The sequence below is a fragment of the Elaeis guineensis genome, chromosome 3, assembly GCF_000442705.2.
Source record: "Elaeis guineensis isolate ETL-2024a chromosome 3, EG11, whole genome shotgun sequence".
NCBI classification, from domain to species: domain Eukaryota; kingdom Viridiplantae; phylum Streptophyta; class Magnoliopsida; order Arecales; family Arecaceae; genus Elaeis; species Elaeis guineensis.
Genome location: NC_025995.2, coordinates 114,000,965 through 114,068,366, shown reverse-complemented (window position 1 = coordinate 114,068,366; position 67,402 = coordinate 114,000,965). Strand labels below are relative to the sequence as shown.

The window sequence follows — 67,402 nt, the reverse complement described above, 5'->3', positions numbered from 1 at the left end:
GAGGAAAAATCCACATGATTACTGGGGGGTCATCTGGGTCAGAGGAGTCCCTCAGTTTACAACGCCATCCTCGGCCGTCCTAGTCTGTGAACTTTGAAAGCTGTCGATTCAAGCTACTATCTGATGGTGAAGTTTCTGACCAAACACTGAGTGGGACAGATCCGAGGTAACCAAGTCATGGCTCATGAATGCTTTGCCGCCAAGCTAGGAACAGAGGATCAACCGGCCCCGACAGAGATCCAGTCCGAGCTCCCGATAGGCTTGGATGCTAGGGAGGACCTGATTGACAGACGCTCCCAACCAACCGAGGATCTTTTAGATGTCTCGCTGAGGAAAGAGAATCCAAGTCGGATGGTGAAAATCGGCTCACATTTAGATGATGTAATCAAATACTGACTAATTAATTTTTTATAGGAGAATGTGGATCTTTTCGCCTGGTCTGCTGCAGACATATCCAGCATCGATTCTGAGGTCATATCCCATCACCTAGGGGTGGACTCAATCGGTTAGTCGATAAAGCAAAAAAAGTAGAGTTTTGCTTCGAAGTGTCAAAAGGCCATAGCTGAGGAAGTCGATAAGCTGCTCAAAGCTGGTTTCATTTAGGAGGTCATGTACTCAGACTGGCTAGCAAATGTTGTGTTCGTCAAGAAGGCAAACGAAAAATGGCGCATGTGTATCGATTTTGCCAACCTCAACAAAACCTGTCCTAAAGACAGCTATCTTTTGTCTCAGATCGATTAATTGGTAGATGCCATCTCGGGGCATGAGCTCTTCAACTTTATGGATGCTTTTGCAAACTATAATCAAATCCGTATGGCATCTGAGGATGAGGAGAAAATAGCTTTTGTTACTGACCGTGGACTCTATTTTTACAGGGTAATACCCTTTGGTTTGAAAAATGCAAGGGCCATTTATCAACGGTTGGTGGACAAAATCTTTAGAGATCAGCTTAACCACAATATGAAGGCATATGTTGATGACATGCTTGTCAAGAGATGAGGTACCTCGGACCACTCAGAGGCTTCCAACTAGTGAAACACCCTTCAACTTGGCTTTCGGGAATAAGGTAGTTATTCTCTTGGAATTTGGACTTCCCTCTCCCAAGGTTGAGCAATATAATGAAGACACCAATTCAGTGTGGCTCCGTGCCAATCTTGATCTGATCGAGGAGAGTAGGGAATGCGTTGCTGTTAGAATGGTTGCCTACCACCAGTGGGTGGCCAGATATTACAACTTTCGGGTTAAGCTAAAAGAGTTCCGAGCTGGTGATCTAGTGCTGCGGCGAGCCAAAGTCTCACAGCCTATCGAGCAGAAGAAGCTATCACCCAATTGGGAAGGTCTTTACTAAGTGGGTGAAGTGGTATGCTCAGAAACTTATAGGCTAAAGCAGCTCAACAGGACTCTAATTTTTAAGCCATGGAACTCGGCCAACCTCCGCATATATTGCCAATGACATAACAATACTTTTCATGAAAATAAAATTTGCAGGGCTATCAATTTGCGATGAGCACCCGAGTCCTCCAAGAGTTGCCTCCTCCTTCTACTTAAGATCCTGAACTATAACTACGGTCAACTAATGTGAGGGTTAACTTACCAGATCCTCGAGAAAATCTCGACAACTTTGAGACGGGGCTAACTTACCAGATCCTCGAGAAGATCTCGACAACTTTGAGACGGGGCTAACTTACCAGATCCCTGCAGAGCCCGAGTCGTACGAGAAGCGGAGGAAGACCCTTGAAAAAACTTCGAGAGAGATAACTAATCAGACCCTCAGAACATCATCGAAAGTGCTAGATACCGTAAGCACAAGCTCGCCATTGGCACACACTGCCTCTCGCGCGAAGATGAGAAGTGCTAGATACTGTAAGCACAAGATTGCCGCAGACACATAACACCACTTGTGAGGAATAACTAATTAGACCCTCAGAACGCTGTCGAGAGTGCTAGATATCATAGGCACAAGCTCGCTGCTGGCACACACTGCCTCTTATGCGAAGATGAGAAGTGCTAGATATCGTAGGTACAAGATCGCCGTAGGCACACTATGCTACTCGTGAGGATAACTAATTAGACCCTTGAAATACCACCGAGAGTGCAAGATGTCGTAGGCATAAGCTCGCCGTTGGCACATAGTACCTCTCCCATGAAGACGAGAAGTACTAGATGTCGTGGGTATAAGATCGCCGCAGACACATAATGCCAGTCGTGAGGGATAACTAATTAGACCTTCAGAATACCGTCGAAAGTGGAGGATGCCATAGGCACAAGCTCGCCGCTAGCACACACTACCTCTCACGCGAAAATAAGAAGTGCTAGATGCCATAGGCACAAGATCACCGCAGGCACACAATACTACTAGTAAAAGATAACTAATCAGATCCTCGGAACGTCGCCAGCACAAGATCATCGCCGGCATACACTGCCTCTTCAGAAGAATAAAAAGACGGACAACGTATGGCCAGAGGTATTATTTCAACAGTACTCCTTCCACCTGAAGTATGGTCTCAAACTCAGGAGTAGGGGGTAGTGTTGAGGTAATTATTATGATGCGTCAGATCCATGGATGGTCAAACTATATTCAAATTATTCTAAACTGCTCTAAATATGTTCACTTCAATCGAAGTTATCCTAAATATATTTATGCTAAAATTGAGCTACCAAGAACCTTACTCATGCTGAGCTGAGCACTGAGCACTTTCTCACGCTGATCTGAGTATTTACTTGTGCTGTTCTCCACAAGCTGAACAAAATTCACAAAATTACAAATGCAAATTTAAAGTTAGAAACAAAATAAAGACTTCCAAAATAAAGCATTCCTTTTTATTCATTAAAGTCTTTACAAAGAAAAAACCAGTACTCCAAGCACTTTACAAAAAAAAAGCTGATGTTTCAAATACTTTACAAAGAGAGGATGATTGCTCCAGGCACCGTCTTACGAATAAGAGAAGAAAACAAGGAAAGAAAGAAGAAGATGAGGAGGGACATCTGAGGGAAAGAAAAACTGTTTCTCTTCGGACAATCAAGATTGCATCTAAAAATTTTCTACAAATCTATATGAATAAAGATCAAATCCTTACTTGGATAGCAGCAGAATAGGAGATCAAATCTCCAAAAATTTGAAATCAATCTTCGCGGAGGCCTGAAAGTGCAGACCCTCTACTTCGCATGCACACCAAATAACATAGAAAAATAGGATGAACTCCAATCAAAGCACCTTCGCAACCCAACCAAACGAGGGATGAGAGCAACCAGGTGCGACGCCTCACACCAGCAAGGAGAAGCCCAAGGGAGGCCCCACGACAAGGAGGAGATGGATGGCAAGGAGGGGTGACGCCAAGGAAGAAAGAGGGCGCCCTCTTCTCACCCCTCTCTCTCTCTCTCTCTTTCTCTTTTCTCTTAATCTAATTTGTTTGCTATGCATCCATAGGTAGAGACTCTTTTTATTTATAAATAATTCTCATGACCCAATAAGTATAGGACTCCTAATTCAAACATGCTTTGAATCGGTCCAATACTCATAAAAGAAGAACTCCTACATGAGATAGAATTGGAATCATATAAGACGCCCACAATGCACCCATTCCCACACCCACAGGGGATGCCCACAACCAGCACCATGCCAGGTACTGGTCGGTCCAAGGGAGGAGAAAATTTCAGTACAAGTAGTATTCCTAATATCTTATCCAAAAAGGATCCGATTCGAATCCAATTCGAAGCTAGTTCGAAATAATTTTGAAAGGTTGTCAATCCCAAACTCTTTAAGACTTTAGAATCAAGTCTAACTTGAAATTTTGAACTCAATTAAGTCTAATTAAATCAAATATAATCTAAAATTAATTAGCACTTAAATCCAATCTCTCGTAGGCTCCATAGATTATAGATCAGAAATTGTTCATCCCTGGAATTGAACCTGAACCTCATGTGTAGTGCTAGCTAGACATAGTCAACTCTTCAATCCTATTTGATCCATAACTTAATTCTCAATTAAACTAGCTTATATGTTCAATCAAGTCAAATATTTTTAAATTGGACATATAAACACAGGTCAATACTTTCCTACAGTATCTGACTTGTGTGTGCGACTCCATAGATTCAAACACTAAGCCGGTAGTATAGGAACTAATTTCTGTACTAATCGAGATACCATCTAGCAATAGTTTCTGACGTCCAAATAGATCAAATTATCGTAAAGAAATATTTCAGAACCTATGTACATAGTTACCGCATAATTCACTTCTTTGATTCTGAATGCTCTAGGATGATCTCAAGTTAACTGTCAACTGAGAGTGTTTCATCTACATTATATTTCAATCTTTCAAATCCATCTCATGGATTACCTTGATCAAGATTTTACTAAATTAAAATATAGCGATATATCAGCTCCTATAATCTAGAGGGATCAATCCCATCTTAATCCGCACATAGACTTCGTAAGTATTTGACTGTACCCAGTAGTCTTCCGTCACTGCATTAGAAATTAGGTAGTCTGACACTAAAGCACAGTGAGTTGCTTGCAAATCACTATGGTGATCTCAGGTCTAAGGGACACTTATGTCCATACGCTTCACCAGCAGCTCTTGACAACAGAACGTAGCAGGTGAGTCATCTGTTCAGTGATGATATACTCCTACATCTCATCTATATGCCATATCAGTGTCACCACACTCCTTGGTTAAGAGGACAATCAATCCATATGGCACACAATGACCTCCACTCGATAAACGTCATCATCCTGTAATCACGTATCATTTAGTCATGAATATGTTTAAAAATTATACAATAAATCCTCTCTTTATCGTTCACTAACATAATTCTAAGGATTTCATTATAACACAAGAGTTCTATAAGAAAGATGTAACTTTTGTGATAAAAAATATCAAAATAATTTTTATTCAATAATCAATAATTCATATATAAAGAGAAACTCAATCATCACACGATTGATTTTAGGATATAATTTTCAACAATTTTCACTTAGACTAAAGCCAATCGGGGCAGTATCTTATACCCACCTTCTATTTGAAGTCATCGAACTCTTTGATCTCGAGAGCTTTAGTAAAGGGGTCGGTCATGTTCTCTTTTTCGTCGATCTTCTGAAGCTCGACATCATCTCGATTCACGATCTCTTGTACTAAGTGATAACGGTGCAGAATATGCTTAATGCGATGGAGTGACTTTGATTATTTTGCCTGAGCTATGGCGCTGGAGCTGTCACAGTACAGCAGGATAGGACCATCAGTAGAAGGTGTAACTTCCTGCTTGGTGATGAATTTTTACAACCACACCGCCTCCTTTGCAGCATCCGATGCAACATTGTATTCCTCTTCGCACACAGAATCAGCGACGGTATGTTGCTTTGAACTCTTCCAGCAAACAACTCCTCCGTTCAAGATAAATATGTAGCCCGATATGCTTCTGCTGTCATCATAATCTAAATAAAAACTGAAATCAGTATATCCTATAAGTTTCAGATCAGTGTCTCCATAGATAAGCCATTGGTCTTTAGTATTTCTTAAATACTTAAGGATCGCTTTCATAATCTTCTAATGGTTCTCATCCGGATTAGACTGGTACCTACTCACTATCCCTAGTGAATAGACCACATCCGATCTCGTACACGATATAGCATATATGATAGATCCCACTACCAAAGCATATAGTATTCTACTCATACGCTCTCTCTCCTTAGGAGTTGTCGAACAATCCTTTTTGAAGAGTAATTTCATGATCTATCGGAAGATAGCCTCTCTTGAAATTATCCATGTTGAACCACTTCGACATGATATCGATGTATGTGGATTTAGACAATCCAAGTAATATTTTAGATTTATCCTTATAGATCTTCATCCCAAGGATGTAGGATGCTTCTTTAAGTCTTTTATGGAGAACTGTGATGATAACCACAGCTTCACACTCTGCAAAGTCGAGATGTCATTTTCTAGTAATAGTATGTCATCCATATACAGTACAAGAAAGATGACTATAGAATCGATAGCCCACTTGTAGACGCAAGGCTCTTCTCCATTCCTAACGAAGCCATACGTTTTAATCATGTTACCAAAATGCATGTTCAAATTCCTAGACGCCTGCTTAAGTCTATAAATAGACTTATTCAGCTTGCACACTTTTGACTCATCTGTGGATGTGAACCCTTCAGGCTGTATCATATACACCTCTTCTTCCAGATCCCCATTAAGGAAAGCAGTTTTGATATCTATTTGCCAGATCTCATAATTTAAGTGTGTAGCGATAGCAAGCATAATCTGGATGGAATTAAGTATTGCCACAGAAGAGAACGTCTCATCATAGTCAATACCATAATACTGATGGTAATCCTTGACAACTAGACGGACTATATAGGTCTCTACCTTTTCGTCCACTTTTTTTTTCTTTTGAAAATCTATTTACACCCGATGGATTTTATCCCTTCGGATGGATCAACTAGTGTCTATACACCATTGATATCTATGGACTCCATCTCATACTTCATGGCCTCTAGCCATCTCTGAGAGTTGGACCTTTGCATGGCTTCCATATAGGTGATCGGATCTATATTGTTCTCATTAAGTTCGATGGGATCACCATCCTAGACCAAAAAATCATAGTATCTGTCTGGCTGACATGGTACTCTACCGGATCTCCTTAATGATGCCTCTACTAGCTCCGGATTTGATTTTTCAATCAAATTCAATTCTGTATGTGTCGGTCCTTCCACCTCACAAACTTCATCAAATTTAATTTTACAGGCATTAGCTCCTTCACTAAGGAACTCCTTTTTCAAAAAGACGATCCACTGCTAACAAACACCTTTTGCTCTGTAGTGAGGTAGAAGTAGTACCCTTTATTTTTCTTTGGATGCCCTATGAGCAAGCATTTGTCGGACTTAGGTCTAAGCTTATCAATCTTTAAACGCTTGACATAAGCTGGAGAGCCCCAGATCCTAAGGTGTGAGAGCATCGACTTACGTCCAATCCATATCGCATATGAAGTTTTATCGACAGATTTACTCGGCACCATGTTCAAAATGTAGCAGGCAGTTTCTAGAGCATATCCTCAAAAAGAGATTAGCAGACTTGCAAAGTCTATCATGAATCGGATCATGTCTAACAAGGCTCGATTCCTCCTTTCTGACATCCCGTTATGTTGTGGTATTCCAAGAGGGATCCACAATGAGAGAATCTCATTCACTTCTAGATATGTCAGAAATTCACTGGTGAGGTATTCACCTCCTCGATCTGATCGAAGGATCATAATATTCTTCCCAATCTATTTCTCTATTTTAGTACGAAATCATTTGAACATTTCAAATGATTCAGACTTGTGCTTCATAAGATAGACATATCTATACCTCGATAGGTCATCTGTGAACGTAATGAAGTAGTAGTATCCTCCTCTAGCACTTATGTTCATAGGTCCGCATACATCAGTATGTATTAAACCTAAGACATCATTGGCTCTTTCATCTTTTTTCTTAAAAGATGACTTAGTCATCTTACCAAGGAGACAGGATTCGCAGGTTGGTAATGATTCACAATCATCTATCTCAAGAACACATTCCTTGATCAACCTGTCAATCCTACTCCTATTTACAAGATCAAGCCTACAATGCCAAAGATAGGATTCACTGACATTATCTAATTTAGGATGTTTACTAGATGTGTACATTACACCAACAAGCCGTGATATTATTTATATGTCATATTTTAATTATCCACGCATGATTGTAGTATCATGCATAATGATATCACAAAAATCATCTTTTATTATAAACTTGAAACTAAGTTTGGCCAAAAAGACTTACAGAGATGACATACATCAGAAAGAAGGGACAATAATGACAATCATCTAACATGATACTACTGGATTCAAAGACAAGCTGCAAAGTTTTCAAGGTCAGAACTGGAACAAGACTACCATCATCAACATTAAGGAACTGCTCGTCCTCTCAAAACTTCCTACTTATCTGCAGTTCTTGCAATGAATTGTATATATTAATCATATTTTTGGTATCCAATACCCAGGTAGTAGTATCACAATAGAGAAATTATAAGGAGTTATCATATAAGTACCTTGTGAAGCAACCGTTTGCTTCTTTCTCTTGTTCTTAAGTCTGTTTGGGTCAAGGGTGACTATATAAGCAGGATAATTCCTCTTTCAATGATCCAACTTCTTATAGAAGAAGTATTCTGCCTGGCTCTTATCAATTTTTGATGTTTTGCTCTGCTTAGGATCAGCAGCATGAGATTTCTGCACCTTCTTCTTCTTTCCTCTCCTAGAAGATCGATGACCTGCTGATGAACCTCTCACTAAATTCACCGGCTCCTTTTGTAGCTGGTGATCCTTCTCAAAAGTCTACAGTAATCCTAGCAAACTATGATAGTTCACTACAGGTTTTGTCATTTCGTAATGACTGAGAAAGGATAGATAAAATTTCGGTAGCGAGTTGAGGATAGTATCCTTGCCTAACTATTCATACAATGGAAAGCCAAATTTACTCGAACGTTCAATTTGCTCTATCATGTACAGTATATGATCGGTGATTGAAGCTCCCTCTCGCATACAGATATTGAACACTGCGCAGGAGGTTTTGTGTCACTCTACACCCTCATGAGTGCCGAAGGACTCATTCAACATTTGAATGATCTCTTCAGGCTGCGCATCCTCAAACTTAAGACTAAATTCGTCATTCATAGCTGCCTTCATCACACAACGCACAGTCATTCAGTCATCGAGCTACTTCATGTAAGTGTCTCTTGTAGTACGAGGAGCATTGGCAGTAGATTCTTCAAGTGCCTCATCCTCAAGGATGTACAAAATACTCTCGTTCTCCAAGATGATCTTCAACTTTCGATACCAGCTATCGAAGTTGGATCCGATGAGCTTGTCATTGTCCAATAGCAAACGGAGGGATTGTATGTTGGCCATAACTGAAAGAAAAAATATAAAACTATTAGTATATAAACTACTTTTTAATCTCAAAGACATAGATTTTAGTCCGAAAGTTCTCCTACTATTTTAACAAATTAGTAGTCTCTACCTCCAACTCGAAAAATTTCATTAATTTTTTTGCAGGTACTCAAATCCACATAGACTGCATTCGGATCCGAGTGTGGCTCGACCAACTCTAGTGCATCCATGGGTATGTTCATAACCAATTATTTCTCTAAACAACTTCTAGCAATTAGGTTTTGCCCCAGACATCCCTTCAGCAGGTGTGTGGCACCTCCATTGAAAATCCCAGTTAGATCTAACCATTAACATGACAACATCAAGTGCATCCAATAAATGAATGTCCAGGCCCGAATGTGGCTCGACCAACCTGAGCATTTACATCATGATGGTCATATGATGGATGATAATTTCAATACGTAATAGACATCAGGCGTGTGGTGCCTCCAATACCTATTTGGAATATTGGACTCATTATCATGCACCTTAATGGGAGGCTATGAACAAGTTATCCCAAAACTGTATCATTTTATGAACCTAATAATTTAGAAAATTTGATTTCACTGATCTGAGAATAAAAGAAGAAGTTGAACTGCAAGTTATAAATCCTCCCACTGACTTCACCAAGTCATGTAGAGGATTAAACACAAGCTGATCAAAAGACACCTAAATCAGTCGCACTGATTAACTTTGATGGTATGGATCTGCTCGAATCAACTAGTGATCTAATCAAAACATTATCTATCATGTCAGTCAGATAAGTGAGATCAATGGGAGGGATGTGCCATTCACTTGCCGTAGATGCATCTAACTCAGTAGCTTCCAATTAAAAATTACTTGATCGAATCTGCCAAACTTATCTTAGATACCAACTGGTTAATTAGTTTCAATTTGATCCACCAGAAGATTCGGACTCAACCACAGAACCATGATCATAGTCCATTTATTGAAGTCAAATACATGGACTTGATCAAACTTCAACTATTGAGATTGATTTAAAAAAATTCTGATCTAATCTAATTCAATATTTGATTAGATTTAACCAATTTCTTTACTTGATCCATATGTGTTTCTAACCCTAGGTCTAACCCTTTAGAAGAATCTGACTTATGCTAACCCTTTGCCTATTGTTTTATGTGATGTCTTAATAATTTTCAATTCTCAAATCTAAATCATTCAAACTTAATTTAAAGTTAAGTGTGTGAAACATGTGTTTCAGTCTGTAGAACTATTCTACCAGAATTTCAGGTGAAGCATAACATGTGTTCAACTAATGAAAATAAATTTTTATAATATGTTTAACAATTAAACATGCATAGGTATGATCTAAACTTCATACATGCATCTCATGCATCATAACAACTTTTAGATCAATACCAATTACATCTTATGTAACATGCTATTCAGATTCTAAAATAATTTTATACCTGAATTTATCTTATTATAATGAATCATAAATTATTTTAGATCTAATCTAAACATATTTATGATCAGAATAATTTATAAGAATCTATTCACTTTTTTTCTTCATAAAACTGGATCACAATGACATCCCTACATGTCATAAGAGAACCCATCGAATAGGCAAAAGAGAGATGAATCTCTTCGATCTTTTATGATCGGACAGTCTGGTGATCTCATCAATCTGAGTACTAGACTACTAAGATCTAAAATCTAATTTCATATGTAATCACATTATTATACAATTTTGATAAAATAATTTATGTCATGAATATGTCTTTGATCTTATCAATCACGTTCTTCATCTAATCTAATTAGATTTGATGCATCATATACATCATATCAGATCTGAAATATATCTTATATTATTATAAAATATCAATTTTAGATCTGATATCAAATAAAAAATTAATTAGATGCAAACATGAATGCATAAGAATTAAATTTCTGATTAAATCTGTTTTGGTGTAGTACTGAATTTCGTTAGAGTTCAGATCTAAATATCCATCAAAATGGATCCAATTCAGATATGAAATAAGTCCTACTTCTTAATGAAAATAACAATATTAAAATTTTATTAAAATAAATTTAAAATAAATTTTAATTTACGTTGTTATTCCATCAAAATTCAGCAACAACAAAATTCTATTATAACAAATTTATAACAATCTTAATCAACCATTGATTAGGATCATCTAATCCCATCAAAATCAGATCAAAAATTTTATTTAAATAGATTTAAATTAGATTTAATATCTAACATAAAATTTTAATTATATATATAATATATAAATAATTCAAAAAAATTCAGTTATGCATGCATGTATCAAAAGTCTACTATGATACCAATTGAAGGAAAGAGAAATTATTTCTCTTTGGGCAACCAAGATTGCATCTAAAATATTTTTACAAATCTATATAAATAAGGATCAAATCCTTACTTAAATAGCGATACAATAGGAGATCAAATCTCTAAAAATCTTGAATCAACTTATGTGGGGGTCTAAAAGTGCAGACTCTCTACTTTGCATACACACCAAACAACGCAGGAAAGCGAGATGAACTCTAATCAAAGCACCTTCGCAACCCAACCAAATAAGGAATGAGAGCAACTAGGTGTGATGCCTCACACCAGCAAGGGAACACCCAAAGGAGGTCCCACGGTAAGGACGAGATGAGCGGCAAGGAGGGGTGACGCCAAGGAAGAAAGGGGACGCCCTCTTCTCACACCTCTCTCTCTTTCTCTCTTCTCTCAATCTGATTTGTTTGTTATGCATCTATAGATAGAGACCTTCTTTATTTATAGATGATTTTCATAACCCAATAAGTATAGGACTTTTAATTCAAACATACTTTGAATCAGTCTAATACTCATGAAAGAAGGACTCCTATATGAGATAGAATTAGAATCATATAAGGCGCTCACAATGCACCCATTCCCACACCCACATGGGATGCCCACAACCAGCACCATGCCAGGTGCTGGGCTCAAGGGAGAAGGGAATCCCAGTGCAAGTAGGATTCCTAATATCTCATCCAAAAAAGATACGATTCGAATCCAATTCGAAGCTAGTTTGAAATAATTTTGAAAGGCTGTCAATCGAAACTCTTTAGAATTTTAGAATCAAGTCTAACTTAAAATTTTGAATCTAATTAAGTCTAATTAAATCAGATCTAATCTAAAATTAATTAGTACTTAAATTCAATCTCTCATAGGCTCCATGGATCATAGATCAAAAACTATTCATCCTCGAGATTGAACCTGAATCTCATGTATAGTGCTAGCTAGACATAGTCAACTCTTCAATCCGATTTGACTCACAATTTAATTCTTAATTAAATTAACTTATATGTTTAATCTAGTCAAGTACTTCCAAATTGGACAAATAAATATAGGTTAATACTTTCCTATAGTATCTGACTTGTGTGCGTGACTCCATAGGTTCAAACACTAAGTCGGTACCACGAAAATTAATTTTTATACTAATCGAGATACCATCTAGCAATGATTTTCGACATCCAGATAGATCAAATTATCGTAAAAAAATATTTCAAAATCTATGCACATGGTTATCGCATAATTCATCCCTTTGATGCTAAATACTTTAGGATGATCTCAGATTAACTGTCAACCGAGAGTGTTTTATCCACATTGTATTTCAACCTTTCAAATTCATCTCACGTATTATCCTGATCAAGATTTTACTAAATTGAAATACAGCGATACATCAGCTCCTATAATCTAGAGGGGTCAATCCCATCTTAATCTACATACAGACTTCGCAAGTACTTGACTGTACTCAGTAGCCTTTCGTCACTGCATTAGAAATTCAGATAGTCCAGCACCAAAGCACAGTGAGTTGCTTGCAAGTCACTATGGTGATCTCAGGTCTGAGGGATACTTATGCCCATATACTTGCGAGCAGTTTTTGACAGCAGAACATTCAACAGGTGAGTCACCTGTTCAGTAATGATGTACTCCAAAATCTCACCTGTATGCCATACCAGTATCACCAAATTTCTTAGTTAAGAGGATAACTAACCCAAATGGTACACAACGACCTCCACTCAATAAACGTCATCATCCTGTAATGACGTATCATTTGATCGCGAACATATTTAAGAACTATACAATAAATCCTCTCTTTATCGTTTACTAACATAGTTCTAAGGACTTCATCACAACACAACAGTTCTACAAAAAAGATGTAACTTTTGTGATAAAAAATATCAAAATAACTTTTATTCAATAATCAATAAGTCATGTAAAAGAGGAACTCAATCGTCACATGATTGATTTTAGGATATAATTTTCAATAATATACTTCTGTAATTGACAGAGCATCAAATCAGCCAGGTGAGCTGGTTCGATATTCATCCATCGAGGACTTCGCCTCCTCACCATTCGGATGAGCTGATTCAATCTTCATCCATCGAGATCTCCATCTCATTATCGATACTACCAGCCTGTATGATGTGAAGTTCTAGATATGATATTATCCTCAGCATTACAATCATCAAAGTCCTGAATGAAGACGATGGCGGCGACGTTGAGCATTTCCCTCCTAAACGTCATAGAATTCCAAAGCTCTGTAATGCAGCGCTCCTGAATTGCAGGCAAGATATGCTCAAGCTGAGGGGGGAGCCTGGTCATAGGAGGCAAAAAAGGGGGAGCCCCAAGAGAAGAGGATATGCTGGCCCACCTAGCTCTCTCCCTTTCATTGGCTAAATACCTCCGACGGACATCCCTTGCAAAGGCATTCTGCTCTCTCACCCATTGCTTAATTAACTCCAAGGCTGACAAATTCGAAGGTAACGATATGGCAGCAGGCGAAGAAGGGGACTTCTTGCCACAAAAGGAGAAGTAGAGATTTTTTTGCTCTCTGATTTTCTATTTATAAGCGCTAACAGCCACATCAATCGCCAATCGATACTTTCAAGGAGTTAATGACGCGCTGTCTTCAGAGTGAGAATAAATTTTTGCGACGCTTCGTAAAATAGAGTATGCCCATGTGGTGCATCTTCATAGGCCCCATACCATCTTCCAGGTGTGGTCTTATCGGGTGAGTCATCGACCATCATTTTTCATAATCATCCGGATTTAATGGAGCAGAATGAGGTTATCGTTTAATTAAATTATCTCAGATCAGTATGAGTAAGTTCACGTAGCAGAAGTATGACAAAAAGGATTCTACTCATTTTATTTCTTTCAAAATTTTCTTACAATGATCCTAAAATATGAAAAGAGAAATACAAAAATTACAGTACGGTGCCTGAAGCTGAGGTGCCAGCCGCTGAGATATCCACCACGGTAGAATCCTAGATTTTATCTAAAAAATTTAAATCTAGATCCAGATATTTGGCAGTAACTCGGACTCGGATAGACTGTCTTCCGGCATCATAGGTATCAACAGAATATTCAGCTCTTTCTTCCTCATATTCTTTCGAGACCCGGAAGACCTCCACAGTCTTAGAAGCGGCATCGACTGTTCGCTTCTCCTCCGCCCCTAGTCAGACCTTCATCTCCCTTATTTCCTTTTGCAGACGAGAGTTCTCCTCACTAGCGCCGCATTCCTCTTCGTCTAAGCTTCGAACTCTGCTTGTCCAGCAATCGAGAATTCTCTTCAATAGCCTTCCTTAACACCGCCTCAACATTTTCAGCTCTTCTCTCGATGGCATCGGCTTTCATAGAGACTTCTCCAACCTCCTTCTCGACCTTCTCTTTTGCTCTTTTGAGCATCTCAACTTCGAGCCTAAACTTCTTCGCCTCTTTGGCCAGCTTATGGGAGCTTTCAATGATCCATTCAAGTAATGGGTGAGCTGATAAGTGAAGAAAAATTCATAAGTAATAAATGAGCATACAGTAAGTGATCAATGGAAAAACCCCAACATACCCGACTGAGGCAATCCATGGCTCCTCTCCTCTTCTCTCTCTGAGAGACGTTCAGCAGCTCGTTCGCATTGGTAGGGAGGAACAGTCTGGAGAGTAGCTCGCTCACCAGCATGAGATCCCTTAGTGCTGAAGCCTTAAGCTTCAGTCCAGCTGCCGTAGTTCCAGACGCACCGGCAACCTCAACTGGTGTCTTATCTGAGGAGGATTCGACAGCGAGTGAAGCTAGTCGGATCGAAAAGCTGAGAGGAGCAGGTAGGCTCAGAATCACCTCCTCCAGGCCTTGGTTTGCACGACCCATCCAATAGCCTGCGGTAGTTGAGGTGGTAGGCAAGCTGCTTTTCACCCACATAATCTCATGATTTTTTGGATGAGAAGGTTCAGACTCTTTGGCCTCTGAAGTCAATTGTGTGGGATCTCCGACTCTGGCCCGGAGGCTCCGCCTAGTGGCAGGCTTGGCACTTCTTTTCCGCAGAGTTTTTCTCTCCTTTTTTGGTGGGCTCGAGCTCTTCCCAGCATCCAACTCTGCGATCATGGTGATCAAATTGTAAGACGAACAGAGTCAGAAGATTTAAGGCCAGAACAGCTAACTCGCGTATCTTAAGAAGCGATTTGGCTGATACCGGTATTAAATAGCATCTGAGCCGACAGTAGCTCTTTCAACTCTGAAATCTTGAAACCACGCAAAGCTACCATCTCCTACTCCAAGCTCTTATTCGTCAAAGATTCCTTTAGCATAGCCTCTTGGGGTTCGCCTCAGGTGGTAAAATTTTAGTTTTCGTCTAACGTCTGTGAGACGAAGAAAAATCTTGATTTCCAACCATGCACGACAGAAAGCATACTCAAAAATACCAGACGGAAGCCATCCTTCTTCTTCCGTGGAGTCACATACCACCACCTGCACGAGTCTGGGTGCCGCTTGAGACTGAAGAAAAAATGAAAGAATAAAACATTTGGTACAATCCCAGCCAGCATGCATACCGCAGTGAAGCTGCGGATATGCCGCCATACATTCAGCACCACCATACACGGTGATATTTCAAAGTATTAGAGGAGCGCCACAAAAAAGGAGTGGAAAGGAAGCCTCAACCTAGCTCGAAAACACTCCTCGTAGAAGCCTATACGTCTTGAAGGCAGACGGCAAACTCGATCATCCAATCCTGAAACTTCAAGTTGAAATGCGATAGATATTTGATATTGCTCATGCAGCACGATTATGTCCCACTCTGTCAACTCTGATCTGAAGTCCAGCAGTACAAAGTCAGACTCTATGGTAGCCATATCTCTCTCTCTCTCATGCAGAAAAGCCACGAAAGAATGAAGAAAAGAGAAACTCGCAGTAGAAGGAGAAGATAATCAGAACTTTGCGAGGTCTACATCTCGTTCTATCTAGAGATTTTAAATAACCTCAGGTTTGAATGAGACCTCTAAAAGCCACCTCCCATCGACATATTAATTACAGGAAACGTGCATCGACAGAAGACTGATGTACGTGCGATACATAGAGACTATGAAAGGATATGATTGTTGCCGTCGATCTGGTAGTTAATGCCAATGACAGGTGAATCATACTTTACGTCACTTTTGAAAGAATGTGTGCAGACGTGTGCCAATTCCTCCCATGCGGATGCAATTCGAATTTCAGTCTTTTCAAAATCTGTACGACAGGTATAGAAATTCACTCCGAATCGAAATGAGAATTATAATCTCTACTAAACTTATAATTCTAACCATAGCTAGAGCCAACTTAGATTTTTGTCCGAACTTCAGCTCGGCTCATGCCTTGCTTGACATATAACATAGACTAAGTATTCGCCTGGGCTATTACTCTAATCAAGTTTTGTAGTTATAACCAGAGGCCGAGCATACGTTAAAGTCTTTGATTCACATATTTAAAAGTATGATTCATATTCATCAAAAGAAGAAGAATACATCTGTTCCTATGAAGATTCTATTATAAGATCAGGAGCCTCGGATCACAGAGAATAAAAGAAGAAGAGAGCATAAATCACTCCTCAAGGGGATTACTGGGGCAGTCATCTGTGGGATACTATTCCTCAGCGCTGTCGATGCTTTCAATCTGGATGGCTGTGTCGATCTTGTCCACCTCATTCAGAAAGTAGGATGTCATCATAAATCTCGATCAGTTATCCGATGACACCGCCTGTAAATCCTCATCCAGACAATCAATTTGAAGATGCTTGATGAAGTCAGGAGGAAGGTGCACATGAGCAATGGACTTGCACTTCTTGAAGCCCGTGAAGAACGCTGTTTTGCAAGCATGGGCTATGATCTTAGCCTCTTCCTTTTCTAGCTGCTTTCTCCTGCTTTCAGTGCATTTAAGTAAAATCTCCTGATCTATAAATTTACCCTAGAGAAGTTTATGATTTATCTTTCTCTCTTCCAACTTCTTCTTCAGATGCTCCACCTCTGATCCGATCTCTTGGACTCCCGAGAGCAGCTTTGGGGAGGCCTGAACTTCTTTGGAAGTAGAGCATCCGTCTCCTTGAGGAGCTCTCTCTCCATGGCTCATCCCTTCGGAGATTCTGGTCCTCTTGGACAGATCACCGCTGGGGCTTATTCGAGAGTGAGTTTCAAGATGAGGAGAATCTCTTTTCGCTTCAAGTGTCCTCCCCAGATACTTCAGATCATCACGGATCCAGCAACAGTCTCTCTCAGCCTCAGATTTCTGTCTCTCGAGGATTCTAATCCACCCTTCGAGATCTTTAACCTTCCTATCGACCTTGGATTCTGCCATTCAAAGGCCTTAATCTGTCTTTCGATCTACCGCAGTTCTTCATTCCGATGGAGAATCGACTCCTGAGTCTCCTGAAGAGCCTCCTTATAAAGCTGAGCTTCTTGACCAGCTCAGTATTATTCATCTCTAGGTACTCTAAACGGTACTTCAGTAAGTCGATCTCCTCTTTCTTCATCATCGAAACATCGAGGTTGGAACTGACAAGGCTCGTTAAACATTAGCCCACATGTACAAAGGATCTTAAAGCATCGGCAAATCGCTTCTCCCCCCTTTGTTCGTTGAGGAACAGCCTCTTGGTTGGCAGTATGGGGTTTCTTAAGTACTCCACTACAGATTGGAGGCTCTCCCTTATGGATGGAGCACTAGGGGTCGGATCTGAGGATCCCGCATGAGAAATGGATGCAAGAGAGTATCCAGTAGGAGTCTCCATCTCCAGAGATCCCCTAGTCTCCATCGTCGTCGTCAGATCCTTCTTCGGATTGTCGACCATCTTCTCCATCCGTGCTACCTTAGTCGAATCTTTTTTAGAGCGTCCCTCAACGCTCATTTCTGATGCTGTCTCCGTCAGCACCCCATCGACCGAAACTTCTTCCGGAGAATCCTGCATCATGGCTTCCAATGGTAGGGCCGTGGCTCAACGGCAAAAGCAACTTGTTCTTCTTCTCCGACCGCGGGTTTCATTTCAGCAATCTGAACCACGATCTGCCTCCTACGAGCCAGAATTTGCTCAAGTCTCTTCACGCACTGTGAATCCATTTTGCTCCAAAAAATCATGATAAATAATCAGCACAAAAGAAGATCTGTGGCTATCTGTGCCTTTAAAGTGCAAATTTAAAAGAGGAAGAAAATGAAAAACTACCATAAAGTAATTAAAACCTCGAAGGAACCATCGTCTGAGTGGTCCCATCAGTTATGTTCGTTCGCGTCAGTCACATTAGGTTGATGTCACGTGCTTTAAATGCAAAAGACAAGCGTGAAGGCAAAAGCGCGTGGCATTGGATCCGAGGTACTTTTAGAGTACTCCTTTCGTCTGATTTTCAGAATCAGGAGTAGGAGAGTAGTGTTACGATGGTTACCGTGAGCACCTCGGATCAGCGCTACATTACAAGACATTTCAAGTTCTTGGATTATCAACATAATCGCTGACCGCCGTATGAGCTGAGGAGTCCGTCTGCATACTGAGCTGAGGCATCCACGAGATCTAACCTGTGTATGAGCTACCTCATCACCTCAGCCGACTTATCTCTTCAACGTACGCGACAGCTGTCCATCCCGAATAGATAGGATCTGGCGTAACCATCTCCCTTGATTTCACATGAGCGATTAAGGGCTGAATTATCTCGTTCAGTTTGACATATCCAATGGTCTAGCAATCTCGGGATCGTGCGATCTCACAGCTAACAATCCAGCTGTCCAATATTCTTTTATATAAACAACCGGAGCCTCGAGGATTCACGTAAGTCCTATCAAATCCCTATCAGAAAATTCGTTGCGGCTCCTTTGTTCTCTGTTTTTCTGACTGGAGCGTCGAAGGATCCTCGTCAGAACTACAACTTTCAATTTGAGATTTATCTTTCAGATCACTCCGGTGCCAACATCTCTGTATGAGGACTAGATGTTCATCTTCCAACCTCGATCAATTTCAGCAGCAACAATCTTGACACTAACTATTTATCTCATTTTTGTCCGATTATGAAATAGGTATGTAGAAGTATCTCGTGTAGACGTTTAAATGCCACGAGACTGATAATGATCGTTAGAATCTGGAAAGAAATTAGAAAGCAAAATAATATTTTTATTTTATTTTATTTTATTTTATTTTATATACAGAACTATGCGCTCGTCACCCGCACACCATCCCTAGAAAGCAAAATAGTTGCAGCTATTCTCAGACAATGATCCGTTATAGTTTACTTCATTGGCTCTTTGTACGCGTTCAACGAGGTGAGCATCAGGATTGTTTTTACTTAAAAATCCGGTTGTGTCCTGTCCGTATGATACAGCATCCCTACTGTGAGAATGAGGTGACCGGGCTCCTTGGGTGCTGTTCTAGGTTGCTCGTTGCTTAGTTGCTTGCTAGGCCTCGCTATCTCTCGACTTCCATGGCAGCTGCGGGCTCTGACTAGCTTGCTATGTCGGTGCTCATTTCATACTTTCAGTGAAATCAGTGACCACAGTTTGCACAAACAGAGCGCCCCATTAATCCACCCAACCACCCACGAAAGACCTGCTCTGTTGATGCTCCGCAGTTCACTCCTGCTACATCTTTGAACCATATCTTAAGCATCCAATCCAAAACTCAAATAAGCACGACAAAATGCCAGCAGAAAGATCCCAAGATCTATCAAACATTGCAAACATTACAAATATGTTAGGTGTTCATCATCACCTGTTAAAAAAATCTAAAGTTCCGTAAGCTCCAACGTGTTACATGTGAAGAAATGAAGGGTTCTTGCAACTGTTGAAATTTATCTGATTAAACCCCATCCAGATATGACCCATACTAACACGCATCAGAATTTATTTTGATTAGTTTTATTCATTTGAATTCTGACTAAAGATAAATCTCAAATAAATTAAGGATATATTTGACTGTTATTTTGATAAAGTTAATCTTTACACAATCATTGTGGATACCGTCCATCTTTTAGTCTTTGAGATTGATTCAGATACTGTTTTTAACGGATAAGATACGTTATAAAAATATACCTCCTACAGACTTGATCTCCAACTCATTCGAGAGCTTGTAGATCTTTTCTATCGAAAATCTTTGGAATTGGAATTAGAAAATCAAAATGCTGCTCGATAACAACGAGAGTACATCCGGCTTGATTTTATTCTGATTGTAGATCGTAAATAATTGCAGATTGTTATTATAGACTGATTAGACAGACTGACAGAAAAGATCTTCAACAACATCAATAACTTCGTCTTCTTATAAGTTCTATTACTTCATAAAATTCTTATAGCAATATATTTAGTAGGATCAATAGTTGCATATGATGAGTGACATTATATGACTCAAAAAGATCAGGTCCTCTTTGGCTCGTGCACAATTTTAATCATCATATTTGAATAATTCATTGAATACTTATTCTTTATTACTTAGCTAAAGCTATTTGGAGGGAGGGAGCAAATTGTTTTTACCATGTTAGAACTGAATAAGTACCAAAAAGGCAATTTTCAGTTTTTCTGAAGTACCAACAATAACCCTCACCATTAGGACCTTTTAGATTACTGCATAAAGTAAATCTACATATCTTGTCTTTTCCTTTCATTTTGAGCTCATAATTCAAAGCCTGACAAAGCACAATTGCTGCAGCTGTTACGAGTTCTTTTTCTCTTTTCTTTTGGAAAAAATGCATTTGAGAGAAGGTGAAAATTAAATTCGACAAAGAAAAAAAGAAAAAGTTCCAACACGAGACAGCCTTCTTCTAGCATATGCGAGTTCTGAAGGCCTCCCGATCACTTGAAAAAGGAAAAGAGCTTAATTAAATTGGTCCAAAGATATCTAACCAAAAGCATCATTATAGAACTCCAGGAATAAGATCAACACTCCTCCTATTACGGCCACTGGCGGATCCATATACAAAAATGTAGGATCAATGTACTCCATGAAAAATTTTGATCCCTTTTATATATATATATATATATGAATAGCAAAATCATATTGGCTAGTGAAAAAAGTCAAAATTAATCCCACAATAAAAAATCAAAATTGATCCACTAATTTTATAAATTAACCCTATATCTCATGTAAAATTTTTTTAAAAAAATTATATTAAAAAAATAATTATAACTTATATTCTCTCTCTTAGTGACTCATATGTCCTAACTATCTCTTCCTCTCTCCCTCTTCTACACCACTTTGACTTCTTTTCCTCTCTCTCCTTCTTTCTCTTTCTTTACTAATTACTTCTTTATTTATCTTTTAATATCCCAACACAATCCTATCTATCCATCTCTTACATTTAAACCCTACATTAATTTATTTTTTATATTCTAAAAAGATCACATTAAAAAATAAAAAATATAATTATGATCTATATTCTCTCATTTGTCCCACCTCTCTCTCCCTCTCTCATGCTACTTTGACCTCTTCCCTTTTTTTCATTCTCCCTCTTTATTCATTACTTCTCTATTTGTCTTTCAATGCCCTATCCTAACCCCATAATCTCCATTCATCCACCCTTTATATTTAAACCCCATATTAATTTATTTTTTATATCCTAATTAATCTAAATATAATAAAAAATTATATGTTCTTCTTATCTATCTTTTCGGTTCGTCTCTTTTAAATTCTTTTTTTACAATATTCTTTTAATTTTTTCTGTCTTCTCTTTCTTTCACTCATATCAAATATATATGTTAGAATAATTTTTGATTATATGTTATAATTTGAATATTTAATAATATTTAAAATTTTATTATGATACTATTTTATAATATTTTATTATAAAAATATTTAAAATATTATACCATCTATTTTTTTATATATTTTATTATTTTTAAAAATAATATTATTATTTTTTTATTTTTTCTTTCTTTCCTGATTATTTCGTTTCTTTTATTATATTGACTACACAAATAAAATTTCTGAATCCACCACTAATTACAGCCAAATCAATTATATTAAACATGTACATATTTAAAGAAAAAAGAGTCATGCTTAGCTGCCGTAAAAGCTCTTTATATACATAGATAAAATACCATCATAAACTTAGGCTGTCCTTTTCAAAAGACAGAAGGTAATCAGATTCTTTTGAAAGATTGATACATTAGAATACGTAGGGACTTTGCAGTCTGCTATCAAATTGCAATTCATACAACTAGACACAAATATACGTGGCATTTAACCATGCAATATTTCACATAGGCTAGGATACATAATTTGCAAAAACATGTAGCTCCGACAAACCTATCATAAACCTGGATTGGTCAGCAAGACCATCACCTCAGCGAGGAACGGACCGCTACCGGATCAGCTGTGGCTTACACTCCATAGCCGCAAGATATACCCACTAAAGAGAATAGAAATAGGGAGAGAAGCAAACTGCATGATTTGGGACCACGAAGGCTGAGATCATCGATTTAAGGGTATATCACCTTTCTTTTTACCCCTGAAATTTCAGCATTCCCATCACCTTCCTCACTTTCTTCAGCGCAACATTGTCCGAGGGATAATGGGATGCACGTGTCCAAACAGTCTCTAGAAGAAATTCTTTAATTATTTATGCCTTAGAGATGGTCGCAAACAAATTTACTGATCGAGATGTCAGCCTTATTCTAATCATTTGGTACGTAATTATGGCCTATTTCTGAGGCAATATGCTAATGGAAATGCAACAAGGTAGGAAGAGATTTAATTGATGGGGCCAAAAGTCTCAGTCTGGCAGACGATGCTGTCAGGATTTCCTTGGTTTTATTAAAAGATGTAGCATGGATTATAATAATGCGTTATAACAGTTTTGTCAGCCTCCATCCTAGCATACACAAATCCGTCAAATTGAGTGCCACATCTGTATCCAATATATATCACACACCACTAAACGTCAGATAAGATTAAGATATGTGTCGCCTATATGTTCTAGTTTTTTGATATTAAAAAAGACTCCACGTTCCCAATACATGTGGCTATAGGAAAGGCCAAGAGTATATAACTTTAAAAAGAAAAAAGATAAAACATAAAGGCTGAAAATTAAAGGTCAGGACAAGATTACCACAATGCATGTGAAACAGTCCAGTAATTCTGCGAGGGTTATGCTATTTCAGCATATATCTTCATGAATCTCCACTGCTTCTCAAAACTTTTGATTAGGAAAATTACGCCGGTAGCTGAATGCCATTTGTTTCTGCAGCACAGGTACATTCTTACAAGTAGCAGAATATGTATTGAAAAGAATATCTGATGAACATCTCTTCCACAAAAACACTGAAAAACACGCAGCAATGAGTCAAACTGAACAGGAACAAAGACCACAAACCTAACAATAAAGTTGTTCTATTCCCTCTGATCAAAAACCTACATTCATAGCACAGTAAGCTTTATCAAAAATGACGACAAAACATAAACTGAGAGACCAAAAAAAAAAAGAATTCCTCTATGGAAGCGAACACACACCATATTGTGAGATGGTCAACCGCAGCAGTACACTAAACTATGTTCCATGGGTTTGGGTGTGGGTATGGAGTACGGATGTGGGTCTAGGAGCTGACTTGCCTAATCTCCAAATTTTGCGATATGATGACTTGGTTAGTAGAAGGATCCAAAAGCTGGATGCATGCGTCTGGACATCTTGCATTTGTTGTCTTTTCACAATTTACCTTCATATGGTTAGCATTTAACATTGAGTCTTTGCACATGACCACCAAGCCTTCTTTTTGTACACAAATTAAACTTTTCGGTTATTATGTCATACATTCTTTTGAAAAACACTACACCAGGGACCAAAAACCAAAAATACTTACTTAGTTAATAGGGGATGAATTTATATGCCAATTCAGTCAAAGGCTAGACTATTTTTTCCCAAGTTAAAAATGCACTACGTCCGGTGCACATGCTAATCGCTAACAAGAACCCTAAGCCTTTTCTTTTCCCATGTCAACCCCATTGTTTACTCTAGAGTCCGCCAAACTGTCCCAAAATCACTCGGTTTGTAGTGGTTCAGGTTGGTTCATACCAAACCAAATTGGTGCAACATCGAGTTGGTTTGGCATATCGTTTTGACACTCGGTACGAACTAGCCTGTCCTGCTCCACACCCAGTGAAACCACCCGACGTCACTTGGTACAACTCGGATGGGGGCATCGGATGACCATAAAGAGAAAAAAGCCATGCGATGCATTTCGCCTCTCTTTTCTTCAAAACCCATGAAAGGAAGGGTGGACTTTGTGTGGAAAAATCAGGGGAGGAGAGTTTTGCTAGTTTTAAGCCCATAATCCAAACCCAATAGGCAGAAAATTGGCATCAAGTGAAATCATGCCAAATTTTATATTTTGGCATGATTTCATGTTGTAGATATAATGATACATATTGACAAAGAAATCATATAATTTTTTAGATTAAAAATACTTTATTTTAAATTAACAATAAATAAAAAAAAATATTTAAAAAATTTGAAAAATGGAAGCAAGTTTGGATATTTGCATGTTACTTGCCATATTATTTAAAAAAATGATGTGTAAGACCCCTACCCATACCCATATCCCACACCCATGTCATGATGTGTTGACAGGTATTTCAAGGCAAACCAAGGCATGCCAAAGAGTTGGGTACCAGAGCCATATAAGCCAAAATGCATTATGCATATGCTTATATATGGAGAAATATGTATAGACTGTTAGTAATATATAATTTCTGGATTGAGAGTTAATGCACAAATATCCAGATTTTGAAAAAATAGAAACAAAAGACAGATAAAAACTGACAATTCTAGAAGATCGGTACTCAACATTTGCAATGAGCAGATTTAAAGAGGAATCTTTGGCCAAAAGAAGCTTGGTGATTCTTAGGTGCCAACTTATGATCCCACCAACCGTTGCGCCTGCATATGGCAGTTGTTGCTCTGAGAGAGGGAAATGCGAGTTATACACCAGCCAAAAGTGACAATATATTTATCAGGTTACATAACTAATAGAAAAAATCTCTAAGATCGCAGCCATAAATAATCATATGCATCGCACATGCTCAAAATATTTGCACAACTATTTCACTCAAAACTGGATCGATCTGAGAATAATAACAAGGGAGGTTGAAAATTCTAATAGGAAGAAACTCCAAATTACTGAACTTATGAGAGCATCAAGTTCTTTTACCGAGCAGCAGCATATCTAACACCTAAAGATTCATCTAATTGAATCGAAACCTCATCCACATCTCCTGGAAAGACAGATAAATGAGAATATTAATGCAAAAGATATTTAAACCATCAAGTTTTATTCGAACCACAGACCCTGCTACCAAAAACAGCATTCACTTTAAAATTGATATAGGCAATAGACGACAGCAAATTCTGCAAGAAATTCCATATCATACAGAACCATGTAAAACATGAAATGGTTGCTAGTTTAGAAACTAATCAGCAGTCAGAACGGATTGGTGTACAAAAACCTCATTTAACTGTAAGCCAAAGGCTAGTACATCAGAGTTTTGAAAGTACTAGAAGTATCTTTATAAAGCATCCCATAAGCTTGCATAAATTTCTGAAGGAAGAAAGGAACAGGGTGCAGAACACAGTAAGACTGATATTGTTGCAGCTGCTTCATCAAAGAATACATGAGGCTCTCAGAAGTTATGCCACATTTCAATGAGAGGATTAGCATGGTCTATCAATTAAGCTCACAAGCAGTGGTACAAATTGCAGATTCTATCAAACCAAGAGTTGATGGATACTAATAGAAAGCACATGAAAAAGAAATAACACAAATTTAATTGGCTTTCTTTACATTATAACACAAGATCTACTACTCTGTTGTGGCACATATGCTGTTTAAAACTTCCATAAGGCCATCCTTATGCCTACATATTGGGTTGAAGCTCTTTTCACCTTTATTTGTCCAATTAGAAGCAAATATTTAGGTCCCAGCAGGACATCTCATGGAATACTAGGATGAGATACCATCCTATGAGTCAGGATAGGGTCATCCTATTAGCGTCCCAATGTTCTGATAGGGACGTCTTGAGACATCTTCTGTCCCAAATGTCGGGATGGCAGCAGGATGGCAATGCATCCCATTTAATGGGAAAATCAAGACAGCCCTGTCCCATAAGATTTAAATTATCGATTAAAAAAACTTTCTTTGTATTTTATAGGTCATCACCTTACAAATGATTTCATTCTGATCCTCCAATTGCAGGTCACTTCTAGATGTGAAAGCTTTGTTATTCTTCCTCCAAGTGAATGCAATAAGCATTACACTATTTGCTTCATGTATAAATGTATGTCTAGTGGTAGAGATCACATTCACTCAAGTTCTAGTACAGTAGAAAGACTTTCTTTGGACTTCTCAACAAGCTTATAAGAAATTTATGCTACAACAAGGAGTCTAGCTAAACTGGAAGAGGAAGGCGAAATTTTTTTTTTTCATTTTCATGTTGTTTTCTTTGTTCCTCAACTTTCGATGAACCAACTATCTGTTGGTAAACTTATAAAAAAAAAATGCATTGTGTTTTTTTTAGGGGCGTTTGTTCAGGATCTAGTGATAGGGAAGCAGATTGGGAAAGCCCGTAGGGCGGCTACTTTTGCTCCGTCCCCACTCCTGATGTGATGAGGGCTGCATTCGTCCTAGCACCTTCTTCATTTGAGATACAGACAGCTAATAGGCTATGGCACTGGAGGCTTGATCACATCAGTTCAGAGAGGCTCAGGGACCTTTCCTCTACTCGTTTAGTGGGGTCATCACTTTCTCCTCCTCTTCACCTTCTGCCTCTTCATCGCTTTGCTCCTCCATTAGGACGGAAATAAAAAATTAGTGCTACATAGGAGGACCAATCAACATCTTCACAACTCTCGGGAAATATTAAGTGCCGAAGAATTTCACAATTATCCAAGATCTTTCTCATGGATCATGACAAGCCTTTTAGTTGATTTTGATCTATTATCTTGCATCAAATCCTTCTCCCTTTCCCATTCTTCTCTCACCTCTCATTCATTTCCCATGCCTATGCCCTCCTCTTCTCTTGCTAGCTAAGTAACCCTGTCATGTTTATTTTCATTTTTCTCATAAATCCTTATGTTTTACTCTATTCCTAGTGTCCACGATGAGAGTCTTCATTGTGCTAATGGCTACCCCAATGCAGTCCATATGGCTTTCACTTGGCTAAATGTCATTATTGCATGACAAGTGGCATGGCACCTGCTTGTTATGATTTTCTTAAGGCCTATTTCTCCCAATACTTCTATAGTCTATTCTTGCAGGTATGATGACCATCACCAGTATATAATATGAAGGTTCTTTAGTTTTATACCACTTAGTCAAAGTAACAATTCTTGACATATTTAAAAGGGGAAGCGCTTAAAAAACCATCAAGCTTGAAAAATATAGAAGTCATCTGGAACGAAAACTATATCTAGGTTCTAAAATGGCGGAAAAAGAAAAACAAAAAACACCATCGATTTCAATAAATGTGATAGCCTAAATAAGTTATAACAGAAACATGTGGATATCGAAAATAAACAGGAGAGTTTGAGTCCAGAAGTGCGAAAGAATCAGGATGCAAGCTGCAAAGATGGTGCAGCATCTAAGTAGAAAATTCTTGCAACTTATGAAACAATGTAAGGGGGGTCAGGTATGCTAATGTGGCAACAAAACAACTTTTTATAGATTAATGAATATGGCTTTCTATGAGATGCAATGTAACTTCTCGTGAATTGCCAGCACAGTAACAACAGCAGCTTCTAAATAATCAGACAGGCTCTTCGGAGTAATGAATTTCCCTGGTGTATCTTTTACCCTTGTACAATTAAAAAATAATTAGCTTGTACTTGGAACTTTAGCATGTGGTTCGGCAATAATCAAAATTTCTTCTAACAGGTCAGACAGAAATTTTTTGGAAAGATCCTGACTTTGTATATGGTGTTAAAGCTCTTAAAATTCTCCATAACATCAACTGAAAGCATGGCAGGCATCTCACTAGGAGCAGGATCTTCCACAGGCTGTCTTATTTTCCTCTTTCTGATAATAAAAAGCAATGTAAGAAGTTGAGCAACCACCCAAAAATGCAAATGCTAAGGCAATCATCAATGTCTACAGCAATCTTACATCAATCCAATGCCAAGATTCCATGTTTTGAAGATCATCCAACAGTGCAACATGTAGAACAATATCAAGCTGTGCGTTACAGACTGGCTACATGATATATGCAGATTAATGTTATGGTAGATCATACATAAGTTGCCTGCATACATCAATTATTTCAGGAGTAGCAGTATCAAGCACAATCTATACATAACAGATCCAGAACGATACACAAGAAGAAGAGAGCACTAGACAAAGGTCCAAATGCAGGAAATAGGAAACGGCCACATAGAACATGCAGAAAACTCATGGAAGCACATCAGAGACCATACGGCAACTGCAGAGGACCTGGTCCAGCATGATTTCTTAGTGGTTCCTCCCTCAAATCTTGAACCAGTTGAATGAGTATTATGCAAATTTCCCTATTTTTTCATTTCATTTCCTTGCTTGTGTCACCATTTTGTGCAAAGCATATCAATCCGTTTCCCATATGTGTTTCCCCAAAAACAAAATAATATACAAGAAAATGTCTTCCTGATAACTGTGACATATTAATTCCTAGTCTGTAGTCATTTTTGTCATGATTGCCACATGTTACCATCACACTTCCTTTTAGATGTAAATGAAACAAGCTTCCAGATTAGTATTTGATCTAGTTAGCTTACTTATCGGCAGATAAAGTGGGAATAGGATAAAAGTTGTAGCCTTATGTCCCAAAACCTTAATTTCTCAGAAGGGAAAAGACTAATTTGACACTTGTACCATCTTAGAATACTTAAGTCCGAATAATAGAGCATAATAATTCTTCTTTTCCTTTTTCCTAGCATAACCATGTAGCAACCTGGACCTGGACCAGCAACCATGCATGTACATTGTTGCACCTACAATCAAATCAATTGACAGAAATTAAATACTCTTTTTCAGAGAGCAATTCATAATCCCTGTAGTCTGCAAAGTGGAGAGAGTGAAGAGATTGCAGCAAGAAGTGCACTCTTGTAGTAATCATGATTAAGAAGAATTCCTAAAGCAGACCACATGGGGCACAGTTAGGTGGTTGTGATTTACATATACGCTATAGTGAACTCACATTATTAATCCATCTTCATCTAGATCTATTTTCCCAAAAACTCCAAGATCTACTATGTAAATGTGTAAGTACACAATAGCTTGCTAATACTACTAAATTATGTTGGTCCCATATGGCTAATCTTCAAGCCCAAAGCAAGAATTTTGCTCTTCCAAACACTTACTTGCCATTTGGGAGGCTAATCGACCTGTCGATCGGCCTGCGAATGGATGGGATGAAGACTTTACTACTCTACATTCTATATCTTTTCATTTACTGTCTTTTATTTTCATGTATTTTTACAATCATTCTTTTTTTAGATTTGAGGTCCTGAACCTCCCTATATACCCCCAAAAAAAGGAATTTCCATGTATCTATGCTACAAGCAGATGCAGATGACAGATCTGACAATTTACTTTTGTCTCAAAAGATAATACTATGGTTTTAACTAAAAGAAAGGTTGTGGAGGCTATTATAATAGTTTTTGACCAACTCTATTGTGCGTTAATAGACAACACCATATAAGAATGGCCCTAACATGTTATGGCTATCACAATTTAGAACAATATAATGACAGTAATAATACCTGGTTTTGCAGATGCTGATTTACAATAAGCACTAAAGCATATCTATGATAAAATTACTTGATACAAGTTACATCATTCCAATACAAATTACTATTTGTATAGTTGCATTGGCATATCAATCTGTTTTAAATGTTATAGCAGCTCATAATCAGTGTTATAGGACAAAACTTTTTGTTTAAATTTGGCATTACAACTCTCTGTAATGGTTTCAATGCACAGTCATCATGTTTGAACAATGGTCGTACCGTGGATGGCATATTTTAAAGGCAGTCTACTAAAATAAATATACGCATACACACAAACATCACGTTGTACATCTGCTCAACAAGTTTCAAAAAACATCTTAACACCCATTAATCCAAGAAAACATGTCATGGTACTGGGTTACATCTTATTAGAAACTATCCCACCAGTACAAAGAAAAGTAGAGGTGACTATATGTATGTGTTAAGCATTAATGAAATAGAAGAAGCCTTTTGGTGGCCTAACTTCTTGACTAGGTATCCCCATTCACTTGAACTCTAAAAATGTTTTGCATTTTTTCCCAGATTCTGGATCTTTATCTTTGATCAGATTGTTTCTAAAAGACTATCATCTGAATATGCTGATAATTAAATGTGGTTGGGTCAATTCTTAGAGTCCCAGAAACCATTTATAACCATTTTGAACCATCAGGATTAGCAAGGTCAGTAATTTAAAGTGCTACCACAATCTGCCATGATAACTAAGCAACCGGTGCTTTTTATAATAGAAAAACTAAGAAAAACAAAACAAAAAAAAAATCTTGAATAATTGTGACAAAACGTATTTCAGATCATGCTTGCAGGCCAGTCCATGGAAAGAAGCCCTTAAGTTCCAAAAGCCTCTAGCAAACTGCCTTAGTGCTTAAAACAGAACAATATAACAGACCGATGATGACAACTAAACAAGTTTTAAAAAAAAAAAAGAAATAATAAAACGAAGGACATGATTTTGCCACGGTTGTTGCAGATGAAATGATTATAAAGAACCCAGATCTATGGCAATGATTCTGATATACTCTACAAAAAAAAATACCTCATACATGATGCATAAAAAGCAGCACAAGTAAAACTAAAAACTGAAGCAAACAAGCAGGAGATTAGCTTGCATATGCCAAAAAAGGAAAAAAAAATAAAAAAATAAAAAATAAAAAAAGAGATGCCAATAAAACAAACAAGTGCAAAAAAAAAAAAAAGCCATCCAATGCTTGCAGATGCCAGTAAGGTGAACAAGTCAGATATAATAGGCGCCCACAAAGCAAACAAGTCAAACAAGTCCATACATATTCATCTAAGAAAATTAGCTTACAAATGTCAAAAAAGCAAATAAGTCAAAAAAAAAAAAACAGCTATTTGATTCTTAATAGATCAGGATAATACCCAAAACAGAAAGAGGTCAACATAGATTTTGCCTCAATTGTTACCGATGAAATGATTATAAGCAACTCGGGCATGAAGAGTTGGATCTGATACATTCTTGCAGGAATTAGCTTAGAGATGAGTTTTAGAATGCAGCACCAGGTAAGGACTAAATAAGATACCTTACAATATATACCTTTTGTCCAGAGGCCGACTAACATGTCTGTTGAAAGAGATCTTTGATGAGGTTAATTTACAAATATATACCTTTGTCACGAGGCCTGTTAACGTGTCTGTTGAAAGAGATCTTTCATAAACCTCATCTTACCATTGTGGCACTAATACAAGACAACACAAAAAGCAGATAGAGGATTAATGAACAAATTACTCAAAACCATCCAAAACCACGAAAAAGAAAGGAGTAGTTTGTGATGCCAAACAAAACAGTAGTTTATACGCTTGAAAAGGTGAAATCAAGAGACATTTGGACAGGAAAATCTACAAAATCATGGTGTTGCTAACATGATAAACTTCTACCATTATTTAGTTTATCTAGCAAATAAAAGAGCAACATTCAAGATGCCCATGCGTTATATCACTCTTCATGCCTTTGAGATTTGTGCAAAAAAACTGTGTGCAATGGTAAGAACCAAATTGTTGTAGGAATCAAATGTTATGCTATGAATAAGAGACAAATACAGAGATGAGCACCAAAAATTGTAAAATGATGAGTACAATATGTAGCAACACACTGATGTAAGGTGTCAGACATGATGCATTTATAAAGGTGACTTGCAACAATTAAGGAAAATGAGGAGCTACAGTGAGTAAAAATGCATCCACATAAGCAACAAATACAAAGGGCATGTTGCTCAATTTTTACATAGAAGGACAGAGAGGTTGGCATTGACAGTGTGCAGACCCTTATAAGTATGGGTGAAGAAGAACTCATCGAGCCACCATGGTAGTTAGAATAAGTCTTGTTTGCCCATGAATTTTATAGATGACTAATAGATAGAATTAAGAAAGATTCAGAATAATGCACTTCTCATTTCACCAACTAAATATAACATGAGAAAGGAAAGCATTAATATTTGAATTGTAACCAATACCTATAGTTGATCAGAAGACGATCATTTTCCCAAAGCACCAACCATCAGTTAGAAATATGATGTTGCTCACACAGCAATAAAACACATGGAGAGAGAAAAGCAAATTAGGAGAAAATTCCTAATCAACTCTACCCAAGTGAACTAGAAAGCTAATAGCCTTGCGTCCATTAGAACAGTCTAACAATAATACATCATAGATGCTGCTGAATTTCAAGCAATATTCAACTAAAGAAAATGCCAATGGCCAGAAAATGGAAGAGACCATACCGGATCTGTTTGATCTTGAAAACAAACCTTTCACCAGGTTTGGTACCCATCTCTTCGGCTCCTAGTGACGAAACAGACTGTGAAAGAACAATACCTTATGGTATAAAAAGAATTGCCATGGAATACAGCAAATCAAGGTATGCTATAACATCAATTACCTATTAATGTCTTAAATCTAGAATTTTGATGTTAATTTCAACTACTAAGATTTGATGGTCAAAGGGGCAAATAACATGCAGGACTAGAGAAATTGAAATATATATACATATATATATATATATACACACATATATATATATATACACATATATATATATATATACACATTTATATATATATATACACATATATATATATATACACATTTATATATATATATATATATATATATATATATATATATATATATATAATGTGATGCATTATTCAAGGCAAAGGAAAGATTTCCCTTTGAGAGTTTGCCGTGGTGTTGGCCCGATATATCTTTCGGGAGGTGAACAGTGCGGCTGACTGAATCGCTTCTTACGTTGCAGAGCATATCGGAGACTGGATCTGACGACTAGGTGAGACGTGCCCTCAAGCCTTGCAGGATTTTTTGCTTTCTAACCTTATGGGTTGTATCCACACCAGAGTGGTGCGATCACCTGCCTATACCAAAAAAAAAAAAAAGAAAAAGAAAAGGAAAAGATTTCAGCAATATATCACCTCCCACAACCAGAAGCCAAGAGATTCTTTCTTCAGGTACTAGAAGTTAGAAAGCTTAGAAGTTCTGCAAGCTAATACCTTGAATTACACCAAACAGGTAGTGGGTCAGAAACATAGTAGAAATAATCACCTTATCAGCCAATCATACTGGCTGGGCGAAAGATATAAACTTGACCACCTTTAGCCCTACACCTTCAAGATACTGGGGAAAAATAAATGAATATGAAGTTCACCAGAGTAGTGTTTAAAGTTATATTTCCCACATCTGAAACCATCTCACAAATATAACTTGAAGGCTTCTCCCTTTTTTTTTAATGGCAGTAAGAATCCAAAGTTACATCGAATAAGTAACATTCCCGATTTGTGAACTGATATTCAAGATACATGAATGAATGAATCGAATTGTTTAAATTATTATTAAAAGATAATTCGAAACTTTCTAAAACAATTGCAGGATGGACTCCTCTAGAGAACTCAAACCCCCAAAATACATTCTTGATAAGATATTTAAATAGTTAATACCAATAACAGGACTAGGAATGCCGATAAAACAAAATTAAAAAAGAACGAAAGAAAGACACTAAGCAAAAACTCCAAATCCTAATCAGCAAGTACAAGAAATCTTGAAGAACATGCACGAAAAAAGGGGAAAAAGGTATTAACCGGGTGGCATTACATAAGACTACGCACTAACAGAAGCACTGAACATATATATATATATATATATAGTTCTATGGCAGCAAAAATTTCAAGAGAACTCCAAGAACCCAATTCACTGAACGCGAAAAGAAATCAAAATGCCCTAACTCCATCGCAAAAAAGATTTCAAAAAGAACTCCAAGAAAAACTCGGTTCTTGAAGAGGGTAGCAGATGCACTAAATACCAAAAAAATCGAAAAAGCCCAAGAAAGATCTCAAGAAAAAAAAAATAGAGAGAGAAAAAAATTCTTCATGAGGGTATCGAGGATTCCGAACCTTTGGTACCTTGGTGGTCCACAGTCGTACACCAACAAGCCTCTGCCGCCGCCTCCCCCACCTTGATTCAAGAATCCTTCGAGCGCTGCGTTTTTGAGGGTTTTGATCGAAGGAAAAGAAACCATGGAGAAGAAGAGCGAACAGACAGAAAAGAAAGGATCGAAAGGATTAAAGATCGGAGAACATCACACGGAGGAGGGAGGGAGGGAGGAGAAGAATGACCCGTATATTTCGTGAGAGCAAGAACAGCCAAGAGATTGGAGAACCGGAGTTGTCTATATACACATAGGGTTAAGTCGGCCAGCCAATTGCCGACATACTGATGGCGGGTTCAAGTTTCGGACGTCGGGCCCGGATTTTCAGTCTCCGTGTAATTCGAAATACCTGATTTTATTCAGTAAAACCAATTAAAATTTGCTGCGAAGAAGTAGAGCCACCAAAACGGACCGGCCAACCAGTGGAGGGCCGGCCCTTCACAAATCGAGCCCAATAAGATTGGGCCAAAAAAAATTTTTTGATAAACGGACTATCAAATAAGCGGTCCAGTCCTGGCCCTTATAAATGAAGGGCCTAAACGGACCGATCCTTATAGCTCATCAAAAAAATTAAAATAATTATAAAAATTATAAAAATTAAAAAATTATAATAAATTAAAGAACTCTCAAATATAATACTTCATCAAATAAATAAATAAAATCAATCCCTACATCAAATTTTAAAACACCAAAAGTAAACATGAAAAAACTCAAAAATTTTTGTAATAATATCATAATCTCCATTCTCCATAAGAAAAAACACCACAGACTAATTAAACTCCACAAAATCAAACAAACCAAGAAGTAATAAATATTGTTCAAATAACATTGAGTCCAACTATTGAAATTCAGTCCATATTCTTAAAATTTTTGCCAACATTTCATTCATCAATAATCATCCTCATCTTCATCAATTATAACATTAGAAACTTGACAATCTTGTTTTGACAAATTTGCATCAACTTTTATAGTTGAATCATCATCTTCATCTGCAATCCACAAGTAAAAAATAACAAAGATCAATAAATAGTTAGAAAAAATCTATTTTGCATCCAACTAAATTCAAATTCTTATCTTAAATTATAAAAAAAGATATTACCATCATGAATAAAGCCATGTAATCAATTGCGGGTGCAAATGAGAGCTTGCACATGATCATCAAGGAGGCAGCATTTATATTTATTTAAAACACGAGTACCAATGCTAAAAGCTGATTCGCTAGCCACTGTAGCGATTGGTATGCTTAGTATATCACAGGCCATTCTTGATAGATTAGGAAACCGATGTTTATTATCTTTCCAATATTGCAGCACATTCAATTTTGAAAAATATTTAGGTTCAAGTTTTAGCTCCTCCAAGTATAGATCCAATTGTGACTTTTCAATTGTAGAATTGTTTTGGCTCACATATGTTACATACTCCTGCATCATTTCAAACATATTGGCAACAAAGAATTATTAATCAAAGGAACAATTAAAAAAAATTATCATGCAATTGAATTTTTTAAAAAGAATATCAAATATATTCAACTTACATCAAATGCATCCAAGCCTTCTAATTGTATTTCCTCATCTTGTCCTCCTCCAACGAGCACATATGTAGATTGTAGACTAGAAGAATGAATCTGGGAATCACTTGATGCACTTGGATCACTAGAGGATTTATCTTTTTTATATTCCTCAAAAAGCATATACAACTTACATTTGATGGTTTGTAACTTCTCTTGGCAAGTAGTGAGCTCAAGTTGTGAGTAACAAAAATTTAGCAAATCAAACTTCATGCGTGGATCAAAAATAGCCCCAAGTGCAAGAACAATACTGTAATCACTTCAATACTTATCAAACTTTTCTTTCATCTTAATAGCCACGTCTTTAATATTTGGATCTTTACTATTCACATTATCTTTCAATAAACACTCAATTTTTCAAACTTCCATAAAATATAAGTTTGAGGTTGGGTAAGATGAGCCGGAAACTAAGTTGGTCATCACATAGAATGGGCACAAGAACTAAAATATTTTTTCTCCTCTTCTCCACTCTTCATTTGATGAATAAAACTTAAAATTTCTATCATTCAATTGAAGACTAGCAAAAGCACGTCGATACTTAATTGCACTTTCAAGCATAGTATAAGTAGAATTTCATTTAGTAGACACATCCAGACGCAAACCAACTGAAGTATCAATACTACCAACTTATTGAACACATTCTTGAAAATATATTTTCTTTGCCTCCGATGCCTTTACATATTTGATGCTCTCTCTAATTTTGTGCAAAGCCACACTAGTCACTTTCAAACCCTCTTGAACTATAAGATTTAAGATATGTGCACAACATCTCACATGAAAGAATTGACCATCACATAGCAAGCTATTTTGCAAAGCAAGTTGTTCGTTCAAAGTATCTTGCATATTATCATTAGCAGGGGCATTGTCCAAAGTAAGAGAGAATATTTTTTTATCTATTTTTCAATCTTTCAAACAATCAAATACCTTTCTTACCAATTCAACCCCAGAGTGTGGAGGCTCCATTTTACAAAAAGATAAAATTTTACTATTTAGCTTTCAATTTTCATCCACAAAATGTGCAGTCAAACAAATATACCCCTCACTAGTATAAGCAGTCCAACAATCAGAGGTCAAATATATTCTACTAGAACTCTTATGCATGACTTTGTTTCAATTTCTCCTTCTGAGCCATATAAAATTTCATCACATCAGACACAGCAGTATTTCTACTATAATGTTTTGCATCTGGATTAAGTAAAGAGTAAAGTTCTCTAATCCGTTTATATTCAACAAAATGAAAATAGAAGATCATTCTCAATGATAGCCATAGATATGACTTCACGTATACGCTTATGATCAAGTTTTCTAGATTTTAACTTTTCAGTATGATCTAATATCATCTCACCCACATCAAAAAATTTAGGTAGAAGCTTACAACTCGACATGTAACGAGATAGATGAGAAATCCCATTAGCACCACCCGCAACAAACTCTTTTTCACACCCATTACATGTTGCCTTTTCTTTACCATTTTTCACACCTATTTTAGTGAAACAATTCTATACCTGTGAGCTGGTAGATCTAGCTCTTTTACTTGATTTCTTCTTAAAATTATTATTTGTGCCTTCTTGTTGACTAGGAGGAATTTTAGGTGCATCCAACATTTCTAATTCATCATCATCAATATTTTTGCTATGATCAATATTTCCAGAATCCATACTGCAAAATCAAATTAAAGTATCATATAATCAATCATCCAATGAATAACCCATCAATATTTTAGCATGTTTATTTTTGAATAAATCAAGAAAAAATAAAAACATGTAGCTTGGAGATAGTACTGAGTATGGTAAAATAGTAGATAGTGAATGTATATAAGAGCAACTTGAAATAAGATAGTATCATCAGCATAGGGATATTATAATTTGTAAAACAAGTATTGACTCCCTCTCTGAGTTGGTAGAAAAGGTATGAAGTAGTCGTGAAGAAACATTAAGATAATAAGCTCCATGGCAAGAATAAAAAGTGAAATCTTACATCTAGTTTTATAATTTCTTCTGTCAGATTCTTATCAATCATGAAATAAAAAATAAAAGGAACATAATCCATCAATTTCTTTTTGCTTCCCACTGTATTCCATATCCAGATGTGTCCTTAGGAGCCAACCACGATGCATCCGTATGCTCCTCTCTTCGAAAATCAGAAAGAGCTAGCAATAAAATTTAAACTTTGACAGCGATGGGTGGGTGGCACTGTGGGTGAGAGGCAACGGTGGGTCATTCCATTAGATTTGATGCTATATCTATTTGTTTGTTTAGTAATGGAACTAAAAAAAGAGACAGATGGGAAGCAAAAAGTTCTGGTAACAAAATAGTCTCTCCCCCGTGTCTTGTCCTCCCTCTCCCCTAGCATCCGCGTCCTTCTCTCTCTCCCCTGCTCTTTTTTTTTTTTTTTTTGCATCCGCATCCTCCCTTTCCTCCAGTGTCCGCATTCGTGTGTGCATCCACGATGAATCCGAAAAAAACATGAAGATAGAAAAAAAAAAACCGCATTCTTCCTGTGATTCGTATGTACATCCATAGTGAGTCCAAAAAAAATATAAAGACAGAAAAAAAAAATTACATCCTTCCTGTGATTTATGTGTGCATCTATGATGGTCCAGAAAAAACATGAAAATCGAAAAAAAATCGCATCCTTCGCATGACTTCATTCCATGAAATCATTATAAATATCAATAAATTAAAAAAAAAAAAGATTGACAAGATAATAAGACATACCTTTGAGGGCTTAAAGAAGCAGAAATATAGAACCACCATGGATATTTGAAGAAAGGAGAGAGTAATAATGATCAGATGGGTAGTGGGAAGATGAACAGGGACTAAGGCTTAGAAAAAATGATTTGAGTTATTAGACATTAACGATGGAAGTAATGACTAATGAGGCATAGAAATGAGAAAAAATATATTTTAGAAATAATTAGTTATTTACTGATTACTTTAAGTGGTTAAGTTATTTTAAAATAATTATTTTTAAAAAAACGGACTGGCCTGCGGGCTAGACGGGCTAGCCCTTCACGGGTCGGGCTAAAAAGCCCTTTTGTTAAACGGGCTGCTAAAACACTGGCCCAGTCCTACTATTTTAAGGGCCTAAACGGGCCAGCCCATGGGCCAAGGTCCGTTTTGATGGCTCTACGGAGAAGGGACACCAGAAAAGAAAACTAAGCCCCTTCCGAATGAGTTTATGTGGATATTTCAAATAATTTTATTTTTTTCTTAAAAATTATTTATAATTACTGAGATTAAACTATTTAATCCCCGCTTTAACCCATCAATTTCAAACCCAGGCTCAACCTGATTGCAGGAAACTAGAACCCAACCCCAAGCAATTTGGCCGAAACATAATGATCTTCCTAGACTGGTTTACTCTAATGAATATCTTATGTGGATGATTTGGATATCAATCTAATCAATAATGTTCTTAGGATTTAGGTAATTGACGATAACTTCACTTGAATCAAAATTTGAATTTCAAACACTTACCATTTATTATTTGCAAAAAAAAAAAAAAACATGGTTTTCAATGTAAACGTGTCTGGCCACATTTTGTTGTCTTTTTTCATCAATAGGGTCCAGTTAGAAAGCTTATAGGGTGGGACTACAAAAGCTTCTTTCTATAATACTAGCAGGAGAGGAAAGAGAGAGAAAGTAAAAATTAAATAAATCAAATGATTTCTCTCTCAAATGCTGCTGCAGCCGCTCCTCTTTTGTGCTAACATAAAGGAATAAAAATTTGAAGCCTTGTCATGGTCTAGCTATCGAACGATACAAAAACCTTACTATCTTAAGAAGGTAATCTTTTTATCCTTTTCCAAGAGTCAGTTTCAAGCTTGTTTAGACAAGTTTCTGCGTACATGGTTAATGAGTATCTGCTATAGATTGGAGACTAACTTGAATTTGATGTGAAATCTCACCTATACAACATGCCTCACCTGATTGTACCAACGGTTCTGAATCAATTTCTCGAAAATTAAAACGGCCCTTAAAGCTGAGACGTGAGAATTTAGTCCTTTCCACCCTTGAAGCAAAATAACTCATTCTAACCCCTTCTCTTGTCATACTTTTTAAGTAGTTTTCTCCAAAATTCGCTGTACCAGTACCGATCGGCATGTCGATGCCGGACCGATATGGTACTGTATCAGTACCATACTGTACCGACATACGGTACATCCCGGCGTATCGGTCCGGTATCGGTACACAATTTTATTTGATTTTTTATTTTTTTTTAATTTTTAAAATTAATAATTGATAAATACAACCTCAATATGGCATTATATTGCATATTATTGACATATTTGGGTTCAATTTGGAGTTAGATTGCAGTACAAAGATTCTTGATCCAAAATTTCAAACATATATTTATTTACATTATATTTCAACTATATCATTTTAAAACTAAAAAAAAAATATATAAAATATGTATTAAAATGTATCTAAATATTTAAGTACAAAGCCAAATAACTGATATATGAACCTTAAGATGTACTCTGTATTTAATTTCTTGTCGAGTGTCTGTGACGCTCGTGGATATCTGGATCATCAACATAGTCTGAAGGGACATCAGTCCAATCCTCTAGCCAAGCTACATCGTACTTTCGAATATTCATCATCCCATAAGGCATCCTCTCTGGATTGTAAGACATCTCAGATCTCTCGCTAAAATTCTGACTCTAAGAAGTATCTTCGAGATGATGGTACAGTTGTAAGGAAGCCCATCCAAATATGCCAGTAGCAAAATCTGATCCTAGAGCTGCTCCAGGCTGCATAGGGTAGTAACCACTAGAAGATGATGCCTCGGATACACCATATGCATATGGATCATAAGGTGGCTGTGGATAATAGGATCCATAATACGAGGATGATTCAGATACATCCATGGACCCTACTCCACGTGCAAGATCGTCCGCAGCTGCATCATGTGCTGGACGACCTCTAGGAGCCCGTCGTCTATATGAAATCGGCTCCCCACGATCTCTACCGACTCGTCCACCATGATCCCTATCCTGTGTGACATACATAAACTGAGACTCACCAGTGAATCGAATATCACCATATGACTGTGTCTCATAAACGGTGGTCTCATGTCCTCCAGTTCCTCCCTGATCATCAGATCTATGGCTACTACTACCAGTATCATCATCACTTTCCCTGATGTCCGTATCTGAATCAGATCGCTCCTGTACTCTCGAGAGTGGTGCACGTGCAACTGTCTTTTTCTTTCCCCCCTTGTGCCCCTCTGTGACTGAGTTTCCTGTAATTGGGAGGATGGATACCTTCTTGCTGGCTGCCGGGAGGAACGTCTATACATCTCTCGTTCGAATCTCTAGAAAGATATATCAGATAGCGAGTCATGTGATGAATGAGTCCCTTGTGTCCCCTCAGACTGTGGCTGATCAGCTGGAACCCTATGTGGAATATTTTTTTCTGCCCATTGCCCTGGATCCACCCTGATCTCCCTTGCCACCACACTGACTGGTCGTGGAGGGGATCCTGGCTTATCAAGCTCTGGCTCCTGCTGCTGACCTGCAAGCCATCCGATGATCGGATCGTCATCCTCGTCGGCATAATCATCCAGCGTCGGATCAGTGTACTTCAACTGAACTTCCTCCTAAATACATTTTAGCCTCAACCTCAGATTGTAGTGAATATATACAAGATCGTTGAGACATTTTTGTGTCAGATGATTTCTCTGTTTGCTGTGGATAAGGACGAAAGTGGATCAATTATGCTCACAGCCACTAGCAGAGACCGTCTAAGAAAGAATACGGACAGCCATATGTCTCAAATTTCTGCTGACATTCCAAAATGAATCCACCATTCAGCTACAAGTAAAATTATATATCAAATTTGATGATATTATTAAGCAAAATTACATATCAATCTACATTGCTCATTATTGATATGTAATTTTTTTGGATTCATCTGCTTTTTGCTTACGACAGCTGATGGGATTCCAAAACTGTCTGATCCCTCTCTAAACTGTTTCGTCTGAAATAAAATATATTTATTATTTATAAATATATCAGATCGAATTTAGTTGAATAATTACATCTGTTTTAAACTAATATACCTCTTGCAGACACAACGACACGATTTCTGGATCGGACACCATCTTATATATGATATTGCGAAGAGCAGCAAGAAGCTCGCTATCCATATCTATCCCCGGAATAGTATACTGAAATCTCAGTTTAAAGTAATAAACTGTAGATAAATTTCAAGACTGATTAAGCATAATTTTATTTTCATGCTTCGAAAAAATATTTTAAAATATTCTTGAATCCAAACTTACCAGCTAGATGCAAATCTCTGCCCATCTGATAGTCCCAACGGTGCTCAATAATGTTAATGAATTCTTGAGCATGCTTGGGATCATTATCACTGATCTGTTTCTTTGTCCTCTCCATCATGTAATATAGGAAGCCCATCTGGGGGTATCTCTCACTGTCCACGGTGCGAAGCACCTCATATAAAGGCTTGATAGCCTTCACTATCTTCTCAGCCCGCTGCCAAAATGACTGACTCGTCATCAAGTTCTCCACATGACTTTCATCAGTGCCGGCCCTCGCATATCTGCTCTCCTGCCACTCGGCACTGACAAACATCTGACGTAGGGCTGTTTTCTTCTGAAGAAGACTATCAAGTGCTATGTAGTTGGTAGCAAACCGTGTGATACCCGGTTGTAAGATCTCTCCCCCAGTATACGTCCGCATCAATGAAAGAACCCATGTGTGGTTGTAGATGAATCTAGTAATGGTCTGGGCAATCTCCACTACCTACTGCACCCTGCGAATCTTTTCGATATCCATCAATATAAGATCAATGCAATGTGCAGCACATGGGGTCCAGTATATCTGCGGTCGCTGCTCCATCAGCAACTCTCCGGCAGCCTTATATTGTGGTCCGTTATCTGTGATGACCTGCACGACATGCTGCTCACCCACTGAATCAATCATCTCCTCCATCAGACCAAGGATATATGTGGCATCGTGCATCTTATCTGAAGCATCGATTGATTTATAAAAAAATATTTTTCTATCACAGTATGTCAAAAAATTAATGATGCTCCGCCTAGTAGGACCTGTCCAACCATCACACATCACTGTCAAACCGTATGTAGGCCATTTATTTTTGTAAAAAGTAATCCATCTCTGCAGATCCTCCTTATTGCTGTCAAGAAGCTGACCATAGATGTCCTTAGGTCCTGGAGGATCTACACCCTGGCCGGCAGCCTCTATGGCTGAAATAGCAGATCGATAGTAAGGATTGGCTGCTGCATTTGCTGGAATATGGCTGAAATGAAACCATGATCCAATAGCTCGCCACATATCCTTCTTCTTATCTTTTTTCAGCATACTATCAATTCTCTACTGCTTTGAATCCTTGCTGGACAAAGCATGTGGATCCAAATCCTGAATGCTGGCTCCTGTTGGAATATCTCTGGAGGACCTCCTCCTACTGCCAAAAGCTCCCAACAAAGAAGACATGCTGCGTCTGCTCCCTTTACCACCAGGCTCTCTAACTAAGGTAGTCCTCCTAAACTCGAATTCTCCCCTACCAGTCGCTGATCCAGATCCTGATTCGTAGCATGATGGTCCGAATCGGTCTCTGTACCGGGCCATCTCTTTCTGCTGGTACTGATCCACCAAGCTCGCATGAATGACAGCCTCAATCTGTGCCTCCTCATCATCTGGAGCAAAAGCCTCCTCTGACTCTCTAGAGTGATAAGAAGGTGGCTCTGCAGCTCGACGGTCTACTTTGATCTTTTTCTGCTTTGCCCTTTCCTTCGCTGCTTTCGAATCAGTAAAGTGCTTTTTCATCAATTGTTGGACCTCTTACGGATATTTTCGACATATCGACACATCAGGATAACCACCAGCTAGATGCTGCTTCAACCTAGTCACTCCTCCTCCCTTGAACTCTGTATTGCACCATTTACATCTCCAATGATGCCGAGCCGAGAGCATCTCGTCATGATCTTAACCGATGTCACGCTCTTGATCTTTCTTCTTACTCATTTCTGCAGATATAACAAAATACTAATTATTTCGAATTATCTGTAATATAACACTAATTACATATATTTTTTATTTGATAATATTTTTTACTATTTAAATATTTACAAAAAAAATTTAAAAAAATCTCAAGTTAGATTCAAATATTTCAATTGTTTTGAATCATTCTAAACATTATTCTCAATTTCAAAACTAACACTGATTTTTTATTTTTTTTTATTTTTTAATAATTTTTATATAAATAAATATATACTATAAAATAGCTGATTAATTAAAGTGAACGAACGTCATGCTTTAAATTTTTTTCTTATAAATATATGCAAGTATAACAAACAACGATAGTTTAACGATAATCAAAATAATTATATATAATTTTAAAATAATTTTAATAATTATTTTAAAACTTATAAATTTAAAATAAATATGTTATATGCTTCAAATAATATTTTTAAATTAACTAAAATATAACACTATTTTTATATATTTTTTATTTTATACTTGAATTTTTAAATTTAAATAATTAAAAAAATATTTTTTTAATTTAAAATATTTGAAAAAAAATTAGAAATTAGATTTAAGTAGTTTGAATCATCCTAAACTCTGATTTTTTCATAAAATTTAAATTTTTTTTTAATTTTTAAATAAATAAATATTTAAAAATATTTAAAAAATATATAATTAACAAAAATTAATAATTTTGATGTCATCGTGTAGATCTTCCAAAGATCTATCACATATAATTAAATCATCCCAAAATCATAAGATTTTGGCATGATTTTCTCTTATTTTCATTCTTTCTCATTCTTATCCTATTTTTAACAATAAAAATTAAAAAAAATATTTACTAAAAAAATAACACATTATCTTACATCCGACCAAAGATCAGCCTCTTTTCGAACCACTCCTGCAATTTGACGGAATTTTTTTCTTTTTTTCTAATTTTTCGGAGGCCTCAACGGTTTCGTTGAGACTTCGGACCCTCGGGAGTTCTCTGAGATATCTCAGAGAACTCCAAAGCAGATAAGGCTTTTTATGCCTCCCCCCCCTCCCCCTCGTCACTTTTGACATATGGGGTGTCAGTACGGTTCGGTTCACACCGAACCGGACCATACCGTTCGATTTTGGACGGTATGGAAGCGAACCGGATCGAACCGCTCGGTTCGGTATCGGTTCGGGCTGTTTCTCGAAAAAAGGTCCGAACAGGACCATTTGAGCGTCGGTCCAGCTCGGTACACCTCGTATCAGACGGTTCGGCCCGGTACGGCAAATACTGATTTCCTCATTGAATGACTTCATTAAACTTAGAATAAGACGGTCTTGATTTGAAAATGTTAAACCCCTACAAAAATAATCCTATTTTTGTACTTTTTCTTCCCGAAATGCTTATTAAAGTACTAAGTTATCACTTCTTCATCTCCTGAATGAAATTTGGGCTCCATCCTTATCGTAGTTTTTCATTTTGTTTGATTCAGATTTGATATCGTTGATTCATGATTCATAATTCACCCCTTTTGACTGAACCAACTTGATAGTGGTAAGGTTGAGAATTGGTTGACCATCATGTATTAATATGATATAATCATGTTAAGATTTGCGGAGATTTAGTAGACAGATGTTTGCTTGAAGCCATATATTAAACAATTAATGGGGAGAGAATACAATAAGATAAATGAAATGGTCCTTTTTCTGCAAATTTGCATGCCGTATACGAGTTATAAATTCTGGATTGTTGCAAAACGGATTTTATCTTTCGGCCTATGGAGATAATTATCTTCAAAGGGACTAAGCAATATCTTTTGACAGATGCAGCTTTAATCACCACTGATCTCGAGTATTATGGAGACTGCATGCCCGCTCGCTGCCAAGGCAACGTCAAATGGAGCATTTCAAAGGGACAACACTCTTTTTTGCTCTCCCCCTAGCTATCTTCCAAATACGCATTGTTGTTACAGTCATTCGCTGCCTTGCTTTCATTTTGAGGCCTCTAAAGCAGTCTTGGGTCAAAGGACAACACCTCTTTATCTTCCTCTCCTCACACAACTCCTAGAAGCCATATGGCAACTCACACAGCCCTAAATCTTGAACCCTAGATTCTAAAGCCTAAACTCTGAATCCTAAATCTTAAACCCCAAATTCAATCCTTTAGTAGATGCAATCCCATTTTGGCGGGCTGAAATCCTGAAGGTGCAGCAGCACTAGCTAAAAAGTCTACCATCAACATCCCGAAGCTTTTCTACTCCAGCCTGAGTCATGGTTGCACAACAGTACTCGTGCCAGAAAGTGAGAAAATATGCAAGAGATGGACAAATTGAACTCAAATCACTTAAGACTCCTTGCGACTAACTTTACAATTTTAGTTGTAAAAATTATTTTCTTCAAGTTCTCTTAAGATCTGTTCAGATATCTCAATAATCAGAAATTACAAGATTGACTGCGAAATCACACAAGTTTGACATGAGCATCGAAGTGTTGTTTAAATAACCTGAATGAGCAATTTTTTATAGTACATGATCCATGAGCACTAGAATCATTCATGCCCGTGTCACAGACATCCACAAGCACTGCCCCATTAGCAGCAGCAGCTAAAACATCCAATAAACCACCGGCTGTTACAAACATATTCCTCAAATCAGTGTATTTCCTCAATTTAAACCTCATTTATGGTCATATTCAGGATAATCCATATACATTGTTATAACTTTACGAACTTCAAGAAGCCTGAAATATATTTAAGCTATCAAGTCAAAAAATGATCCTTTGCTTTCTAGAAATAGAAGTTGATATGGTATTTGAGATATTGCAGGTATTAGTCATCACGAAACATAGAACTGGAACCAACAACAAATAGGAACCTGTGTACCTGAAATGCAGAAAAAAAACTACTAGTACAAAAGAGACAACCACATTGGAACTCTTTTATGTCTCAAAATAAAGATACACGAAGCATACTCCACGATAGAAACATAAGCACAACTTGTAACCAGATCTCATATTACATGCAAAATGAGTGAAAGGAATCAGTTTCATTCCAAGTTAGTGGTAGGTATGTATGTACTAAAAATGAAAAATAAAATAAAATAAAATAAAATAAAATACAAGCACAAGATAGACTCTTACGTTGAAACTATTTCATTTCTTACAATATAAATATACATGGTGTCAACACAATCATGCATGGTTACAGCCTTCTCAATCATTCTTCACATGATTTTTCAGCATGCAACTTTACAGGAAGAAGACTTGCCTGGTCTGTGACGTCTAACCCTCACCCTCTTCTTCTGTGCCAACTTCTTCTCCAGGTCTTTGACTCTCCCATCAAGATCAGAAATAACCCCCAACTGCACTTTTCCTGCAAGAAGCAACTTTTCTAACATCTCCCTTAGTCTCTCATTTTCTTCCACCAGCTGCTTCTCCTCGATGCTCAAATTGGCACTTGAAACTGGTCCAGCAATTGGGATGGAATCTTTCTCAGCCACAACAATTCTCTCTTCTTTTGAAGCTGGAGTGCTCACTTCATCAAGAGCTGCTCCTACAATAGGCATCTGAGAGGACTCTCTATGATGAATTTCTTTTAGGGGTAAAGTTCTACCCTTATCCATAGCTGCTTCCTTGCCAATTTCAGGTGTTGCAGACATGTCTTTATCTTCAATGACCTCATTAGCAACCACAAAGTTGGTTCCGTTCTTCGTGCCAGACTCAGAAGATCCAACCTGTACTACAATTTGGTTCTCTGACATGGTGTCAACCAGCGTCTGCATCACCATGTTCTTCTCTATCACGCTTCTAGCATTATTACTCTCTTCAGAAGCCCAAGTAACAGTTCTTGCACATGTAGCTTCCATGTCTATAGGATCAGCAGCTGCATCTCCTAATGCCTTCTCTGCAAAATAATTTTCTTCCACTACCAACATTTGAGGCGGCTGCTCTTTGGTTACAGCTTCACTGAACCAAGTACCAGATGCCTTGGCAGAATTACATTCATCGACTGCTGACATATTTTCCACAAAGCCTACTGCATTGATCGCATGTGATGTGCTCGGAACTTCCACATTCTTAGTGTCAGCAGTTGCATGTGCTGTGGTATTCTCCTTGGAATCGCTTTCTTCTGCCAATGGCATCATTTGGGGCTCTTCTTGCTTTCTAGCAGCTTCACTGATACGTTCCTCATTTTCAAAATTAGATCCATCCATTCCTGATAGAGGTTCTACGAACTCTACTGCATTAGAAACAGCTTCATGCTCTTCAACTTTGATTTCATCGGCTTCATCAAGGCTGCACCCCTTCAATGATGGTACTAAACTGTTCTCCACTTCTGGATTCATCTGTGTATTTGGTCCAGTTCCACATTCAACAAACCCTTTGTTCACTGACTCAAACTCTTGACGGCTAAGCCCTTGTGTCTCTAGATGCTCTTCCAAATCCAACTTGGGGGCTTCATCTTTGGCAGAAGATACCTCCACCAAAACTTTCTTGACAGTAGATACTGAAGGCACCAAAGATTCCTCTAATTCAAGGGAAGGCTCTTCACTGAGCAGTTTTGTCTCCATCAATGCCACACTTTCGGAAACAGTTTGTTCCTCCCCCCGCAAAGGTGCTTCTTCATGCTCCCCATTCGCCACAGAAACCATTTCTTTGATCGACAAATGTGCAGCCTCTCCTGGTTCAGCCTCTAGCTCTTGATTATTGGTTGTTATTAGTGCATCTCTTTTTTCCTCTGCCTCAATCTCTTGTATTTCTTCACTAGATGTGAAATCTACGGTACACTTCTTATCAGATAACTGTTTACAAACATGCTCAGACGATGGTTCAGCCACAGCAACTGAGCTTCCAAGACAAGTTTGATCATCAGAAACTTTGCTGCTAACACTTTCTTCAATCTTAGCTGACTCACGATCTGCGGTAGTTTGTCCGCTTAGAGAATCTAGCTTCTCTTGCAAACAAGTGAGCTCCCTCGCAACAGATTTTCTCGCCTCCCTCACACTTTGATGCAAGCCCTGCGAGTTCATGTCGACTCAGAATTAGCACTCAAACCATTTCCAAAAACATGAAAGGGGAAAAAAAAAAAAAAGAAGATTCATGCTATAGAACAGTTTCAATGATGCATCCATAAATAGCAAATGCAACTAAATGACCAACATGATTGAACCTCTTTTCTCACTCAAATAAAGATTGCTTTAATAAAACTAGGATAAGTTGCAACAACGTTAACATAAAAACATGTTTAAAGCCCATACCTGAATTGTATCCAGCTGCAAAAGCAGATTCATTATAGTCTCATTGATAACCACCTTCTGCTTCATATCTTGTCCCTCTGAAGAGGCTTCAAAGCTTCGAATTTGTTTTTTGATATCTTCCACTTCTTGGCGAATTCGAGCTACCTTCCGAAGCTTCTCTAAAGGTTGCCATCTTCTCACCTCAAACCCTCGATATGCAGACTGAATAAGGACCGCTGCATCTGATTCTGCTAAATCCTTTCTTTCCTTCGTTACTTCCATTTTTGTAATTTCTGTATCCTCCATACCTCTGCTTTCCTCAATAATCTTCTTCTCTTGACCATCAGATAACCCACCCTCAGAGTCATTACCTTCTACTCCTTCACTATCTGAAGCTTCAGCACCACCCCAACTTTCTTTAACCCTTTGCTCACAAAGTTCACTAGCTTTCTCTGTCACAGCTTCCCCTGGAGCATCTTTAATTGAAATGATTGGCACTGCATCTTGGCAACTCCATGCTTCCTTCTCTACTTTGTTTGATGACTTATCCTTAACATCAACAATCCGAATTTCTTTCTTAGAAATTTTCTCCTTGGTCTCGTTCCGAGCTGAACCATGTTCTTTGTTGTCCTGATGAATTCTCTCTTTCTCAATAAGACCAGACGGGCCAGGAGATTCGGATGAACCATTTCCATTTTTCCTTCTTGGCAATGGGTCAACTCTTAAACATACAGGAGTCCACTTTGACGACTTGACAGGTGATGATTGTTTGCCATCAAAAGACTTCTTCATTCCATTTTCTTCATTTTGTTTTGCAACGATGCTGGACTTCTTTTCATGATTCCTTTCATTTTGCTCCTCATTCTTCATTTGATTGCTTGCTTCCATCTGCTTAACTGGAATTATTTTAATTTTGGCTTCCTTTTCACTTACTGCTTCTCGTTGTGCTTGAGATTTAGACTCATCCTCTGCTAGTTCTGGTTTCTCCTCCCTGTTCCCATTCTCCAAAAATTTAAGCGGGATGATCTTAAATTTTGGCATTTCTTCTGAAATTTTTGGACTGTTGTTGACCTCTTCCAAATCTTTTACAGCCTGCTCTGGTTTATCATAACCAGGCATCCAGATAATAGGCCATGGAAACTGACTCTTCTTCCCTTCATTTTGTGAGCCCTTTTTGTCTTCTCCATCCTGCATCAGACCCTTGAGGCTGTTAATATCCAGAGGGATCCATCCATTCCAAATTCCAGGTTGTGATTCAGAATTTTTATCAGTATCTTTCTCCTTCAAATAATTATGAGGAACCCATGCTAGTGGATATGAAGGGTAGTTTGGCAGTTTAATCAGACTGGGGAAGTCACTCGCTTTTGGCTTTAGCTCCATATCTGTCTTTTGTTCTTCCATCTTCACACTAGTATTCTCACCCCCGCACATATGATTTGGACACCCGCAGCTGTGATTTTTAGCCTTGTCATAATCATATTGAGCTCGACCAAATGAATAATGAGGTGGCGGCATGAAATAAGGTGGGCAGGTATCAGGATAAGGTCCATATGGTCCACTGTAGTAACAATGATGTGGTGGCTGAATATGAGGGTATAGAGGTCTGAAACTATAACATCCTGGAGAGTAAATATGGTTGCAGCAGCTCTGGCATTCACTTGGATTTGGGTGGCTGGTGCTGCCATTGTATGGCCATGGTCCAAAAAGTGAGGGAGGTTTTGATGAATCTACTCTCATCTGAGAAGGTACAGCTTCCCAGTCTGGATAGTAGTAATAAGGATAGGGAATGTGGTGAGGGTCTCTGTGGTGAGGGAAATTCTGAGGGTATGGATCCATGCATCCGTAGGCAGGAAACATTTTTCTAAGAGTCCGTAATAAAACTTAACCCTATTGGACAAGCTCTATGGCTGTGAGAACCCGTGGAGGTTTCTCCCTATCTCACAGGTTAAGGGTGAGAAAACGATAGAATCATCAATCCTGCAGGAATAAGCACATAAAAAACAAAGGAGTATTAGAAGCAAAACAAGAGTGCAAAAGTGAGACCTGATAAGAAGACAGCAATCACAACTGAATATTCACTGCAGGACAGGAATCTCATCAAACAAAGTGATGGTAACAAAACAAAATAAGCAAATTTAAATATATTTTAGACTATCTAACCAAATATCTCCAAATACGTCAACTTCAAGTGGAAACTCTATTAACAAATGGAACTTCATACAACAATGTAGTATTGTGATGAAATTTACATAATTCGACTGGATGCCATGACACCTTTATTTTTGAGCAAAAAGATGTGTTGCAAAACAGGAGGGAACAGAGAAGGAACCAGACAGACAAATTGACACAAACCCTCCTGTAATTTTGATAAAATGAACACTAAATGGTTCCTATCATGGGATTATGTTCTTCACAAGGTAAGGCCTCATATGATGGAACCTTAGCTCGGATGGTACTGCCTCTTGTGTTACAGGTATAGGGTGAGGGTCCTGACTGTTCTAGAGGAAAAATGGATGGTATCTGGAATTATACCTCAGAATTTAGAACAAAATGGGTGACATCACTCTTAATTAAGTAATCATAACTCATAAGGCATTAGCTTTATGGCATTGAGTTCAATGGTCAAATTAAACACAGCTAGCTAAAGAAATAAGGTTAGTGTTACAAAAGTAACTACTAAGGAATTATTTACATCATGGGATAAACACAATCCTCTATATCAAATTCTAAGGTGTTGATTGGTATATCACTAGTGATGTGATCATTAGGGTGATATGATCACTAAGGTGATATGAACACTTGGATGATGTGGAAATACTGAAATGATATGTGATCACTGAGTCTCGTATATCACTGGAATATCATTGAAAATTGAACTTCATTGTGTTTGGTATATCACCAAGTAGTAATAGTGATCATGTATAAAATACTATAAATAGCCTTATACATTAGTGTATAATAATTACTCTACAACTTAATTAAACATTCTTCATTCACAATTCCTCACAAAAATATATAATAGTAGTAGTAATAATAATATTTATTATTATTATTATTATAGGTATGTTTCGATTAGGCTATTAAAATGTTATTATGATAATATTATATAAAATCAAGTTTGGTTAGGCTAAGCCGATTTTGACTATCAATATCAGGGCTGCCCGTTAGGAATAATTTAAACCATCAAAATAAAATGAAGAAAAAAGTATAAAAAGTTTAGCATAATCCATCCATGCCAATTAACCATACTTGTTTATAGAAATAAAATAGATATCCAATGAATAAATAAAACACATCCATACTATTTAACTAAATCTGCCAATAAAAAATAAAATAAGCATCTAATAGATAAATAAAAGAGAATTTTATTGTAAATGAAAAATCAGAGAAAAAAAAGCTATCATGATTTTCTTTTGTAGAGGATGTTATTGAAGATGAAAGATTAAAGAAAAAAAATAGACGATGAGAGTTTTTTTTTTCTCCCCAAATTAGTGACCAGGGATATTTTTGTTTCAAAATAACTTCAGCATATCACTAGCATCCGATGATATGCTATCACCTGATATATTGTGCAGTGATAGCACAATACAGTGATGCTATCACTAAATTTATCAATGAATTTTTCGTTACTAGATGAAATTTTGCACTACCAAACAAAATGATATCACCTAACTCACATCACTAGGGTGATGTAAAATATCACCCCCTACCAAACAGTACCTAAGGAAGTCTCCCATTAGGAACAACTACAGTAAGAGGATCCAAGACAATATTGAGTTTGGTTTCTTCTTTCATGGTGTTCAATTGGGTACCGGTCGATATAATGATGCGAGCAAGCGAATTCATTTGTTGCAGATTTTGTTTGAATTAGGAGAAATATACCTCAATTGATCGATCGAGTTTTATCTGGTGCAAAGATACACGATAAGATTTTTATGAAGAGCAAGATGAGGCAACAAAAAAAAAAGCAACAATCACTTCGTCTAGACATGTAACAACAAATTCAGCAGGACAAAAATTCTCCATTTTCTCCGTTCAAGAACCAAATCGGAAAAATAACTCCTCGCATGTTCCAGCCACATCGCTCATCTCAAAGATGATAAGAGGAAAAATGCAAGAACACCAAACCGATGTAAGAGCGCTGCGAGAGAGAGAATGGGAGAAAGGGCTTACAGATAGATGTTTGATTTTTTTTATAACCTTCCAACCGATCCCACGAACCAAATGACTTAGTTACCGGTGCGACGCGGTCCGCAAACCCTTTTGCTTTCTCTGTTTTCTTGACGCTTTGGAGCTTCGCGATCTTCTCCGACGCGAAACGCGCAGGGGTTTTCCACCTCTACTTATTGCCAGTCTCCGGAGGCCCTTCGCGCATTCCAGAGCATTCGCGACGTGGACGCTGGATGTTCGGCTCCGTTCTGGACCTTTCTCGGGCCCTCTCATCCGCCACGCGTAAATATCTGACTTGTTGGCAGTTGACAACATGTTCTTAAATAAAATATTATAAATTATCATATATATATATATATATATATATATATATATATATATATATATATATATATATATATATATATATATATATATATATTAGAGTGCTGCAAATCCTGCTTAAATGAATTTTGTTATGCCATCAAAAAAAATTTTTTCATATTAAATTATATTATTAATATATAATATTATTATATTTTTATAATTAAAATTTATTTATATAGATAGTTGAGAATATGAAGTGATCTTAAAAATTTGAATGGATATTATTATATTATTTAGATATAATTTTTTTCAATCTGATCATATCTAAAAGAAAAATTATTTTCATACATCCGATCCCACACAACATGCGAATCTTCGACTAATTATTTTTTAATAAAATAATCTAATTTTATCAATGGAGACACACATATGGTGTTTGGAAGTGGAGAATGAGTCATGTAGAAAAAAAATGTAAAGCTTGTCCGCTTCGTAGCTCGTCTAAGCTTCTCTGCTCGTCCGCTCTTAAAGACAGAAGTTCTGCAGATGCCGATGAGACCGAAAGTGCCGATGGTGAGGCAGCTGTTGTGTTCGCCTGCTTTCAAGGACAAAAGCTTTCCAGATGCATGGTGTATTGGAAAAAGTGGAAGGTGGCGTGTGGGAGTGGATATGAGACAATCTTGGCAATACCGCAGCCCTTCCTCTGCTACCATCGCGCCCAATAAGAGATTGAGGATGATCTCCGTCACTACTGCTCTGCCCTCAAAATTGCTAAGGATGTGGCTACCACCGACCCCTCCTCAACTACTGATCCACCTAACTACCTCACCAGTTTTCAGTCCCACAGTACCCCCTCCCCCTCATCTATCCTGAACAAAGCCCCCTCCTCCCCCCAAGTACTCCTGAGTGGAGATTGAGTGGATCTAGAGCTTTCCGATGCTAAAACAAGTTGAAAGGGAGGAACATGGCATCGCTCTTCATCAATCATCGGATCCCGATCAGATCTTGATCGAAGGGCCAAGATCGAAGGAGAAGAACAGTTGGAAAAAAAGCATGAACCTCAAACCAGTTCAATTCTCCAAATAAAAACCCACTTGACAGAAAGAACTCTAGCTTTTTCGTCAAAAAAAAAACCTATTATCATTTGATGGTCCTTTTATTTATCCGGTCGACCAGAAGCACCTGTGACAAAACATTCTATGCTATTTTTGCTCTTAACAAGTCCATTTCTGGATGCCACACCATTTTTGGATGCTGCAAAACACCAACTTACCATATCAAAATAAGGAAAAATTCTTTATGGTACTCAAAAAGTACTGTAGGATACTGTGCATGATTAGGCATTGTCCATTTTAAGATAGATGAAGACACTCCCACATGCACATTAAAAAAAACTAAAAATAAAAGAATATATAAATCTTAGGGATAATTGGATAGTTTGGACAACCATACATTTCATGATGGACGGCATCTAATCATGCGGAACACTTAGCGATACTTTTTAAGTATCACAGAGAATTTTGTTCCTATCAAAATGCCTTCACATCTCCAAAATTAAAATCTCATAGAATTAAATGCACTGTTTGTTATATTCTAAGAATAAGGAAAAAACTAATTCGAGAATTTACCATCATTTTCTCTACAGTTTGCCAAGTTTCAGGATCCAAATCAGATAACTTGCTATTCTCAGGTTCTACTTTCTGTGTGTCAATTTCAGGATCACCTTTCACCAAACATTTCCACCATCCCAATTGATTTTGTTTGGTCAAAAGTATAGAGAAGGATTTCCCATCCTCTGCATCATGGAAGAATCATAATTATACAAGCCTGTACTCCAGAAGACATGCAGCAATTAACAAACCTATACTCCAGAAGCAATCCTCTGCTTTGACTGATTGATACAGATCCCCTTGGTTGATTGACGTTACACATAAAATACAGGTGAATGACCAAACTTTAATTAAGTGGAAAAAAAGGTCTTAGATGAAATTTCTAGAAAATATTCTACGATACAGCAATAGAACAAAAAAATAGTAACAGAACATAAGCTACTTACATCTATAATGGGAGGCTGTCCCTCTAGCCCAACATTTTCTTTTGACCTTTCCTAGAGGATAAATAACAAGGCGTTTTGTTTTCCGCTCTGCTGAGATTGGTTGTTAACCTTCATTGTGGTTTACTTGAATTAAAATATGGGTTCGGCCTCTGCAGGAAAGCCCTTGGCATTTTTTCTATTCACGTAAATATCCTTTCCTATGGATTTGATGTGTTTATGGTTAAGATTGGATTTTATCTTTTTTTCAGAAAGGAGCAAATAGACATGGAATGTAACCGGATAAGTTTATAAATTCAAAATATGAATATCAAGAGCATATAATAAAATTTCGAATTGAATGTTAAATATATTTTGTGTGAGCTGTGGCAGTGTGAGTTGGTCCCTTGAGGTTTTGAGAGCATAATCTAATTTAACATTTTCGAGCTCTAACATGCATCTCCTCCCACTCTATTAGCTGCCACCTCTCCGTCATCTGCGTTGTCACCTTTCTCTCCATCGTCACTAGCATCAGACTTCTCCTCCAATCTTTTTCAGATTAGATCTTCATAAGATAAATAAAATTAAATATAATTTTAAAAAAATTACATCCCATATACCGTAGGGGTTGTAAGCTAGTATAAAAGAGAAGTCAATATTGATGTGGTGCGTGTCGCATGACGAGATGAACATGCGGTCGGACTGATGTTCTTGTTTTGTTTCTGATAGACTAGGGCTTCGGCATTTGGCTACGATTTCAAGCATTTAGCTTCTGCATATGTAGTGTGACGTTAGCGGCAGCACGATGTTGCCATGCCAAACGGGGAATTGGCAAGAACCATGCATGTTTTTGCTGCAATTTTGCAGGAACACAAGCAATTGCTGATAGCTAATAGAGGTCGTACAATACATTCGCCCGAGTACAACATGCCTACAGCTTGAATCTATCTCAAACTGAATAAAAATTTCAATCCAAATTCCAATAGACTAGAGTGCCAGAGTTTCCATCGGTCAATTTCTATAATAAGTTGGTGACACACACTTCCCATCATATCATATCAACGGGGAGAGGCCATCATAGCGAGTACTTCAGCCTGACATCGATCAACATACCGCCCATCATGCAACTGTATTAAAATGTAGAATAGCAATAGAGGATGTTTCGGTCAGATTTCGCTATATTATTGGAAAGGAAATTAGCATAGTGGCACTATGGGTGCATCAACTTCAAAAATATTCAGATTCAAAATTTACAAGTAGCAATGTTATTCTCTTGATTTGTGCAAAAAGAACCTTTATAGATAGGGGAATTCAGCACTTAATTATATTCATGCTTCTCTCTGATTCTGTATAGCTTAAGAAATAAATGAACTAAACTGATGAAAGCCTTGAAAAAAAGAACAAAATGTTGAGAGCCAGAGATATCTTCCTTTCTTTCTTTTGTGTAGTCATAGAGCCATCTATTTTAAAGAAGTATACGTGCACACCATCTTTGAGAAGAGATACGTAACCATCTTGCTTATAAGACCACCATTTCAAACAAGAGAATAATATTTACATCGTACGAGAGATTACATGGCATGCAACACGAGGAGACCAGCTCAATTGAAAGATAAATATTTTTTTAATCAAAAAAATCTACATATTTTTTTACTCTCAGGTCCTAGTTAGAAAAACACGATACAAGGTCAACCACCATCTCTTCAGCCCACGAATCTCGATCTCCAAAAGTGACACTTGCATTTGGTTCCCACCCAAGGCAGATTTTTTGACAGACAATGAAACCGATGTACGAGCACCATACAGAACGTTGAAGCTATAAATAAGAAAATATTGTAAAATAGTACAGCTGACCTGCATTCCTTTGGGGTGCTGCAGCAAACGATGGCCATCTCACGGAGCCCGCCAACTCGCCTGCGAAGTTCCGATATCTTATTGCTCCTGAAGGGCTTGACGCTAAATCCCTGTGGACCTGTGCTGCGGAAGATGCAATCATATTTTGGCGATGAGCTACTTTACATGTCAGAACATTACACACAAAATATATCGCATCAAAGATACAATCGCACAAAGAAGCAACAATGTCATCGGTGTAACAGGTTACATGAAGCAGCTAAACAGTTGATTACGTATTCACAGAACTCCATATCTACAATTCATTAAGAATAAGACTATGGGACCAACACCAGTGCCCTAAAACACTGAATTTGCTGGCTAAACACCTTACAAGTTTCGTCCAAACTTTCTTTTCCCCTTATTTATCTGACAAAAGGGGAATCAATCGAATTACATACAAGTCCCAGCCGATACAACAAATGAACGAGAAAATCTTGATTTTGTCAATTCCACATATGGAGTCGCTGAAAAACAGAAAAACCCAAGCACAACAACAGAGCATACTATGCCAGAACCAAATCAAACGGCGTGACAATGGGAACAGACCGACCTCACTGCTTTGTCTTTACAACCAATTGGGAACAAAAGTATGTGGTACATTCTGCTCAGAGCCAACATTCTCCGCCTGGCTTCCAGAGTGGCTCCCAAGTCCTGCATTACTAGCTAGCATTGCCATTAGACTCCCACCATGCACCCTACCTTCTGAAAGAGGAACTACTCCAGAATGGAGAGGATTCACAGGATGCATCGCCGACTTCTGATCAAGCCCACTCCAAGTCAATTGACTTTGCGTGCTGGTTTCCATATTGGTGAACATGTCTTGATCAACAACAACCCGTTTCATCTTCTCGGATTTGATGGGTGATGAGCACAGGGCAGTGACAGCTCCCAATACATGGCCACCATGAACGCGATGGTCTTCCACCTGGGCGGTGTGTGCAGCACAGAGCCCAATTTTACCCCTGGCAAAGCGATCGCATGGGGGGCAACCAGCACCAAAAACTGACCCTGCCTGGCCCCAAGAGCAGCGCTTACCTCCCCCATGCGCCTTGCAGAAATCGGTGCTTCCCTGAGCACTCTTCCCACAACCCTCAAACTTGCATCGCTTCCCCCCACCATGACGAACACAGAAATTAGTCCGCCCTCTGGCACTCTTAGTGCACTCCGGTGCAGCACACCTCTTCCCCCCACCATGGGCAACGCAGAACAGAGTCCCACCATGCACACTCTTGGAACAACCGCCTAGGAATGCACAGCGCTTCCCTCCACCATGCCCCTTACAGAAGGGAGTGCTTCCTTCAGCTCCCTTCGTGCAGCCTGGAAATGTGCACCTCTTACCTCCACCATGTGCCTTGCAGAACATTGTGCTGCCCTGTGCACCCTTAGTGCATTGTGGATATTGGCAGCGACGGCCACCCCCATGGGAGATGCATAGACCGGATTGACCTTCTGCACTCTTGGTGCAATTCTCCCTCTGGCACCTCTTGCCACCACCATGCCTGATGCATAGACCAGATTTCCCCCTTGCAGCTCGAGTACAGCCTCCATGGCTGCAACGACGACCACCGCCATGAGCAATGCAGTAATCAGTTCGGCCTTCAGCACTCTTTGTGCAGCCAAGGTATTGGCATCGGCGGCCACCTCCATGGGCTTTGCAGTAGATCGTCTTGCCCTCGGCTCCCTTGTGACAACCAGGTCTCTGGCACCTGCGCCCCCCACCATGGGCTATGCATAGCCCAGAAGCCCCTCTGGCTCCTTTTCCACATCCCTGGAACTGACAGTTTCTCATACTGCTGCTGTGCTGCTGTGGATGAGTGATCCCAGAACTAGAGGCAACAGGCTTTTTCAGCATCTGTCCCCAGTTAGATGAGAGATCATGTGCTGGAACCGAACCAGATATCCAAGGAATCATTTGGTTAGAAACAAATCCAGCAGTTTTCTCAGAGGCATATGGGTGCGGTAATAAGTTATTCCCATATTTCCCTCGAGACGATGTTGATCCTTCGTCAAAAGTTGGCATGGAACCAACCATTACTGATGAGTCCAAGATATCCTGATGATGAGCTGCATCTGGACTGATGCTCGTAATAACCGATTGAGATGGCCCAATTGAAAGACTTAATTTAAGGTCATACTTAGGCTCCTTTGGAGTAGCAAAAGCAGGTTTCTTCGGGCTTGGTGCATTTTCATTGCCAAGATTAAGATGAAAACTTAGGCCCAGATCCATGGAAGATTCATCATCAGTTTCCTTGGGTGAAGACATTGCACAAGCAGTTGCTGAGCTCCTCTTGCTACTGTCTGAGGAACTTGATGAACACCTTAAACTTAGCGCCAATGAAGCATTTTTCGGACCTTCAGTTCCATCAATATCATCCCACTTCCTCTTTGTTCCTTTCAAGTTAAAATACAGACCGGAGGTGCCAGGAGAATTAAGGCACAACGTAGTGTCTGCATGATATTCGGCCTCTGATCCAACTCTGCCCCAAGACACAGAAGAATTTACCGATGAGGCACTGACAGCCAATCCAGAGCACCCAAATCTGTTATCCATATACACTGTCTGCAGGAAAGATCTCCAATCTCAACCAACCCTTGACAGAAAACAGCCAGTCAGCCTGACTTCTGGAACTAAGTAGTTAACAAGAATTAAAACAGAGACCAGAAGCTCTTTAAAAAGTAATTGCCTCCTCCACTAACAAATCCTGAGGTATCACAACGGTCCATTTCCAGATAAAAGAAAAAACTGTGTAGTGAGATTAAGCGACAACCAATTATTAGCAGACACTGGTGTCATCAAATAAGATCAAAGAAACCAATGTTCCTGTTGGAGGAAAAGCACAAGTTAGCAAGATGGCTTAGCCAAACCAAGGGAATCAAGATTACTTCGAATTAAACTTACCACAAAACAAATGATATAGTTTATAATATGAGAACTAAAAAGAAATACTAGGTCTCATTATGTGCATATTCAAGGGAAATGGGTCATATAGTGCATAATCAAGAAGTACAACATCTAATCCAGAAACTAATATAAAAAATTCGTAAGTCCTTTCCAGTACTATCCACTTTGTAAAAGATTATCCCTATGTATGAAATTGCCTCTTATGGACAAAATTCTAAGATCATTAAAATTCATAACAATAGCCATTAATTCTCAGTACTTCAAAAATGAAATGTGCACATTATCTAAAAGTACCAAAAAGTAATTAAAAGGCTTTCAAGATATCAGTTGTTTGCATTCATAAAGCTGTTGAGTATGATACAAACGGTGAATAGAAGTTAATAAGTGTCTCCAGAAAAACAACATCACTGCACTTCACAAACATCAGGAATCCTCCAAGTTAGGCCTGATAGGCTGAGAATCCTAAAAGCTACATTGGCCCACTGAATTGCTGATAGAATACATACTCGTACCCAGCAGCAACATAAGCATGAGCACGCACACAAAAAGTGCAAATTTTCAAGTTCTCTATTGCTGAAAAAGAAAGCATGCTTATTCCCATAAAGCAGAAAAATGCTAGGCACCTTTCGAAATGCAATCTAGAAAAAAGGAATATTGAGTATTAGGTAGAAGAATACTGAAGTCCTACCAATAAAGCTCAAAAAATAAAAAATAAAAACTCATGTAAACTTTTATTTCAATGATGATGATTATGATGCCAATAACAATATTAATAATAACAAAAGCACTCTACTCATGCCCCAGAATGCACATGAAATTGGCAGAATGCAGTTTTTTTTTTTGGTGGTAATTCACTCGGAATTGGGATGTTTGGGGGCCAAATGCCTATTCTGCTGTCAGAACCTCACCAGAAAACCTGGGCTGTGCCAAGTTAACATACACATGGCACTTTTCTACAACAAATGCTTGTCTTTGCTAAAAGCAATACTTGCACAAGTAAATGTCACATTAAATACCAGCTTACGAAAAGACAACTGATAAGAACACAGGCACTCAAGGCTTTCCTATAAAATGAATAATGAAGCAAAGAATATAACAGAATTAAACTGCAAAATCTACAGACTCAATTTGACTACAATTTTATGCTTCAGGAACTTTACTCATTGTATATGTTAAACTTGCTTTGAAAGCAGTTACCTTGAAGAGAAAGAACTAGATAAAAAACTTGCTTTGAAAGCAGTTACCTTGAAGAGAAAGAACTAGATAAGAGTACAGTATTCCTTAGTAGTTTGGTAGTCTAAATTTTGGGGAAAAACTGTCGGGTATTAGACCCAAAAAAAAAAAAAAAGATAAGAATGTCAAAGCTATCTGGGATGATATTAGAAGCTTGGCTTTTAGGCATCCAAATTTGTTGGGTTTTGTTCGATTTTTGGTGAATATCTATCTCCCTCAGCATCATCTATTCATCTTGGTAAAACAGGGTCACTCATATTTGAGACAAGCAGATGCACACATACATGTGCTGCACTCGTTTGTAGTACATGAGCATGGACACAACCCCATGCTGGATGCATGCACACACAAGTTAGAACCCATAGAACAGATGGCATGCACAACAAAGAAAAAACAGATAATTGAAAAGGAGAAAACTAAGTTTGGTTTTATGTTAGAAAATGACCCTTCTTTTTTGGTTCTGTAAACATGCCTTACATAATTTGAAAGCTCACTAGTTTTAAGAGGAGATAAGAAAAGATAGAGCTTATGCTATGTAAAGTTAAGGTAAAAAAAGGCTTGCTAATTTTAGATTGATGAAATCTTATTCTTAATTGTTAAAAACCTCTACAATCTACGAAAGCAAATTCCAAGCGGTATCTGAAAGGAAAAAGATTCATCAAGTGTTTGTTAAATGCCTGGAATGGGATGTAAAAATTAAAAGCCAGAACTGACAAATTTCCATGATCAGAATTTTAATACAGTTGGAATTCAAAATGACATACAACTTCGTTATCTGCAAATTTCGCTAATTTAAGGAGCACAAATGGGTGGGTTCAGGTCCCAATTGAGCCACAATTTAGCCAATTTGTCTTTGGGCCTGCAATTCAAACCTTCTTCCAACTTGATGAGTCAGGCAACATTCATCTCTATGTCAGCTTTAAGCTCAAATCCAACAGCAATGGACAAGACTGGACCTCTAAACAATTCTTTTTCACATCTAATAAGGTCCAGTTAGATCTCATCAAGTTCAATTCCTTTACAACTATTCTTGGATAATCTGGAAATTTTGGTATCAATTTAGGATTTATATCCAACTAACATAAGTTACGAACTCGATCAAAATATGGTTGAGCATCGGTCAAATCCATGTCTATCTGACCACTTCTGCCTCTAGGTATCCAATTATCAACATTCTAGGATCTCCAAAATTTTATTCCTTTAAGATTGTTATGCTTAATATTAAAAATTAATATGCTTGATATTCATGTAATAAAGCATATTCTAACTTTATATTGCAATGTGCAATGTAATTTTGACCTAATTCATTCTCTTTCACCAGATCTAACCAACTCTTGAAGTAAATATGATGCCTATGATCACATGATAAAACATCCAGTATTAATGTTCTAGGATCTTTTAAAAACAAAAGATATTCCTTTGAGATTTTTATACTAAATGTAAAAAAATTTAATAGTCATGTTACAATGCGCAATGTAGTTTTGACCTAATTCATTCTCTTTCACCAGATCTTGCCATCTCTTCAAGTAAATATGATGCCTATGATCACACAATAACCCATCAAGCAATTCTAAAGAAGCGACACCATGAAATCTGGAAGTCCACAACATCTCAAAATGAAAAGTGGTGCATTGCTACATGAAAATTAACACAAAAGGGGCGTATATGGGATAAATCTTGAGCCTAGCTGATCTGAAGTCTAACACACAAGGTAGCTAATCCATAATATAAGAAGCGTTAAAACTGCTCACTCAAATCATGAGAAAGGATGCACGCCAGATCCTTGGCAACTAGATTAGTGTACTGATTTGGGCATGCAGGTCACCACCACAAATGTCAAATATGGGACTGGGTCACATACATACACTTTCATTTGTGCATCACCATGAACTGGAGTAATGATTTGTAGGATCAGCGTAGATAATTTGGGAACGATCTTCATAGGAAAGCTGACCCACATGTGTCTCCCATCTCCATGTGTGTCAGTGAGTGAGGGAGAGATAAAGGAAGTTATAAAAAATAGTTCTTCTGTCACAAAAAAAAGGGGAAAATATTATATGGTATAGGAAAGAAAAAAGGGAACCATCTGTTATGAGTAATTTATTGTAAAACATAAAGAAAATTTTTAAAAGTAGTAGTGGCGGCTTCGATGGTATGTTAGGTGTCAGACCTGCAAAGTTATCACATGAAAGATTGCAGTATTACACATAGTTTTAATCATAGTTATCCAGTTGAAGAAATCGAGCATCTGTTAGCTTCTAATATTCAGTAATGATTGCACATGCTTCTGGTGTGAATTTTGATCATTTTAGAATGTGTATTGTGCAAATTTATGAAATCCATGTGGTCTTGATGATAAGATCCAACAATTTAATTATTTGTAAAGGCATATATAAAAGGGTGCTAATTAGGTTTACTGACACAGAAGAAATGGAATGTTAGTAGAAGATCTGCACAACTAATAGAGCGAGAAAGAGCATCCAAACAGCCATTAACATATTTGTTAAGATGAAAAGGCCCATCAATGGACACATATAGGTTGCAGTAGATTAAACTTGCAAGATGAGGTCAGAGAAGAAGCACTTAAAAAGTAGAAAAGGCAGATTTAAGATCTGACAGGCAAACAGAGAAGGATCAACTTATCCTTCATGAAGAAAGAAGGAAGCAGAGTTTGGGAGAGGCATGAAGATAGAATAGGAGTCTTCTGGTGCTTGAAGTTCTCAATATGCTTTGAACTTTCACTCAAACTGTTTCCGATGCACTCAGGTGGATCTAAAACTGGGCCGCTTCAGGTCAATTCACTATATAAGAGCTATGCATGTCAATTCTTGTCATTTCTTCAGTTTTTCAATCTTCGAAACAGCTCTACACTAGAAGCACTCTAACATTGCATCCGAAGAGAACAATAGCAAAATGAACTTTTTGGCATTAAGAAGAAATATCCTAAACTAGGATCTTTTATTCATTCCAATCATCACATGCTATATTTCCATCAAAAAGTAGAAAATGATATATTATTCTCAAATTATGATTTTATAATTTTTCAATATTACATTGTCGAAATAATGTTTTCATTATCTCACAGCAAAGCCAATGAAATGAAATTCCCAAAGGTCCAAAATAATGTATTACACTTTCAAAAGAGATGATTTCTACATTATATCCTTAACATAGTTTATTTTTCTTTTTTAGTTTTATTTCCTTAATCTTAGTTAATGTTTTACTTTTGCAATAAGTATCAATTAAAATTGTTTGAACTGAAGCATAAAGCACCAAATACCAATTTACACCCGACCAATATCAAAACTAAAACGGAGTTTCAAACCTTGGTTATCAAATAACAGAAATTATTACTGCCAGAATTCATGAAACAGATTAGGAGAGGTTATTTTCAAAACAAAATCAGGATAGCTCAACAGCAAAATCAGTCCATTAAAAAAAAAATACACAGAAATTGAGTACCACAACATGTTTACACACACACACACACACACACAAATGGAGAGAGAGCATTTAAACTAGCGTTGGAAGCAGGAAAGTAGAAAAACAGAAGATGTGAAATTAGTCAGGGAACCAGTAGGAATCATGATAAAATAACCTCAGAATTTAAACAATATATATTCCTTAAAAAATAGAGGAACGGAAACGCGTATGACACCCCAAATATTAGAGAACTTAGCTAAATTAAAAGCTATATAAGCACACAAATCTGATCGGACAAATCCATCCAGATATGAAATTTACCAAAGTAGATTGATGAAAAGTTCCAATCACCCAAAGCAATGCTTCAAAAAAAATTGCCCAAAGAAAACTAATAAAAGCAGATGATAGATCAGCGAGATTATTGGCAGGATCTACCTACTAACGGATAAAGCATGCAGATCAAGATGCTAGCTCGTACTTGTGAAAGCTGGACAAACCTCGAGCCCCGCGCTAAGTTCAAGGACTACCAATGTTTCAGTGCACAAAACCATTGATGATGAGTCTGCACGAGGAAAAATAGTAAGAGAAAGGGCAAAGTTAATAGCTTTTAATTTGTCAATAACATAAAATATCGGTACAGCCAAGAAATTAACATACCACTTATAAATTTTATAACTATACGCATGTATATTGTAAATAGCACTCCAGAGTCACTAGACCTTTATATACCACTACCTTCCGTATCTTGACCAGAAATGAGAAACACAGTTACACTCAGAGTACGGACCACGCCTCTGACGTTGAACAAAAGGTGACAGCTTTTCCTTTTCCGAGAGCACAAGGTGACGGCTTTTCAAAGACCAAACATAAAAACGAAATAAAAACCAGAAAAAGAAGAAAAACAAAGTAAACCCCTCAGGAATCAAGAAATTACAAGCGCAAACAGACCAATCCTCTAACATCAATCGGATTTTAATTATAAAAACACGAATCCCGCAACGGTTCATGTATCGAGACCCAAAGATTTTGAGACAATCCGATAAAAAAAAGATCCAAAATTTTGAAATAAAAACTAAGAACGAAGCGAAAGCCAGAGTTTTAAAGAAAGATGAACGAATTTTAACCAATAAGAACACAAAATTTCAACAAGATTTTTCAATCCAGCAGAGACATGGCACGCGAAAGTTTCGTCAGAACACGAGCTACCTCCAAAGAAAGATCAAAAGAGCACAGGAACCTGTATAAATACACAGATCGCGCGGCGGCGAGAGAGAGACAGAAAGGGAGGGGCCGCACCTGGAATCGGTGATTCCAAGAACAAGGGATCCAAGCGAGGCGATGGGTACTAGGGTTTCTCCGGAGCGAGAACAGGAGCCAGGGGGAGAGAGAGAAACGAGGCAAGGCGATAGCTACAGAACGAGAAAACCCCCCACCCCCGAATAAAAACAGTAGACAATGGAAACCAGAGCAAGTGGCCGGAGAAAGCCATTGCATTAAAAAAAAGGAAACAAAACAAAAAACAAATGGACACATGAGTCCTCCGTTCTGAACCCAATTCCAACATAGTCACTTTCTTCGTTAAAGAAAATAAATTGTTAACTTTTGGGTCACAGAGACAAACAAGTCCTTGTTAATTCTACTAATTATTTCTAATACGAGGTTAATTTATCTATTATTATTATATAAATTCTTCAAAATCATTTTCCCCATTCAAAATGTCACGACAATAAATTTATAATTAAAAAAAATTATGTTATAATAAAAAAAACTAATAATTAAAAGGATTGTGCTTTTGTACTTTTAGGTTTTCTATTTTTGATGATATGTTCAAAAATAAAAGGTCTAAGGCTCTAAGCACTTGTGGATGTATCATTTTTGTTTCTCTGATGGTCTAAGAAGTTCTCTATAGTATCTACTATAGGTCAAGAGGGGTTCATCGATCCGACAATGGCCTCGATTATCTCTTTTAGAAGGACAATGAGGTTTCTAGATGGGACACCACAAATCATTAAAGTCTGATAGGATTTATTTGGTGGCATTACCAATGGAGATGCTACCATCAAACATACCAAAATGAGGAACAGGCCGATGAGTTACATGTCAGCAGAGTAGGAGAGGAAAGCAAAGTCAAGTTACCCTAGGTGGTGGTGATCATGAGAGTTGTCGAAGGCCAACTAGCTGGCACTAATGGTGGTAGCAAAGGAGTTGGAGGTGGCAATCTCAAGGCAAGG

General features: G+C 37.7%; 4 protein-coding genes and 1 pseudogene across 53 annotated transcripts; 1 reads left to right on the top strand and 4 right to left on the bottom strand.

Moving 5' to 3' along the window:
* The first annotated feature begins 976 nt into the window (after positions 1–976).
* Positions 977–1,348, top strand: LOC140856326 (uncharacterized). Its single transcript, XM_073253435.1, has one exon. The coding sequence runs from the start codon at positions 977–979 to the stop codon at positions 1,346–1,348; it is 372 nt and encodes a 123-aa protein (XP_073109536.1).
* A 21,716-nt stretch (positions 1,349–23,064) lies between these two features.
* LOC105040760 (uncharacterized) lies at positions 23,065–34,763 on the bottom strand. 45 transcript variants are annotated; one of them, XR_012140089.1, is made up of 9 exons: positions 34,387–34,712; positions 33,490–33,613; positions 33,233–33,354; positions 32,707–32,783; positions 31,349–31,665; positions 25,374–25,437; positions 25,011–25,102; positions 23,543–23,580; positions 23,065–23,410 (listed from the first exon to the last, which is right to left on the bottom strand). XR_012140089.1 is itself a non-coding variant. In XM_073254497.1 (8 exons), the coding sequence occupies exons 5-8, from the start codon at positions 31,546–31,548 to the stop codon at positions 23,360–23,362; spliced, it is 333 nt and encodes a 110-aa protein (XP_073110598.1). In that variant the 5' UTR covers positions 31,549–31,665; positions 32,707–32,783; positions 33,233–33,354; positions 33,490–33,613; positions 34,387–34,752; the 3' UTR covers positions 23,065–23,359. The 45 variants fall into 45 exon arrangements, 10 of the variants coding, with proteins under 10 accessions (XP_073110598.1, XP_073110607.1, XP_073110602.1 ...); XM_073254497.1 differs by lacking the exon at positions 23,543–23,580 and having other exon boundaries at positions 23,065–23,490; positions 25,011–25,123; positions 31,524–31,665; positions 34,387–34,752; XM_073254506.1 differs by lacking the exon at positions 23,543–23,580 and having other exon boundaries at positions 23,065–23,490; positions 31,524–31,665; positions 34,387–34,752.
* A 546-nt stretch (positions 34,764–35,309) lies between these two features.
* On the bottom strand, positions 35,310–43,951 carry LOC140856325 (uncharacterized; annotated as a pseudogene).
* Positions 43,952–47,112: 3,161 nt separating this feature from the next.
* On the bottom strand, positions 47,113–53,527 carry LOC105040761 (uncharacterized). Its single transcript, XM_010917438.4, has 3 exons — positions 53,386–53,527; positions 49,234–51,189; positions 47,113–48,993 (listed from the first exon to the last, which is right to left on the bottom strand). Exons 2-3 carry the CDS (start codon positions 51,067–51,069, stop codon positions 47,212–47,214), a joined length of 3,618 nt encoding a protein of 1,205 aa, XP_010915740.1. The 5' UTR covers positions 51,070–51,189; positions 53,386–53,527; the 3' UTR covers positions 47,113–47,211.
* A 4,290-nt stretch (positions 53,528–57,817) lies between these two features.
* On the bottom strand, positions 57,818–66,629 carry LOC105040762 (uncharacterized). Of its 6 annotated transcripts, none has more exons than XM_073254493.1 (4): positions 66,468–66,629; positions 65,907–66,020; positions 65,607–65,733; positions 57,818–60,434 (listed from the first exon to the last, which is right to left on the bottom strand). In XM_073254493.1, exon 4 carries the CDS (start codon positions 60,162–60,164, stop codon positions 58,179–58,181), a length of 1,986 nt encoding a protein of 661 aa, XP_073110594.1. In that variant the 5' UTR covers positions 60,165–60,434; positions 65,607–65,733; positions 65,907–66,020; positions 66,468–66,629; the 3' UTR covers positions 57,818–58,178. The 6 variants fall into 6 exon arrangements, with proteins under 6 accessions (XP_073110594.1, XP_073110597.1, XP_029119100.1 ...); XM_073254496.1 differs by having other exon boundaries at positions 65,650–65,733; XM_029263267.2 differs by lacking the exon at positions 65,907–66,020.
* Positions 66,630–67,402: the final 773 nt, after the last annotated feature.

Bases quoted from the DNA above. Each gene is read 5' to 3' on its own strand.
- LOC105040760 (XM_073254503.1), bottom strand. The intron at 25,124-32,706 runs GTATGGTCTCTT...TCCCTCTCTCAG, and splicing joins TTCAAGATCAAACAGATCCG to AGCAACAACTGCCATATGCA. The intron at 23,491-25,010 runs GTTGAGTACCGA...CGTGTTTTTCAG, and splicing joins TAAATCTGCTCATTGCAAAT to TGTTTTTGTGGAAGAGATGT.
- LOC140856326 (XM_073253435.1), top strand. From the start codon at position 977: ATGACATGCTTGTCAAGAGATGAGGTACCTCGGACCACTCAGAGGCTT.
- LOC105040761 (XM_010917438.4), bottom strand. From the start codon at position 51,069: ATGTTTCCTGCCTACGGATGCATGGATCCATACCCTCAGAATTTCCCT. The intron at 48,994-49,233 runs GTATGGGCTTTA...ATGAACTCGCAG, and splicing joins TGCAGCTGGATACAATTCAG to GGCTTGCATCAAAGTGTGAG.
- LOC105040762 (XM_073254493.1), bottom strand. From the start codon at position 60,164: ATGGATAACAGATTTGGGTGCTCTGGATTGGCTGTCAGTGCCTCATCG.